Source organism: Dipteris shenzhenensis, chromosome 14 (genome assembly GCF_047967505.1).
Source record: "Dipteris shenzhenensis isolate YYH24624 ecotype China chromosome 14, Dip_SZ_1.0, whole genome shotgun sequence".
Taxonomy (NCBI): domain Eukaryota; kingdom Viridiplantae; phylum Streptophyta; class Polypodiopsida; order Gleicheniales; family Dipteridaceae; genus Dipteris; species Dipteris shenzhenensis.
In genome coordinates, this window is record NC_141609.1 from 56,192,481 (window position 1) to 56,264,569 (window position 72,089).

A 72,089-nucleotide genomic window follows, 5' to 3' on the forward strand; every position below is an offset into this window, starting at 1 on the left:
TCCCCATCTAGAGTATTTATGATATTTCATAAAAGCACCAAGGAGCCAAAATTATCCCTCTCTTCCAAAATGGGGGATTTGCTTTACATAGCCATCTTAGGGCCCAAAAATGAATTATGTCCATTACAAAATATATTGTTCAAACTTGCAATAATAAAGCAAATACAAAATTGGCCCATGGCCATATATAATGCGCTATGTGACACCTTGATCGGTACCCTCGCACTAACTCCAATCCTTGCTATGAGTTCCATCACCTGTACTCAAGCTGCCAATTACATTAGTTATTAACAATCGATTGAACGAATCACCGAGTCAACTAATCCCAACATAACCATGCTCAAAGCACAATAATTAAGCACAACACCAATAACACTAGCGACATCAGTATTAACATGGAATCACCCACAATACCAACCATCTAGCATGGTGAAACACAAGCTAGTTAGGCATCCCCAACTAACCACACAAAGTATCCATTAGGACCCCCATCGCGTCCAATGTGCTCCTATGGAGTACTTTGCCATAGTCACACTTGATTAAAATAATAATGTCCAAAGCAAGATATATCAGAAATATATAATTTTCGTAACAGTCTCGGTCAAATTCTACATCTAAATCTTAGTTTGTTCTCTTCCTCAGACCTTGTCTAAATTCATTTCTTTTTTTTCGGATCTTTTGTCCAATTCTTGTTCTCTTCGTTCAGATTCTTCATCTGAATATTCTTCTTTTTCTTCAAATCAATTGTTTGGATCTTCTTCTTTGTCATTGCTATTTGCAACTATGTCTTCTGCTACTTGTTTGAAATCTACTACTACCTTGTCCCCAAGCTCTTTGAGTTCCAAGAGATTTGGTGGCAGTAAGAACTGAAAGTAGTATTTGCTATGGCACAGGGAAAACCCCTAGAGAAGATGGATTGCCCATTGAGCTCTACAAGGAAATTTGTTATGTGATTGGGCCTTATGTTATTTTATTGTGGTAAGAAAGCCTAAGAATGGAGCTTTGCCATCACACATTAAGGTGGAAGTTATAAAGTTCATTCCTAAAGAAGGACTTAAGAATGAGCTTAGGAATTGGAGGCCCCTGACTATGCTTAACTATAGCTACAAGTTTTTTGCCAAAACCTTGGCTCTCAGGGTTCAAAAGAAAATGAATAAGTGGATATTACAAGAAAAAAAAGGCTCCATTAAGAGACGTCTCCTTCTTGAGGCCATCATTAATATATGGGAGGGCTATGAGTATGCCAAAGAAACTAAACAAGATATTTGTTTTCTCAAAGTGGATTTTGACAAGGCTTATAATAGATTAGAGTGGGATTTCATCTTTCGGTCCTTGTAGGATATGGGGCTGGGCCCCTACTTTGTTTCTTACGTGTAACTTCTACTCACCAATGCTTCTACTAAAGTATGTGCCAATGGTGACATGAGTCCTTCATTTCCTCTAAAGCGATCAAGGATTCCCCCTTGCTCCTTTGCTATTTGCAATTGCAACTAATGCTCTAGGGTGGCTGCTTAAAAGCCATGTCAAGGAAGGAAAACTTAGGGGCATAAAACTGATTTCTGGCAAACAGCTAGTATGCCAACCATTTGCTGATGGTACAACCCTTACACCTAGAGACACAGCTTACGATGTTGAATGCACTATGAAGTGTTTGGATACCTTTTTTAAGGCCTCTGGTTCTAGAACTAATAACTCAAAGACTATATATTCTACTCTCAAAGGGGATGAATCTGAAATTTTAAAAGAACTAGGATGCCATATCATTAATAAGGGTACTATTTTCAGACTGCTTGGGATTCCCATGGGATTTGATATATCTATGAAAAAAGATGGATGCCATATCATTAATAAGGGTATTTTCAAACTGCTTGGGATTCCCATGGGATTTGATATATCTACGAAACAAAGATGGGATTGGTTCATGGCGAGATTTCAAAAGAAGGTGAACAAATGGAGGGGCTTTCAAGCCAATATTGCAAGCAAAAGGTTAGTGCTCAACCATTGCATTTACCCTATCTCCATTTTCTATTTATCTTGCTAGTCCCCCTCTAAAGCTAGACTAGATGGATTCATGAGGATCTGCAGATCCTTTCTCTAGAATATCCAAGGTAAGATGGATGTTGGCTCTTTCCCACGGTTTCCACAAGAAGAGCAAGGTATTCTCAGTATGTAGGGTTCCGAGGCTTTTTGTCACCTGCAGATATATCGGGATTGTCATTTGTAGTATACGTGTAGCTTAGGACCTCGAGTTGTATTCCAGTGAGAGACATAGGCTTAAGTGTGGTAAGTAAAACATAGTGCATGCATGTGTGAAAGGAACATGCAACATCATGGTTGAGGTAATGAAGGTTGGCTTCCGCCTTCATTGGGGGTTGAAGGGTTTAGGAGGAGTTTAAGGGTTAGAAGGAGGTTCCAAGGTTCAGAGAGAGGTTTGAGAGTTTAGAAGAGGTTCGAGGATTAGAAGAGGTTCAAGAGTTAGTAGGAGGATCCAAGGTTCAGGGTAGAGTACAGGGTGGAGAACTCATCTCCCTCGTAGTTCATGGAGGTTAAGGGTTGAGGAGCTAAGGGTTTAGGGGGAGCATAGGAGTGGGAGAGGAAGAAGATGTAAGAGCATGGGGGGAGAGGAGAGAGAGAAGAGGGAGGAGGAGGAGGGAGGAGGAGGAGGATGGGGGAGGAGGAGAGGGAGAGGGAGAGGATGGGTTGCAAGGTTGGAGGAGAGGGGAGGAGGAGTTGCAAGGTTAGGACATGCTCTTGGACGTGGAGAACAAGGGAGCATGGACACTTGAGACAATTGCTTGGAATACCAAAGTAGAACTCAACACAATGCCTCGAAGAGTGTGGGCTTCATTCCATTATGGGGTATTTATACAAGTTGGAGAGCTTCCCTCTCTGCATGTAGGAATTGTAAGGCATTCTCTCTCTACATGTAGAACTTGCATATAGAAGTTGCATGTAGGAGTTGGAAGTTGCATGTAGGAGTTGCATGTTGCATATAGGAGTTGCATGTTGCATGTAGGAGTTGCATGTAGAACTCGCATATAGAACATGCATGTAGGAATCGCATGTAGGAGTTGCATGTAGAACTCGCATGTAGGAATCACATGTAGGACTTGCATGTAGAACATGCATGTAGTACTTGCATGTAGAAGTTGCAAGTAGAACTTGCATGTTGAGGATTCCTAAGAGATATTATTCTTAGCCTTATGCAAGTTTAAGCGGAGCTTTGCCGCCGCTACTCTACACACATTTTGTACTAAGTAAGTGCATGTTGGCACAGAGACAACAATGGACCTTCTATACCAAGCCTAAAGATGAAGGTGGACTAGTAGTGATTGACATAGCCCTAGCTGCCAGAAAACTTTTTGCTACATGGGTGATTAAGGCCATAATGAACCCAGATTGTGATTGTGGGCTCAACTCCTTTTAAGAAACATGAGGCTAGTCAGACCAGTAAGGGCTCCTAAATGGAAAAACTACCCTATTCTTTCTGCTCTTTGCATTCTTGAGCCCTGCAAAACCAAAGAGAGTCCTCTCTTACAATCCATTTGAGGAAATAAAGGCCTTTTTGCAATTCTCTAGCAAGGGAGCCTTTATGACTATTGACTCTATCTTGCTGTGCACTGTTTTTAGAAATGCCCAATTTAATGATGAATAGCTTCTTCTAGCCAGCCTTGTATTTAAAAAAAGGGGTTCAAACTTGGGGGCAGCTCTAGAATAAGCAACAGTTAAGATGGAAAACTTGGCAAGAGATTAGAAGGTAGTTTGCTTTAACCAATCAGTGTCAGCTGCTGTTGATTATGAGCAAGTTAGATCACTGGCAATGTAACACACATTGGAAAGGAGGTACTTTTAGCTGGGTGGTACGTGCTTCACTTCTCCAATCCCCACCCCATATTCTAATATTGAGGCCATATTTAGAACTCTAAATGCAAGGTAGCATCTACTAAATAGTGGATAAAAATGGTATGACAGAGTTGGGAAGTTATGGAACAAGAAGCTATTTGAGAAAATGTCATGCCTAGCTTGGCTTATACTTCCCAAATCTATGTGGACCAATGCAAGGGGTCTCAGTATAGGGAGAGGAGATGGTAAATGCCAACCTTGGTGTGATTGAAGACATTTTCCACATTTTTGTTGCTTGCCATCATGCTAGAAAGGTGTGGAAATACATTCAAATAGAAGTTGGGGAACCTGTAAACTGGAATTTATCTATTTTCTTGGGGGATGCCTTCAAGAAGTAGGAGACATGGTTCCAAATTAGGGCTCATGCCTTATGGTTCATTTGGATATCTTGAAACAATTTCCAGTTTAATGATTATATTTTTCAGTTTAATGATTATGTGATGCTTAATGATGCTGTCATGGTGGGACAAGAGAAAAGGAGGCTTGACTTACAAATAAGTGCTTATAATTTGGAACACACCAGGCTAAAGCAAGTACCTTGTTGATCACATCAGCAGATGCACTTTAGATATTTCTCATGATAAACCCCCTAAATACTGTCACAAGACACCCCCTACTCGAGGTGATACTGGTTAGACTCTTGCTAAATCCTCTCTTTAGGGTGCTGATTCTCAGAGTCATGCTAGATAGGGCATCTCCATTGATCATACACAGGATGTTGCTTCTCACTTTGTCATTGTTGTCACTGCTCATGATGTTGATGTTATTGATGATGCTACTCACCTGTTTACTTTTCAGGTCCCCTCATGTTTATATAGGAAGGACTGAGCTGTCAACTTGTTTTTCTTCTTCCAGTCACTACTGAGGTTCATATGTTGTGTGCTACCATGTTTTGTGGTCTCAAAATAGCTTATGATGATTGCTATTTTGGATTCTAGTCCTATCTTGATAAGGATAGCATTTTGGATGTATAAAGTTTCATGATAATATTATAATCACTCTTTTTCTTTTGCCCCCCCCAAAAAAAGACAAGCTCTAAATTAGATCAAGGAGTGTTAGTAGTGACAATGGAACCTATCTGGGATCCTAGCCCAAAAGAGTATCCTCAATACATAGATGTGTATAGACATCTAATGCCGCAAAGCTAGTCCTAGAAGAACTCAACCATGGCAATTGGTCGCCTTGCATATTCATGTCCATGTTCTTAGATAGGGGTGATCCATAGGAATTCATTACTTTGTTTGAGTAAAACTGGGTATGGGCACATTAAAGCTAGATGAAGATCATTTGAATAGTCGTACCAAAGTTGATAATATGGCAAAGTTTGACAGTCAAGTGTGATTTGATGACTTGTCAATCACACCAGGTAGTGATCTTTAACACCCCTTCTTACTGACATAATGTGGACTATCTATTCTCAAAGCAAGAATGTCTACAACATTTTCTTTCATTGGGCAACAAATCAACTCTATCAACCGACCTTGATCAACTCCGTAATGAAGTGGTAATGAACCTCAATGACTTTTATCATAGCATGGAACATCGATTTCTTTGTGCTTGCTATGCACCTTTGGTTGTCACAATAGATCATCACTTTGCAAGACCTTCATGTCATCTCACTATGTCCCTAAATCTCTAGCCCAATTTAAATCGCAATACCTATGGAAGAAGTAGTTCCACTGTAGTTTCAAGTACCAAAGCACACAAAGGCATGCTTTCCACTGTGTCTCCCTTAGTGCAAATTGCCAGAGAGATCTTTGTTTGGAAACCCTAACTTAAAAAGTGAACCACTGCAAATGGCCTGCCAATGTGATCACTCGACTCTTTTATAAACTTGAATTGAGCCATCAGACCATGGTTCACTATAGGCACATTTGAAAGTCAACTCGACTTTCACACCTCCTCATAACTAGTCTCCAAGATGGCAATGTTCCTCGAATCGTATAGTGTGCATAACAGGCTCCTCTTCTTCGTTGCCAAAATTGCTTCTTCCTGAGGTCCAGATCTAGATCTGGATTTGATTCTATCACATATGTTGAATATGTTAAATTTGAAAGGAGGGGAATAAGGTAGTCGAATAGGGGGGTAAAAAAGGATACTGTATTTGGAGGGGAGAGGGTATTAGGAAAAAAGCGGAATATTAAAAAAGTATAGACTAGTAAAGAGGAAAAATAAAAGGGATTAATAAGAAGTAAAAAGGATTAAAGTAGGAGATAAGGAAGAAAAATTAAAAATAAAGTAGAAAAAAAGGGGGTTGATGTAAAGTGAAAGTAAAGGGGGAAGGGGGTAGGGGAAAGGCAAAAATTAGGAAAAATGTAAAGAAATGGGGAAAAAATTAAGAGAATCAGGAGAATAAATTATAGTTAGGGAAAGGAGGTTAGCAAAAGAGATTAGGTGAAATATTAGAAAAATGTTAAATGAAGAAAACGAGGGGGGGGGGGAGGGGGGAATAGGGAAAAGTGAAAGTGAAGGGGGAAAGGGATAGGAAGTGTGTGTGTGTGTGTTACACACACACACACACACACACACACACACACACATACATATGTATGGACAATATGCTTGAATAATTATAAATTTTGTGTTGGGTCTTCTTCTCTTTGTTCCCCTTTCTTGAATGTATTGCGAGATGGTCTTCAAGGATTTATACAAGATAGTGCTTCTAATTGTTCCAGCATTTTATTTACCCTTTGGGAATCCTCTGGCATGGATAGGATTTGATTTGCTCATCCATGTCTAGAAATCATATTTGAGACATGTCAGAAATAGCTATACCATTCTCATGTGGTGGTGTTGTACTCAAAGAGTTTCGTTGTTGGCAAAAAAGTTTCTTAACACCAAAACATGTCTTTCCCCTATGTCCAATCTCTCAAGTTGTTCCTTAACTATGCATTATCTAGCCTTTTTTGGGCTCCTTTCTTCTTCTTTTATTCTTTCTCGCTATTTCATTGTCCATTTGGCACATCTCACTGATAGATGTATTTTTTAGCATATTGTTGGTAGACAGTCCTCTTTACTATTTCATGCATTTGAGGATCTTGTAGTTATTGACCTGTGTATCGAATTCAAAATTTCCTCCTCTTGTGCCACCTTTGTTTGTGGAAATCTTTCTTTTCCAATTTTGCATTGGTCATTGCTCCATCATTTTCAATTACTTCAATTATCAATGTAGCACTCTGTGTTATTTAAAATTACTTTTTTGTTCATTTTAAATTACTTTTTCAATCATCAATGTAGTAGTGTATATCTTTACTATTATCTTACAACTATAATGATCCCCCTTGAAATTGTTCATGCAATCCTTTGACAAGATTTTAATTATTGGTTGTTCTATTAGGGATATGTCTTTCTATGTAACAATACGTTGTAGCTTTATGAATAGTTTATCATGGTATCCATGTTTCTTCTCATTTTTCATGATGGCCTTGGCTTATGGATGACAAACTTTGGTGGATATTTAGCATTGTTAGATGTTGTAAATTGTAGTATAAATTAATGTCAAAATGTGGGCCATGAATTCTTTGTCTCTTGAGGTATCAATCATATAGTTCCCCTATGAGAGCCTATGGAACATTTGCCATATCATCGAATAGGGTCTTATCGGCAACATTGCCACATCATCAATTTGATGTCTTTGCCAAACATGGTTTGACTAAATGATGAATTTATTGAGCCTTGGCTAAGTGGATGCATAGGATTTCTAGAATTTATTTTGGAAGGAAAGAGTCCCCAATTTGATAAGTTGACCTACAAGCATTCCTAGCGTTGAGTCAGGAGGCATTGTGGGTTGAATATTTCAGTTGCTATGAGTTAAGGGCGAATCAGCTAGAGATTGCGAGATTGATGAAATTGTTATACCACTTCAAGGTCAATGATGGCAAAGGGAGCTTGCTCTATATATAGTCACAGATGTTTGACAATCAATAGAGAATTGCACAGACACATGCACACACTGAAGCACTGAAGAACTTAGTTAGGGACAAAAGTTAAGGATTGAACTCAAGGAGTTACATACATAGTGCGTTGTGTAGTGAACTCAAGGAGTTGAAAGCTACAAGTGGGAACACCGAAAGTTTAAGGCTATTTAGTCACACAATGCACTCACAACTAGATAGTGCAATCCTGAGAGCGAGCATTTCATGCAAGATCCACACCATCTCTTCTCTTCATTGTCAAAGTAGAAGTGTGGTTGAAGTGTCATCACGAAGGATTTTTGGTACATTGTGTCGTTCTTCTTGTTGTATTTGGTTAAAGAGAGCATGTCATATTTTACAACAATATGCGTCAATGTGGTTTGATTGTAACATGAGTAGAGTTAGCCCATGAAAAATGTCCTCTGTCCACTCCCAAGCTTCGTGAAAGCTCCGTTCTTCAACAACAAATGGATCTTAGGACACAACACCATAGCCATCCTTGCACTCGCCACGCTAACATGTGACTTTAGCCCATCCCGTCTATGGCGCCCTCGTCATCGCCGCGCCTCCTTAAGGCGCTTCTTTTCGTCCCTCGACTCAGAAGCATTGCTTCCAAGTGCCCGCTTTCACGTACCATTTTACCCTTTCCAGAGCCTCGCCTCAGAGCTACGCCATGGCAGTGTCTGCTGCGCAGTTTCTCTGCCGGAAGAGGTGGCGGTGATGGTGACGGTGGGGATTCTTTATTTGGGAAGACTCCTTTCGCAGGTGGGATAGAAAGCGGAGGCCCTGGAAATGATGCAGGAGGGGAAAGTCCTTCCCAATCAAAGAGCAATGATGAGGACGAGAGTGGCGAACCACGCTTATTTGGTGAAGGCGGTCTCTTTGGACGACCTGCGTCCCAAGAGCGATCTATGGACGATTGGGACGAACAACAGGATGAACCGCGACCATGGTCAGCTTTCAGAGCAAGCGGAAAAGGATACGACTACACTGATTCTGCCACAGAGAGCGGCTTCACGGATTTGCCTTACGAAGCGAGACGAGGGGAAGCCGGCGAGGAAGGATGGACATCAAGTTCAGCGCCAGGCTACACTGACTCGATGGGTGCAGCTGGACAGCCAAGTGACACCCAATTCATTACTGAAGACTATCAGCCCAGAACGCCAGGGTGGGAGGGTGTCTCCCAGCAAGGGTGGGTTCAGCACGAGGACACAGGACTACAAGCGCCGGCATATATCGGGGAGTGGGGGCCTGATGGTCGTCTCAGGAAGGCTGGTGCACCTCAACTACTTTTGGAAAGGGATCGTGATGCGCGACCACCTGCAGCAGGTAAGTGGCGGCACATTTGTTTATATACTAAAGGATTCCCTTATTGTAGTCGCATTTTATTCCTTTGCGTCTATCGTGTCAGAGCGTCAATCATCGTACGAGCAGTTATCACATCCCCTAAGTTTGTTATTCGCTGATTAATATGTAGAGTTCTGGTACAATTAATTTGACCATTGTTTGCGACTGCTTTCTAGAAGTTTGGTCAACAGCATTTTTCGTGGTGATGTCCATGAAGATGGCGAAGTTGATTGCACTTGTTGTATATTGTCTTAAAACATTTTAAGTTGGGTAAAAGGTGTTAAACCTATGTGGTAACTGAGTCTGCCCTATAACTGATTGTGATACATGTAACAATTTGTCAATACCAAGCTCCACCCTATATCCTACCTGCTTATGGCCAGTGATGATGTAATTCAACTACATCGAATTATCTTACGCGGGTGCGGAAGCCCCAACAGCTAAAAAGGACTTTAGAACAACAAAAATCTAAATTTGTACGATTGTATATATTCTAGTCTTACAAAGGTATATTAGGGTTGGAAGCTTTGATACTTTAATGACTTTAGTGAAGTCAAGGCAACATTCAACTGATTAAATTGAGGATTTGAGTCCAGCGGTTTTATGGATTAAATTTGCTTGATTTATCTAGTCCTGTTGGCAAAGTTAATTGCAGCTCAGCTGTGCATTGTCTTTGAAATTCAACGTAGTCGTGGAAGTTCAATTTCTTATTGGCCATGTGGGAGTGGCGGTGTCCCCTTGAACTAGTCCAACCTTGTCACAAGGGGGCAAGAAGAGTGGTTTTGTGGGCAGGAGGAAGGGAAGCGTTCTTGAATGAGGTCTTGGCGTATGACATACAGTGCCAAAGCCTAGTCTATATGGGACTGTGAAAGATAAGCCTCAAAGAACAGAATGCATTTAGCACTGTACAGTACGAAGCCTTTGTTTTTTGTGAGATTTTGAGTCTAATTTGGTTCGATTGGTTTGCAGGAGATGCTGTCTCTGATGCTGCCTTTGGAGATCTGATTAAAAGCAGTGGCTTTACGGATGATGATATTGCCAATCTTATGGCTGGCTTCTATGAACCTGTTGGCCTTCCTCATTTGGATGATTACAAGTTTGTTGATGTAGAAGCCGAGAGGAAACAAAAACGTAGGGAAATGGAGCTGGCAAAGATGGCAGAAATGGCAAAGAGGTGGGTTAGGAAAGTTGACGAGCAGGGTTTTGCCCATGGTGTGGGCAGGCGGAAAGCAAGTAGTGCTCGTGTTTGGATAAGAGAAGGGGAGGGCAGGATAATCATCAATAGAAAGCACCACGATATGTACTTCACATTTGTTCATCATCGTGTTGAGTACTTGGAGCCTTTTGTGATCACTGATACCCTGGGCATGTTTGATACGTTTGTGCTGGTAAAAGGTGGTGGTGTAACAGGTAATCCGTTAAGGCATGCAGTTATGTTCGAATTATTGCCAAACTTGATATGTATTTTTTTATAAATGATTAGTATAAGTGGTTTTATATGATGGGACTCTTTTAGTGGAAATAATTTCGTTTCTTTCTCCATCATCTTTATTCTTTAAAGAGTTATGGGCAAAGGCTTCGTTCATGGTAATAGTGGTGGAAGGGCCCTATTGGCTTTGCTTTTAAATACCAACTTTTTCCATACTCGAGTGTAGCCTGTGTGCTAAAGAAGTCCCATGTAAATGTTACCCTTTATTTTAGGAGTGGCGAAGGGGATTATAAAGATCTCTTTGGATCTTGAGAAATTCTTGTAAGACTAAAGGCGTCATCTAGCTTTCCCTCATACTTCTCCAAGGCCCTACCTCGCAGCAGACCATCGTCCACACCCAACCTATTGTGTCCAGTTATATAGGGTGAGGTGCGTGGATGATCTAAAAATTAGGGTTAGCCATTATATTAAAAAGAACTGTGTTTGAAGAAACTGTAGTAGGTGCCACACTAGCAGAGTTTAATCACCAGGGGTTTGCCTTGTGCTGTGCCATATATCCATTGTGACAGTAGCAGTAGAGCCTGGAGGAACTCCATTCTTTGTGTGGGGAATGTGAAGAACCAGCCCTCTCAAGAATGCAAATGTGTGCAATGCATGCAGAATTTGAATGCCGATTGGCCCTCCAATGGGGAAGAGCGCCCTCGTGAGAGTACTCGTTTCTATTTTTGACCTACATGCAAGGTGTGTGTGAGATGGCGGATGAATGCAATGTGAATGTAGAATGCTACGCGAGATTCACAATGAAAGGGTGATACCCTTCCATTAATGTCCCTTGAGATCACTCAAGTTCCATCTTCCCATTTACACCTACCCTTAGCCTATGACCCATGCATTTACCATTCAATGCACCTCAATGCACCCTTCCCTTCCTATTGCCCCTAGGACCTAGACACTTGTGTGTACATTTTTATTAATAGAATAAGTATCACATGTCCAAATATAATGCCGTTTGAAGCAGTGGCTCTAGCTCGACTAGTCCTATCTACTGAATGATCCACTGCCATAACAAATCGGTCGGTGTCCATCATAAATACATATACATGTGTGAGAGCACTACAAGAGTATGTGCCCACGTCGAAGCCTGGGTTGCAAGAATCTGTGGGGTCTCCCCTGATTGGAACAGTTGGCAGTAAAAAACTGTTGTCATCTCCATAATCTCATGAGGGCCTGTGTGGATCTACCACTCTCATCACGTTGTCATTGGAGCTGTGCCGTGTCGATCGGGGCTGATTGCGTGTGCTCTCATATTTGTATGCAAGCCACTGGGAGGGCGGGTGCTGCTCTTTAAGTCTCTCTAAGGAAGCCTAGTCTGGCCTCAATGCCCTCTTCCTCTCCCTCTCATTTCTCATTAAGGGAATGCTGCCTTTGCAGTGCCTATGATTGTAGCTCCCTGTGGAACGCTGTTGTTGCCCAGTGGGCCCAAACGTCTTGGTGGGCAGTATAGGAAGTTGCCAGATCTTTGCTATGGCGTGTTGCACCCCCTCCTCTTGTACAGAACATTGGGGATCGGCACCCCCTTGTGAGGGAGTCCACTGCGGGGCTGCTCTAGGTAGGTGAACCACCATTTTGGGAATTATCTTACATCTTTGCTTCGACTAGAATACCCATGGCTCCACCTCTGTGCATTGCCCAATTCCCCAACTAGAATCAGCTCTAGTAGGCTATCATGCTGCCTCTTGCTAGCCGCCAATGGAGTAATAGAGGCCAAAAAATCTAAATGTGTACGATTGGATATATTCTAGTCTTACAAAGGTATAATAGAGGCCACCTAGGAGTCTGGAGAACTTTGCCTGTTCGTCCCATGGTGTGTTGGCTCTCAATGTGCCATACAACTTGTCTCACGTCTCAAGTCATTTGTCCTAATTGCACCACCTTGCTATGCATAGTCTTTGGCTTCTTGGAGTTGGCTCTAAAGCCTGTGTAGGAAGCTATTGGCTGGCGCGCCTTGATGTATTCGACTGCCTCTCTGTTGGAGATGTGGGAAGAGGATGGAGAGAGCAAGAGTGAAGCAAAACGTAGTACTGATATTGCAAGAGTAAGAAAACTACAACACACACTTAGGGTTATATATTGTCAAAGCGTAATAATAGTCCTAACTATACCAAGGGGGAAAACCCCTAATTATAGATAAAATTGCACCTTGGGTGAGGTGTTCACACTAACCCACTACTAACATATTACAAATCGCCCTTGTATTGAGAGTCTCAACATGTACAAGGTGATAGATCAACCACCAAATGGAAGTAAGCCTAAAGCTATGTGAAAACCTTCAAACTCTTCTTTGGATAGAGCCTTGGTGAAAAGATATGCAAGATCAAGTTAAGCTCTCTTGCATGTAATCTCTCTTTAACATAGTGATAAGATATCTCAACAGGAATCCATGCCACTGCAATAGCATTTTGATTGTGGGCAAGTAGTTGGCTGCAAACTCACAAAGATCTGCTATTAATCTTCTGAGCCATACACATTCTGTTGTTTTAGTGAAGGCTGCAGCTTCTCCCTCACACCTCCTTGCCTCGTCAGTTAGGGTGAGCTATATAATATATGGTTCATTTTTCATATTGCTGTTCAGTTGATGCATCCATTGTAGCTAGTGCACTCCATTTGCACCAATTCTTTGTATGTGCATTTATTGTACTTGATTGTGAGAGGGCATCACAGTCTAGTGAGCCTCCCCTGTTTTCTTTCATGCACATGCTAATTAAGTTGGGCATGTTCTTGGACTGATCTAGATATATGCTTTTGCCGTATTTACAACCCGACTGACCGGTGAAAGACAGCTATGACTTCCATATCACCACTCTTAAACGACGGGATTTATAATCTCAAAAGCTCTCCCTCACTCCCTCTCTCTCAAGATGCACTAGGGCCCAGGACAAATCGTCGGGCTGGACCCCCCCGAAGGTCTTTATTCATCCAAGAAAACTGTTACAGAAATTCAGCGTAGAGCTATCTCGTAAAAATCCATCCCAAAACGTGAATAATCCATTTTCTTACAAGAGCTTCAAGCTCCATTCAAATTGGCAACATGCCACTTGTCTAAAATCTAGATTAAATCCTATTACATGCCACTAAGGGCCATTCTGGAGTCTTCAAAGCTCTCGGTCACACGAACCGCCTCCTAGATGCTTGTCAGGCTCCCATTTCGCTTAGGAAAAATAATCTTCCCTAGTACCTGCAACAATTAATTAAAGCGCACCACCATGGTACCCATTAATTGTTAGCGCTTTGCATGCAAATAACACATTGTGGACTAATCCTAGTCACGGTGGGCGTCCCCACTGAACACATGTGCACATCTAAACAAATATATATACAAATAAACATATATATATTCTCTGGTTGACCGGAGTCAACACTCTTGATTATAATTAAAGAGCTTTGACCAAAGGTCAAGGCGCCTTAATTATAGTCAAGTCTCTCTAACCGAAGTTGGCACATCTTGGTTAATCAGGGTTAACCCTCTTGGCGCATGCCAAGTCTTGTTGACCGAAGTCAACACTCTCCGACCGTAGTCAGCTGTGTGGTTCTCTGGTTAACCGCAGTTAACCCTCTTGGTAATAAACCAAGTCTCCTTGACCGAAGTCAAGTTTACTTGACTAGAGTCAAGTATCTTTGACCGTAGTCAATCCTTTGACCGTTAAAATAACTCTTTGACCATAATTAACATATATAAAACTCTTTAATTATGATCAAATAAATGGTCAACTGTACTTTGACTTAGGATATTTACATTGTGGTGACATCCCCTCGGCTTCTATTCAGTTGACCTCAACTGAAAAGCTTCCTTGTAAACATCCAAAAGCTGTGGATGATCGGATAACATGTCTTCGTCCATCCACTTGGCATCTAATGCCGTATAATTCTTGAATTTTACAAGATACCTGTAAAATTGCTTACCCTGAGGGCCTTTACGTACAGTATGGTACACAATTTGCTCTGGCTGAAGAACTTCCTCCAGCTCATCCACTTCTGGTGGATCTTCTGATACTGGTTCTATAGGCTCTGGTCCCTGGAATTTCTTTAGAAGACTCACATGGAATGCATTGTGAATCCTCCAATGCTGTGGCAATGCTAATCTGTATGCAACATCATTTATTCTTTGTGTAACCCTGAAAGGGCCATAGTATCTGGGAGATAACTTTGCATACACTTTCTGTTTGCCTTTAAACTTGCGGAGCCTAGCTTTTTCAAACCTCAAAAGTACCCAGTCCCCTTCCTTGAGATCTAACTGTCTCCTATGCTTATCTGCAGCTCTTTTATGTTTTTCTTGAGACCTTTCAATTGCTGTCCGGACTTGGCTGTAAGCGGTCTGGAGGTCTCTGACAAACTGATCAGCTGCAAATATTTCATCTTTGGTCCTCAATATAGGTGGCAAAATCACCTTCCCATATATGACCTCAAAAGGGGCTTTCCCTGTAGAGCTATGTACTGTATTATTGTAAGCAAACTCTACTAACGGTAGGTACTTTTCCAAGTCTGAACTTTGGTCACCCACGTAGCATTTCAGCATATCCAAAATGGTAGAATTTGCTACTTCACTTTGACCATCTGTCTGGGGATGGAAAGAAGAAGAAAAATTCAGATTCGTCCCCATGTTATCAAATAAAGCTCTCCAGAATAGGCTGGTCATTCTGGGATCTCGATCACTAACAATGGACTTAGGCATACCATGATGTTTAAAAATTTGTGCCATGAACAGCTTAGCCATATGATCTGCCTTTATGGTTTTGCGAACCGGAATGAAATGAGCTTGCTTGCTGAATCTATCTATGATAGTCCAAATCCCATCATTCCCTGACTTTGATCTCGGCAAATCAAAAATAAAGTCCATTGTAATACTTTCCCATGGTGCCTGAGGCACGGGAAGAGGCATAAGTAGGCCAGGTGCCTTCCGTCTATCATACTTGATTTTCTGACACGTAAGGCATTCAGTAACAAACTGATGTATATCTTTCCGCATTCCTGGCCAAAAGAAATACCTCTCTAGTGCTAGAGTTGTTGCTGTAATTCCTTTATGTCCAGCATAGGGAGGTGCATGGCATTCCCCCAAAATCTTTTTCCTCATCTCCTGGGTGATGCATAGGCAATCATCTTTCATTAAATACCCATCTTTCAGGGAATAGTGACTGGTGGATTGCCCCTCTTGCATTTGCTGTAAAATTTCACCAAAATCAGAATCATGAGCATATTGTTCCCTCATGCCTTCCAGGTCCTGATGATAAGCAATAGTTACATTATTGACCTGGGGTCTTCGGGACAAGGCATCTGCCACTCTGTTCCGAATTCCTGGAGTATGGACAATCTGAAAATGATACATTGACAGCATGTTTGCCCATTTCATATGCTTCTCGGAAAGCTTGGTCTGAGTCAAAAAGTATCTCAGACTTTGGTGATCTGTTTTGACAGTAAAATCTGCACCCAAAAGATAGTGTTTCCATGTATGGATGGCATGAATTACAGCCAATAACTCTTTCTCATAGATTCCTAAATATCTTTCCGCATCCCGAAGTCGCCTGCTTTCATAGGCTACTACATGACCATTCTGATGCAATGCAGCCCCAACACATTCTCCACAAGCATCGCAATCCACATCAAAAGACTAATAAAGATCCGGGACTACCAGAATAGGCTCTGTAGTCAACTTCTCCTTGAGTGTATTGAATGCTTTCTTCTGTGATAATCCCCATGTGAAGGCTGCATTTTTCTTAGTGAGGTCATGTAATGGAGCCGCGATATCAGCAAAATGTCTGATAAACCTTCTGTAGTAAGAACACAGGCCTAAGAAGCTTCGAACTTCATGCACAGTTTTCAGCTCTGGCCACTCCTGAATGGCACGGTCTTCACTGGATCCATTTGTATCCCATTCTTGGATATTATATGCCCCAGATAGTGGATTTCTTCCAAGAAGAACTCACTTTTCTTGCTGTTTGCATAGAGCTGATGATTTCTCAGCTCTTGAAACACTATAGCAAGATGTTCTCTGTGGTCTTCCTTTGTCTTAGAAAAAACTAAGATATCATCAAAGAAAGTACCCGTAAAATGCCTGTACTTCCGGAAGATGCGATCCATCATTCTATTGAATGTGGCTGGAGCATTTGTTAACCCAAAAGGCATCACTAAGTATTCATACAACCCGAATGTAGTGCGGAATGCTGTCTTGTGCACATCCTGAGGTTGTATCCTCACTTGGTGGTAGCCACTCTTTAAGTCTATCCTGCTGAAAACTGAAGCTCCATTTAACTGATCCAGGACATCATCAATACGCGAAATAGGGAATCTATTCTTAATGGTCATTTTGTTCAGTGCGCGATAGTCGACGCACATACGGAATGAACCATCTTTCTTCTGTACTAACAGTACAGGGGAGCAAAAAGGAGACGAGCTGGGCTGAATCAACCCTTTGGACAGCAAGTCCTGTACCTGAGCCATAATCTCCTCTCTCTGAGTCGCACTGACTCTATAAGGGGGTCTGTTTGGTGGCTCACTACCAGGCATTAACTCTATCTGATGATCTTCTGGTCTCTCTGGGGGTAACTCCCCTGGCAAAACATCAGAAAAACAATCTTTAAAGTTTACCAGAAACTGAAACTTATCTTTGTCTGCATCATTCATTTCAGCATGCATATCATTCTCTTTTTCTTTTACAAAAACCATGTACGCAGAAATTGCAGACTTTATCGCTTTACCGCATGAAACATCAGATACAATGGGGATAGTGTCCCCTTTATTCCTGGCAATTAAACGCTGATTTTTTCCCCTATGCACAAACTCCAGCACTCTTTCAGGAAGAGTCAACTTCACTGCGAAACCAAGGCATCCCCAAAACTACATCATAATGTTTCAGTGGAGAAATGAAGAAGTCTTCCTGATCCACATAACTCTGAACATGAAGACGGAGCTTCCCTATCAAGGGAGTAACTGGCACAGGATTCCCACAAAACATTTGATCGGCATCCAAAGCCCTGCAAAACTCTTCCGTCTTTATTCCCAGCCTCAGGGCTAGATCCTCTGATATAAAATTATCAGTAGCCCCTGGATCAAATAAAATTAGTGCTTGCTGGTCTCTAACTTTGCCCCATGATAGCAGCAATTCTTGTTCTTCTGGGTTCAAAGCATGACCCAGTATATCAGGAATTCCCCCCGCCATTGGCTTTTGCGGTCCTCGTGGCTTCTCTGCCTCTTTTCCCTTCGATGTTGAAGGCTTTTTCTGGGCACTGGGCAGCCACATGCCCCTCTTTACCGCACCTGAAGCATTTCCCATCTCTACGGAATTCCGCTATCTGTTCAGGGGTAAATAGAGATTTGCCCTTATAAGTCTTTGAAAACTGAGTACCCCTCGGCTTCTGAGCCTGAAACCCTTTCTTTTCAGCCTTGGGATACTCTTTCTTTTCTGATTTTGTAAAATCAGTTTTCTTTTTATCAGCACGTCCTGCATGCAAGGATGGCACTGTAGATGGATCTTGTAGCGGCACAAGACTCGCTACTGAAGCTGAATGCATAAGATCTTGAATATTCTTTGCCCCCAAAGCATTCACTACTGCCTGAATTCTTGGAGTGAGACCTGCTCTGTACTTCCTCATTTGGGTGCCTTTGGAGATCTTTTTGAACGGTGCAACCTGCAAATAAGCATCCCAGAACTTTTGGTTGTACCCATCCACTGTATCTCTTGCATCCATGTGCAAGCTGTCCCAGTCTTGAAGAACATGGTCTCTAAACTGTTTAGGCATGAACTGCTGGTAGAAGGCTTTCTTGAAGCCCTTCCACTTCCTTGGGGCTGACCCATCTGTGGTCAGTGCACTCCACCATGCACTAGCCGTTGCTGTCAAGTGTAAACTGACCATTCTTAACTTGGAGGATTCTGAAAATTTTTCTGTACTGAATGCAGCATCAAACTGTCTGATAAACTGCAATGCTTTGTCTGTATGACCATACTGTCCATTGTAGGTCATAAACTTGACAGATTTTCCTCCCTCTTTAAATTCCTTGGTCGCTTTGGAAGACTTTCTCTTCCTAGACTTCTCGTGTTTCCTTCTTTTCCTGGATGGTTGATCTGATAAGGAAGAAGAAGACACAGAAGTCGAACTCGAGGTAGACGGTGATGGACTAGGAGATCGGTGATGATGCCTCGATCTCTTTTTACTATGGGACCGTCTCCTATGAGATCTATGAGATCTCTCTCTCTCAGGCTGTACACGAGAGTGTGCCTCTGGCATTGGCACGTCATATACTGGATTAGGCATAGCTTCTGCTGGAAACAAATACTGAGCCCTGGGATCCCTTTTGAGATTTTCCAGCTCTTGTATACGAGTGCGTACCATCTGTTCAAATTCTTGTTGAGTTTGCGGCACATTTCTCTGTCCTGGATGTACATCCCTATCTTGTGAATCCCACTGGATAGGTGATTGATCCATATTCTGAGATCTGTAGATTTCTCACACCGTGCAGGTAACTGATGCACACTACCTTTGCTTTTCCAACAGAAAAAGTACCTCAACAAGAGGTGTTTTGCTTTCACAATCTATGCCAGTACTGGCTGTTAGTTCAAGGCATATACCCACACAGTTACCAAAGCATCAACAACTATATTGCCCTTTTCTGGCTGCTGCAGATGGCTTCAAAAGGCATCTGTTTTTCCCTCTTTTTACTGCTCAAAGGCATGCATACTCTTTTTCTGCAAATCTCTGATTCCTCTGTTTTTTTCTGCTGTTTTCTGACAGTAGAGATCTACTTTCTCTGTTTTCTCGGCTTTCTCTGTTTTTCTGCTGCTTTTCTGACAGTAGAAGTCTGACAAGCAGATAAAAATTGCTAGCAGAAACAGTCTCTGCAACTGTCTTTTTTTTTTTTTTTTGGGGACAGTGACCAGATGGGTAACTACTGGTTACTCTAACCAGACTGACTGGTTCTGGTCTGGTTAGTCTGTGACTGGATAGTTACTGTCTGGTCAAACTGACAAGACTGGTTCTGCTCTGGTCTGGTTTGGTTGGGCCAGCTAACTGGACCTCTGATCAAAGTCCAGCTAACCAGAGTTACACTAACCACGGGTTAGCCACCTGTCTGCCACGTGTCAGTGCTATGTCAGCATCTGAGCTGGCTGCCACATGTACTGCCACGTCACCTGAGTACTTTGCCGCCTGGCTGCCACGTGTACTACCACATCAGCACCACACGTGTGTGCACCACGTCATCTGCTGACCTGCCACATCATCTGCTACCTGGCTAGGCGCCACGTCAGCGCAGTACACGTGTCTGCCATGTCACGAAAGCCATGTCACCCTAAGGTTGAACCTTGGATGAAAACGGGCGACAAAACTCTTTACAACAGTCACGCGCCGTCGCGTTCACAGGCTGGTGGTCTACTCTATTGTTCTCGAAGCGCCCACTGCAAGGAATAAAAGAAAGTTGTTCAAAGCAGATGCAGCTTCATCCGTCTACGCTTCATCATCACCTTTCTGATAGCATTTGTTGGTTGTGCCATCTGCGAAGAGTAGCCTTTAAAGGCATAGCTGTAGCGTGGCATCAACGCTGCACGTCGGGTGAGTTCTGTGCCACGGAATCACGGAGAGAGATGGTTTTGGGGCTAGCCTGCTTGGCAGGGTCTACGCAGGTGCGCTGCTTGCATGAGCGCCTACATATACAGACCAACTCACCACACTTGTGCGGCACAAAATTATTTTGTCAAAACCGTATTCCGCCATACTATCAGAAGTCCGTGTATCCTCTCAGCACCTGACGAATACTTTACGCTCAAGACCGTCATCTCCAAGGAAAAAGATGAATCCGGCTCTGATACCAATACAACCCGACTGACCGGTGAAAGATAGCTATGACTTCCATATCACCACTCTTAAAGGACGGGATTTATAATCTCAAAAGCTCTCCCTCACTCCCTCTCTCTCAAGATGCACTAGGGCCCAGGACAAATCGTCGGGCTGGACCCCCCCGAAGGTCTTTATTCATCCAAGAAAACTGTTACAGAAATTCAGCGTAGAGCTATCTCGTAAAAATCCATCCCAAAACGTGAATAATCCATTTTCTTACAAGAGCTTCAAGCTCCATTCAAATTGGCAACATGCCACTTGTCTAAAATCTAGATTAAATCCTATTACATGCCACTAAGGGCCATTCTGGAGTCTTCAAAGCTCTCGGTCACACGAACCGCCTCCTAGATGCTTGTCAGACTCCCATTTTGCCTAGGAAAAATAATCTTCCCTAGTACCTGCAACAATTAATTAAAGCGCACCACCATGGTACCCATTAATTGTTAGCGCTTTGCATGCAAATAACACACTGTGGACTAATCCTAGTCACGGTGGGCGTCCCCACTGAACACATGTGCACATCTAAACAAATATATATACAAATAAACATATATATATTCTCTGGTTGACCGGAGTCAACACTCTTGATTATAATTAAAGAGCTTTGACCAAAGGTCAAGGCGCCTTAATTATAGTCAAGTCTCTCCAACCGAAGTTGGCACATCTTGGTTAATCAGGGTTAACCCTCTTGGCGCATGCCAAGTCTTGTTGACCAAAGTCAACACTCTCCGACCGTAGTCAGCTGTGTGGTTCTCTAGTTAACCGCAGTTAACCCTCTTGGTAATAAACCAAGTCTCCTTGACCGAAGTTAAGTTTACTTGACTAGAGTCAAGTATCTTTGACCGTAGTCAATCCTTTGACCGTTAAAATAACTCTTTGACCATAATTAACATATATAAAACTCTTTAATTATGATCAAATAAATGGTCAACTGTACTTTGACTTAGGATATTTACATTGTGGTGACAGTATTAGCGGACATGCAAATTTCACCTTGTGAAGTTTTCGTCCATGTTGCGGCCTGCTGGTATTGCGATAATTCTTTCTATCTTAAGTGGTGTGTTGCCCTATCACCTAGATTTAGATGCTCGTTTGAGAGAGAGTAAAATGAAATCGTTTAGTCTTCACAAGCAGTTGTAGCTCGAATGAAGAGATTTGGGACTACCTTTTGATTAGCCTTCTTCTTTAGTGCTAGCCTTTGTCATGGTTGAGTCTGCCCTTCATCTCCGGAGTGCCGACAAAAATTGAGTACGAAGACTTTTGTATAAATGGATGCTCAAGTATGTGTGGTTGTGTGGATTTGTATGTGTGAGAGCATATGTTTATACTATGGTCTACACCCACTGTTGGGTGCTGATGACATCAGTAGGGATGCCATAGTAGCTAGTTCTTGCTGCGTGATGGAGTTTATGGTTTTCAACTTATGAGTGACTATCATGAGATTGAAACTGCACTATGTTGTGATTTTAGAGGATGAGTTGGGCATGTTCCTGGACTCATCTAAATATATGGTGCTGCCATGTTAGTGGACATGCAAATTTCACCTTGTGAAGTTTTCGTCCATGTTGTGCAACCTGTTGGTAATGCGCTGATTCTTTCTATCGTAAGTGATGCGTTGCCCTATCAGCTAGATTTAGATGCTTGTTTGGGAGAGTCTAAAATGAAATCGTTTACTCCTCATAAGCAGTTGTAGCTTGAATGAAGAGATTTTGGACTACCTTTTGAGTAGCCTTCTCCTTTAGTGCTAGCCTTCGTCATGGCTGAGTCTGGCCTTCACCTCCAGAGTGCCGGCAGAAACTCAGTACGAAGACTTTTGTATAAATGGATGCTCAAGTATGTGTGGGTGTGTGGATTTGTATGCGTGAGAGCATATGTTTATACTATGGTCTACACCCTCTGTTGGGCGCTGATGACATCAGTGGGGATGTCATAGTAGCTAGTTCCTGCTATGCGTGATGGAGTTTATGGTTTTCAACTTATGGGTGACTATTGTGAGACTGAAACTGCACTATGTTGTGTTTTTAGAGGATGAGTTTGGGCATGTTCCTAGACTCATCTAGATATATGATTCTACTGTATTAGCGGACATGCCAATTTCACCTTGTGAAGTTTTCATCCATGTTGCGGCCTGCTGGTATTGCGATAATTCTTTTGATCTTAAGTGTGCGTTGCCCTATCAGCTAGATTTAGATGCTCGTTTGGGAGAAACTAAAATGAAATCATTTAGTCTTCACAAGCAGTTGTATTTGGAATGAAGAGATTTTGGACTAGCTTTTGACTAGCCTTCGTCATGTCTGAGGCTGCCCTTCACCTCCGGAGAGCCGATAGAAACTCAGTTCGAAGACTTTTGTATAAATGGATGCTCAAGTATGTGTGTGTGTGTGTGTGTGTGTGGATTTGTATGTGTGAGAGCATGTGTTTATAGTACGGTATACACCCATTGTTGGGCTTGATGACGTCAGTGGGGATGCCATAGTAGCTAGTCCCTGCTATGCGTGATGGAGTTTGCAACCTTGGGGTTTGCTAGCTTTTGCAAACCTTGGCTGATATCCTCCATCAAGAAGAGATGAGCATTTATAGCATTCTCTTCCGCTGTTGGAGTTTATTTGGACCTCACCTTTGCATAAAGTGCCTTTCCATGTGCAAGCATGTGCTGTAGAGGTGTCTATCACACCTGTAACAAAGAACTATCGATGAAAATAGGAATTAACTCCATGTGTCGAGGATAGCTTTTCATGTATCTATATCATCTCTCGGGCATCAGTGACTTGAGCTATGTGCCGGTCTGGCTAGGATCCCATCTGGAGCTGTGGTGTCTCCGAAACATATTTGAAATCTGCTATTGATGTCCTCTGTTCCTCTCTGTAGGATGTACTTGTGGATGCATGAGGCAGCCTCATGCCGGGATGCTACAATAATGGTGCCTCGGATAAGGAGGGTGCTTGTTGGACTTGTGTCCAATCTCCTGCAGATGTGGTGTGCCTGAAAATCATGGCATCGATCCTGATGTCTTCCATTCACTTCTTCTCTTTTGAAGATGTTTGTGATATCCAGCTGTTTGGGACGGTTTCTTGGGTCTCACGAGTGTAGAACTAACTCAGGTGATGTCGTAAGAATGTAGGGCATCTTTGGTTTGGGTACTCAATGACTCTGTTCATATCAGTGTATCCATGGATACCTACCATTAGGTAGTCCCATATGATCTGATGAGTCTCCTGCTATGTCAGACACAAGAAAGGGGCGTCTAGTGACAGGGGTCTCGCAGCAGCAAACTCTACCAAAATGATGTGTGGAATACCTTCCCAATGTTGTTCACATCTCAGAATGTCCTCATGAAGTGCCAAGACAGGTGAGACTTCTCCCCTCTCAGAGGTATCCCAGCGTAATAAGATGTCTGGTGGAACTGGTAGGAGTGGGCTGTTAGAAAAGCCCCTTCATTGAGTGTATATTTCACCTTTTGGAAAGCATTTCGGTCTGTCAGAGGGCTGAGAAGGGGTCTTTGTGGATGGGGAGAGAAATGTGATGGGAGGGGGCCTTGCAGGAGAGGCTAGGGGTGGAGTGGGAGGTCGATGGGTAGGAGTAATTTTAAGTTGTCCCTGGGCTGTGTAGGCTGCCCTGCAGGCAGCAAGCTGTGTTAGTTTGGTTTGTTTCGGCTGCCTTGGCAGCAGTTTAGTGGAGCAGCAGCGGCAGCAGTGTGGTCAGCAGTGGAGCATCAGCAGCATCAGTGCTGAATCAGTGTGGGCATCACAGGGAGCAGCAGCGTGAGGGTGGGGGGCATGAAAATAAAATTTTCTGAGTTAACAGAAAGAGTGAAGTGCGGTGAGCGGAAAGGAGTGGGGAGTGGGCTGACTGTAGAGGGCGGGCGGAGCAGAGGCTGCGGAGAGATATAGAGGGGAGTGGGAGAAAGAGAGCAGAGAGGAGGGGGAGATGGTCCATTTGTATACCCTGGCTGGCAAACCATCTTGATATGCGTGTGTACCAAGCTGTGCTAATCTTGGTCTTGGCTAGTCATATGCAAGACTCTAGTGCCAACCTCGGTAGTCTTCATCTAGGTAAGGAGCAAATCTTGTGGAGATAAGTGACTGACTGTTTGGAAGATGGCATCAATTTGGAGTGGTGTCATGGTGAACTTTGCCTGCATGGGACTAAGTGCTTACTCCAAATCATCTTGGACCCCATAATCACCTGCAGCCTCTTGAATTGCCACCGCTTGGTCGCTAAGGGCTTTACTTTGAATCATCCTTTACCCCATCATCACCTTCAGCCTCTTGAATTGCCGCCATTCAGGCTTGTTAATAGGTCACCCTTCCAGAAAGGTGCTGCGTACATGGCTGTTGGTCTCACAAGAGTATCAAATAGCCATTGTCGGGGGTCTTGAAAGTGGTGCTCGGAAGCATTAGGGAGGGGACTATAAAGTCATGTACCCATGTCACAAAAGCTGGGAAGCCCAATAAGAGTCCACAGTGCTACTTTCCCCTCCATGTCGGAAGCAGGGAAGGCTTATGAGAACGACCATCACTGAAGACCGTTATATGTTATCAGATCGTGTATTGCTCCCATCTTCATTAGGTGTCTCCCATATCCTGTCACATGCGGTGCATCCTCCGAATGTCTCACTATCCCAAGCTCTATTGTGTCCATCTCTCGTACTTCGAGGGGTTTTGACACAATTGCACTTGCATGTTCCTTATGCGTGCATTGAAGTCACCTAAGGAGGATGACCTCTCCCTACCTGGAGAACTCCATGATATCATCATATATTGTCTCATAGGGGCTATGACCCTTTGTAGTGGCCTCATGCACATATGATGATGTGTCGGGGGGGAAGTAACATACTGCAATAAAGAGCGGTTGTGTATCATTTGGCTGAAACTGCACCCACATGTGCCGTTTGTGATCCTCCTTTTGCATCATAGAGATAAGCAGTCTCAGGTGTGATCTAAAAAGAACTGCCACACCTCCAGAACCTCGTACGCCACTATCTCTCCTCGTCCCCTGACTGTAGGCTGACTCATAAGCGTATCCTGTGACTATAGGCTGACTCATAAGTGTATCCCGTGACTAGTGGTAGTCCTCTCTCTGGACTCTTATGTGTCTCGGTGTAGAATATCATCTCTCTGTAGGTGTAAGTCTACGAAAGACCCCCTGGATCAGACCACAAGGTGCCGTTGTAGTTCCATGTCGCCATCTTCAATCCGTGCTGTTCGCCTATCCCATGGCCTCGACAAAGTTGTGTGCTGTCCACATCTCTCTCATCTCCACTCGCTGCCCTCCCTCAAATAATGATTTTCCATCTCTGTAGATAGTCCATTCCTCTATAAAGGTGGATCTATCCATGGCAGTCCTGAATTTTATTACCATTGACCTCGGTGGTGTGTCATCCTTGTAGGCTATCTCATGGGCTATCCATAGATGCCACTTATACCTTGGTATGAGCCTTGTAGGCCTAGTTATAGTCAGTTAGGATTATTGGTACAGTTAGTCTATGTACCATCTAGGTCAGTTAGGATACTTAGTCTAGTTAGCCCTAGGGTTTTGTTATGTTGGCTCTCCCTTGAGCCTCCACACTTCAGTTTTGCAGCAATCTATTACAGCATCTCGTTTTTCTCCATTGTGCTTCCATTTTCGAGCTTCCATTGCTTCAAACACCCAATAGTGGTATCAGAGCAGGTCGGGAATCCATTCCCTCAGCCATTGACAGCATTCTCAAGCTGTTTGGCAGCCTTTTGAGCCCTCATTCTTGCTGATTTGCTCAGTTTTTTGAGGTTTTCTATACACCTGTGAGGACTTGTGACCTCCTGGAGCATTTTTGTCGTGGGAACTTCACTTTTGGTGTGGGAAATCGGTGTTCTGGAGCTTTTTCTGCTGAAAACGGTGCATTTACTGCACATTAATTGCTCGCAGCACCTGTATGGAAAACTGTACGGCCCCGTTAGATATTCCGTACAACCGTACAGGCCCGCTAGAAATTCCGTACAACCGTACGGACATGTCAGAAAGTCTGCACAACTTGTCAGAAATCCCATACAACTGTACGGACCATCAGAAATTCCTTACATTTACTGCAGTATGGAGTTGCCTCGGGGTATGTGCCAGTTATATTGAAAGTTTCTCGGCATTTCAGAGCTGCCTCAAGCTGCGTGCCGGCGTTTGGAGCCATTTGGAGCTGCTGAATTGATTCGGAGACTTCTCTTTGAGACCTTCCCTCCTCATTTGGCATCCCTTTGCCTCGGGCTGCGAGCTTTTCTTCATTTGATCTCTTGCTCTCCATTTCTACGTGCTCTCCTCCTCATGGGAGCACTTCTTTTGCTGTAATTCTCGTTTCCAGCCCTCATTGCTCGCTTTCAGAGCCTGTCACTGCTATACATCATTGGGTAAGCCATTGTTGCATTGGTTTTTTCCAATTTTTGCTTCATTTGCATTTTGGAAAGGCCTCGCGTTGCCTTGGAAGGCCTCATGTTGCCTTTGGGGATTTTTCTTGCAACAGGTACACCTTGGGACAGCAGAGTCTTTTGCAAACATGAGCTCTGAAGCTTGGGCAGGTTTTTGGCACTTGATTCTGAGAGGTTGCCTTTCTCTCATTTGCTTTGCCAGTTGGCGCATTTGCCTTGTATTTCAGCACCATGGTTCTGGTGGCAAAGATGATTTGTTTGGGCTGATTGAGGCCGATGACAAGCTTGATGGCACCAATTACCCCATGTGGTCATACATGATGGGACATGTTTTGGTTGCCAAGAATCTATGGCATATTGTTTCAGGTTCTGAGGCCAGGCCTACACGCATTATTACTGGTGCTACACCTGCAGCCTCTGCTTCTTCAGGTGATGGGTCTTCAGGTGATGGTTCTACTGCTACAGCCAGGACTCCTGCACCTCCTGCTCTAGGTGCTTTGCCTACTTCACAAGAGCAAATTGAGTGGGATGGTCGTGATGCCAAAGCACATGCCTTGATTGCTCTTTCAGTGAAACGGGTTATTATCCCTCATATTCGGTCTTGCAAGCAAGCATGGGATCAGCTTGCATCTTTGTATCATGTGCGGAATGAGGCGAGGGTTGCCTATCTCCACAGGCAGTTGAAAGATTTAAAGCTTGATGAGGGTGGTAACATGGATGCCTATCTCAATAATGTGAAGGATTTGAAAGAGCAGTTGGCCAACATTGATGAGATTATGCCTGATTCCCAGTTGGTTTCTAATACCCTTGATGGGTTGTCTAATTATAGCAAGGCTTTGCTACTACATTGAGGTTGGTTGCAGGGGGTGATGCCAATCATTTCTCATTTGACCAGCTTGTTGCTCTTCTTCTTCAGGAGGAGCAAAGTCGTGTGAATCACAATGCTACCATGGCTAGTATCAAGCATTTGCTGCCCACCACAAACAAAAAGGTAAAGGGGGCAGTCAGCTATTCAGTCTCGTCCACTGCAGGCTGCCAAAAAGGTCTTCAGGAATGCTTGCCAAGGCACTAGGGAGAACTATGAAGGGCAGCAGAAAGGGCCGGAATCCACCATCTGTTCTAGTCGTCAGGAGTGCACCAAGACACTAGAGAAGACGCAGATAGACATCTCAGCAAGCTGCAACTCAGAGAACCAGCAGCAGCAGAGCTTGGCATGTGTATAGGCTCATCCAGTGAGCAGAATACACAGAGGCAGAAAGAGAACTGTCAGACTAAGTTTTGGCTCCTCCCACAGCCACTGAAGTCCTCATCAGAGGTACGCAGCAGAAGAAGAGAGCAGTAGATTAGGGGAACACTTTGTGGCCTCAGATCCAGGAGAGTCTCATATGAATAGGTAAATCAAACAACCAACTGCCTGCTGATAGAGTGACATCACATGTACCGTTGCCTAAGAGAAGTGAAACCCGGTCTCTAATGGTGAGGATACTGGCTTGCAATCCTAAAACTGAAAACGCTGCAAAAGCTGTCCAATGTACTTGGATTGTGACATCGAAATGCCCCCCTCATTGCTAGCAAATTGGTGCAGAAGACCAAGATCAGACATAGCAAATGTATGCTGCAAATCAATTTCAAAATCTGCAATTTGCTGAGCATGTGTCCCAGCTACAAGCATGTCATCCACATAAAGGACTAAAATCAGCAAATCTGTCCCACGCTTGCGGATGTAAAGGGTAGCCTCTGTAGGGCTGTTCTGAAAGCCAAGTGTGAGCAAATGAGAATGAATTCTCAAATACCAAGCCCGAGGTGCGTGCTTCAATCCATAGAGGGCCTTTTTCAAGCGGCATACCTTGCTTTTAGAACCTTCAACCTCAAAGCCAAGAGGTTGGGAAACATAGACCTCTTCCTGCAAATGCCCATGAAGGAAAGCTGTTTTAATATCAAGCTGATGTATGTACCAATGAAAGTGGGCAGCAAAGGCAATAACAATGCGAATGGTAGTGATCCTGGAAGTGGGAGCAAAAGTCTCCTCAAAGTCAATGCCATGCTGTTGAGCATAGCCCTTAGCAACAAGACGGGCTTTGTAAAAGTCCACTGAACCATCAGCTTTCAATTTGATCTTGTAAGCCCACTTAGTTCCAATGGAATTCTTGCCATAAGGCAAATCACACAACTCCCAAGTGTCATTCTGATGGATAGAATCCAATTCAGCTTGCATGGCCTTCATCCAACAATCATTTTGAAAGGCATCTTGATGACATAATGGCTCTTCATTGCATGCTGTAGCAACCAAAGCATAAGCAAAAAAACTAGCATGCTCTTTCCGGACAGCTGCTCTCGTACGAGCTGGCAAAGGAGTGTCTTGTTTGCTGTCTTTCAATGTGTCAAGGAGCCAACGGGGTACCTTTTTAGGCTCCTGAATTTTTGCTCTTTCCTAGTCAAGAGCCCGGTGCAAATGATCCTGACAATGATAGGCATATCAGGCTGAATTTTTGCATGCACATGTGGCTGCAAATGACCAATAGATGGAGCAGGGACACCTCAGATGGAACATCATCCCGAGCATCAGATGGAAACAAAGGCATCAAGCTGTCAAATATGTCTCGGGTATCAACAATGGGCTGTTTTTGACAGTCCAGCAAAGGCATAGTGGAAGATTTATCAAACACAACATCCCGACTGACAAAGCACTTGCCCGTGCAGGGCTGATATAGCTTATAGCCTCTGCTCTCTGAACTATACCCAAGAAAAATGCATTTAACAGCTTTATCATCCAACTTAGGTCTTTGTGAAGGCACATGAGCATAAGCTAAGCATCCAAAAGTCCTCATGTGGGAAATGCGAGGCTTACGACCCATCCAAGCCTCATAAGGTGTGATAGTCTGCAATCCCTTTGTAGGACATCTATTCAAGATGTAATTTGCACACATGACCGCATCCAACCACAACTTATTAGGCAAATGTTTGCCTTTGAACGTGCATCTGGCCATTTCCATCACTGATCTATTCTTCCACTCAGCCACGGGATTCTGTTGAGGAGTATAAGGCACCGTGCATCGATGATAAATGCCACGGGAAGCCAAAAAAACAGCAAACTCCTTCGACATGTATTCATCGCCCCTATCTGTATTAATGTGAGCAATGTGCAGCCCACTCTCATTCTCAGCCAAGGCAATAAAGTGCTTGAAGCATGAAGAAATATCAGACTTGGATTTCAATGCGAAAATCCAAGTGCACATGGTGAAATCATCAATAAAAGTAACAAAATAGTAGAACCCCCCAAGAGCTGCAACACTCATGGGTCCACAAACATCACTATGAACCAGATAAAGCTTAAGTGAAGCACCAACTCTCCCATCCCTTGGAAATGCAGCACGGTGCGTCTTACCAAGTAAGCATGGTTCACAACATGTTTGGAAGGCATATGCATTTTGGGAAGATCCACAACCATATCTTCCTTATATAACTTCACGAGGGCTCCAAAATTCAGGTGTCCAAACCTCTCATGCCACAAATGAGTATCTGCCATGGTAGAATCAATAGCAAAGGCATGTGCATCCGCAAGTGCAGCATCATCATCTGAACATCTGTAATAAGCATCAAGTCTGTAAAGACCGCTAGACAATGTACCAGTCAAAACCAGGGTAAAGGCATGTGTAACATCATACACTGCACACCTCACACCATAAAAAATAACCTGAAAGCCACATGTAGCAATGGCTGAAATAGAAATGAGGTTCTTACGAATGCCTAGAACATAAAGCACATGCTCTAGAGTAACAATACCACCATAGACAGAAGTAAGTGCAACTTGCCCAATACCTTTCACGCTATATGATGCATTATTGGCACATGTGACACTGCCCCCCTTAGATGTAAGCTCCAATGAGCTGAATAACTTCCTACAGGAAGTGATGTGCTTGCTAGCACCACTATCAAAGAACCAGGCATCACGAACATCTGAAACTGCCATACAAGCATCATGAACATCAGGATTATACTGACATGTAACCAAGAAAGCCCAATGGTGGTCTTGTGCGAAATTAGAGGACTCATGTCGATCTTCTGCACTAGAAGAACCAGATACTACAAGACCAGACTCTTTCTTTTTCTTTTCAGATGCTATGTGCTTCCTGCATTCAGAAATATCATGCACAGGTGTCCTGCAGTTATTACATCTCTTCTTCTTTTTGTTATCCCCTGAAGAAGAGGCACCATGTGAACGATCAGCATGGGAATGAGAGGGCTTTCTAGCTGAAACCGCTGACCTGGTAGCCTACTGTACGCCCGACATAGATCACTCTGCTGGACAATGAGCCGAGGCTGCTGGCCGACCAGAACAGGCCTCCTGTTGCCTATAAAATCTCCACTGACTGCTTACTGTCCCCCAAGTCCGGGTCTGAAAGCAGGACCTTGTGCCCTTTCAATGGGGCCTCCAATCTGCAGACATGTCCTAAGTCAGGGCCCATGTGTGGCCCAATGAATGGCCAGCACCATGGCTGTCTGTACCATGACAGATCTGCCCTGAAGGGTGGATCATAAATAACCCTAAGAACAACTGAATGTGCCAATGTGGCAGCCTGTTCATCCCTTCCCTTGCTCCCTATTTCATGCTCTCCTCATTTGGGGGCTTACAAATGGGGAGTTGGCCCTTATTATCTGACAACTGAAAATCACTACAAAGTTTGTGCTTAGCTAAAATAAGTTGTATCAGTGGTGTAAGAGAAAGTCATACAAGTAGTGTTATGTATTTCTTGTATTAATCGTGCGAGTATCATGGCTCGATAATCTTGATGCACGGAGTCTTGAGACAATGTATTGTGAGACAACGTATTGTAAATATTAGTGTATTATGAATATGAGGTTCTGGTTTTTTAAGCGTTAAGGTGTATTTCTTGTATTGATCGTGCAAGAATCATGGGTTACTAATTCATGAAGCCTTGAGACATAGTATTGTGTACATGAGTTGCTGTTTTTTTAATTGTTTGGTGCATTTGCTTTAGAGGCTGTAATAGATTGCAGCTGGATGTATTTTTCTTATGCAAGCTGATGTAAGCATCAACAATGAGCATCTTGTGCGAACTTGTGTTTCTGAAATGCTCTACCCCAAATGTTGGGCACCAATGATGTCGGTGGGGGTGTCGTAGTAACTAGGCCCTACTATGCATGATGGAGTTTATGGGTCTTTATCTTGTGGATGATTATCTTGAATTGGAAATCACATTGACCTTTTTGCTGTCACAGGTTCAGTCATACAAGTTCATGGATTCATCAAACTAAAAGCAATCTCCCCTCCCCCCCCAAAAAAAAAGACAAAAGAAAAAAAGAAAAAAAGTTGTGGGTTTCTACCTTGATTAATTCTTTGTGATTTTGTCACTTTATAATAAATGCTGGATTCTTTCAATGGGTGGTCAACTGCTTCCAAGGAATGGTTTGACATGCTTTCCTGAGAGTGGTCTTGTGACTCTTGATCTCAATGATGTTAACGTGGAAACAATTGAACATGGAAAATTTTCTTAATTTGTTATGCAGGACAAGCTAGTGCTATAAGACATGGATTGAGTAGGGCATTGATGTGGTATGAGCCATCTTTGCGCGGCCCCTTGAAAAAAGGTCCTATTCATGACTGTTCTGTTAATCTTCTTAGATTAAGTATGCTTGTTACTCTTTTGAGATTAAGTATACTTGTTTTTAGATTTAGTATTTATTCATGACTGTTAATCTTTAATAGTGGTAGAAGGAGTGGTGGGCGAAGCAGCAATAGCCGAGAAATGGAAGTAGGAACAGAAGTAGACAGAGCTTCTGAAAACTACTGTGAAAGAGAACTGATCTTGGGTAGCAACCAAATAAGCGCAGCACACACCCTTGTTTGAATCAGGGTCTCTTTCGAACTTGGAGGGACTCCTTCCTTTCCTTCCTTTAGAGTGAAAAAAAGAGTTCCAATGTGGGCTCTGATACAATGTCAGAGAAGAGAGGTATGAATCACTCAAATCTCACATGCAGCAGAATGAACTGATGAACTCTTTCCAATCACTCCTAGATGCACTCACTAAAGAAACCCTCACTCGAGAGTAGACATCAGATAGAAGAGAAGAGAAGAAGATAGACGGAGAACTCATACTTATTCATCCACTGATGCGGGAAAACCAGCTCACAACAGAGCACAAATGTAATGAAGGGGAAAAAGGGCCAAGTTAGAGGTCCTTTAGGTGGAAAATGTGGAGGGACTATATAAGTCTCCATCCACCCCCTACTATGTACTTTTTGATGTGACACCCACCTCTTTCCTCCTACGTGCTCCCTACACTCTCTCTCCCAATCTCTCTCTCTCTTTCTCTCTCTCTCTCTCTCTCTCTCTCTCTCTCTCTCTGTGTCTTTCCTTCTCCCTTCTAAGCAGCTCCATCCAGAGCTGGCCGACCTAGAGTTGGCAAGACGGCTCCATCCAGAGCTGGCCAACCGCGTACCCAAGCAACCTGCATTGTTCGATCCTCTACGCAGCCACTGCCTCCGATTCGTAGCGCATCTTTGTTCAGCCCGACATGCAAGGAGTGCACCACGCAAGGAGTGCGCTGTCCATTCCTCGTCCTTCCCCGATGCCCAACGCAGTCAGACGCAATCCTTTGCCACGAAGCACGCAGCTTCCTGTTGCCCGACCTTCACTTGCTCTTGCGCGGTCACGCGAGAGCCTGCCCATCGCCCCTTGCGTGATGGTGATCAAAAGCTACGCCGCCTTCGCCGCGTTTCCTTGCCGCCTAGCCCGTCGCCTCCTGCAAGCCTTAGCCTACAAGGTTCTAAACCCAGGTTAGACTTTATCCAGGGTTAGTTTAGTCAGAGGTTAGGTTTAGATTTGGTTAGGTTAGGTTAGTACTAACTGGGTTAAAGGGAGGGTTAGGCTAGCCTAAGTCAGGGTCTTATCAGTCCTAATAGTCCTAGGGTAGTGTTGTCCTAACTGTCCTATGTGCTGTAAGCCCCCCCACCCCCCCCCAAAAAAAAAAAAATAAATAAAAAAATCGTATTTTTCCAGTCTCTTTTAGGGCCTTTCCACAGCTCTATTTGGCTCATTCAGGCCCTGTTTCAACGACCTTTCTTCCGAGCCTCTCCATTGACTTTTTTCGTGTTTCCACACACACTATCTCAGGTGCTCATTACGCAGGAATTCGCTATCCATTTCTCTTTGTCTACATTCGAGCTTCTCTCTCCAGGGCCAATTACCATGTCACCGGAGCATGCCCCTCGTGATATATTGCATGACAATGATGGGGCTGCTCAGTATGAGCAAGTGCCTGCCACAATGGTTGCATCCATTGGTGGTATAGAGGTTCCTTCCACTCAGCCTCTCTCTCGCATCCCAAGAAGTGCAGGCAGCGCATAGGCAGTTTTTGGATGCCCTTTCCTCTATGCTCCAGGGTGCTTTCCGCTAGATAGGACAAGAGTTCAGCCAATAGCTTCAGCCATGGCTATGCAGGATACCGCTCTTGCCTAGATGGGACAGGAGATCACATCTTCCATTGCTATGCAGGAAAAGGGTAAGCAGCCCGTGCCCCAGCAAGGGGACCACTTAGACGATCTTGATGTTTTGTCTGCTTCACGCAGGGGTTTTATGGCAGATGCCCGCCGTGCCTATGAGCATCAATCTTTTGGACCATTGCATGTACCCCAGCATGGGAATTATCTGGACTTAGATGATGCATTTTCTGTGCCACATAGCACCTCCTTGCAGGATGTCAGGCCATCTTTTGGCTCACAGCTTTCTGCATCTATGCAAGCTGAGCCGTCTCTTTTGGGCCGTCACGTTGGTGTGCATCCGGTTAGTGCTACTTTCACTGCACCAGCGAGTATCCCTGGAGCTGGCTTTGGTTTATATGGCAGCCCACACCCTTGGGAGAGACATCGGTCCTCTTCTCAGCCCTTTGGTATGCCATCAATTCGAAAAGATGCGTTTGGTAGAGAGACCCAGCCTGCGGTTCATGCACCTATCGCTCCACTAGCGAGCACATATAGCCAGACGCAGCCAGTGCATTAGATGGTAGCAAGCCACTTTTGATGACATGTTGGGAGATTCCTTGCGTGCATATAAGGCCCTACTTGAGGCCATTAAACTTGAGATGTCCTCCGATTATGTGAACCTCAAGCGTGATGATGCCCGCACAAGAATTATGCAGCCAAGGATATCAAGGAAAAACTCATAATGCATACGTTTAAAGGGGACACTTGCACTCCCAATGCGTTGGAGGAGTGGCTCACAAAGTTGGAAGACTATTTTTGCTTCTACCTGAAGTGTGAAGAGGAGCGTATCATTTTTGCAGGTATGCATATGCAGGCCCACTCATGGTGGTGATACATGAGGGATTTGCTTAGAGACCAACCACTTGGAGGGGTTTCAGAGAATTGATGGTCACTACATTTGTATCTCCACTCGTCTTGGATCAGTACTTGGCTACTTGGCTGAATTCTGTGCCTTGTTGCAGACTGGTATGGTCCAAGAGTATGTGCAACGCTTCTGGAGGCTTTCCTTGTTTGTGCATGACATATCTGAAAAAGGAAAGCTGCTGCGTTTCATCCATGGGTTGGGTCCTTCTCTCGTTGTAGATGTGAAGGCGCATAACCCTCAAACAATTGAGCATGCAGCCCAAGTGGCAGAGGTATTTGAGTCCAAATATGCCAGCAAATATAAAATGACAACGGGCAGCGCATATGGGAATGCAAATGAGACTGAGAAAAAGCCTAAGGTGACTGATTGGAATGAAAGAAAATCAGCACCAGCACCATTTTCGAGGTTTCCCACAGCTACAGGCAGCAAGATGCCATATGCTAAGCATTACAAGTCATTTTATGCTAAGCCAGGAGCTACGCCTAGTGTTGGACATGAAAAATCAGAATTTAAACAAATAGCAAGGCTATTATGGACAGCAGAAAGAGGGCAAACTTATGCTTTAAGTGTGGTGAGAATTGGACTCTTGAGCATTGGGAAGTTTGCAAAATGCGTAACAGTGGTATTGCAACACTCAGCATGATTATTGAGATATTGGATGATGAGGATTTGATGGATGCTTCTGAGACTTTGGATGCCACTCATGATGATTCAGAGGGTGCACAAATCATGGAAGAAGCTCCAGATGTTGGAGCCACGAAGGGGGCTGATTTCCCCTTTGATCCCGGTGGTGCTAATGAACATAATATGCATGGATTCCCATGACACTCAGCCCATATGTAACATGCGGGGCCGTTGGCCTAAAGTTTTTCATGTGGAGCATCAGGTTGCTATGCCTTTTCTTGTGCGAGAGGATGCAAATGGCAATGCTCCTGTGGACGAAGAGGAGATCTATTGGGATGCGCAGCAAGCAATTTATGGTATCTCTTCTCATGCCTTGATGGGTGCCATAAGTGCTGAAACTATTAAATTGAAAGGACAAATTAATGGCAGGACTGTTCACATGCTTGTGGACAGCGGTAGCACTTATAGTTTCATCAATTCTAAGACCTTACAGAAGGTGGGACTGATTGCTATTGAGATTGATCATGGGCCTAGAGTAGAGGTGGCAAATGGACAACATTTGGTCTTTAAATTTTGTTCCCAAGATGCAAGGATCAAGCTCTTTGAGGATTATGAATTTGCTGGGGGTCTCTTGACACTGATATGGGCCCAATAGATGCTGTCCTAGGCTGCGATTGGCTGAAATCTTTGGGTAAAATCAGCATGGATTTAAATGCGCTATCACAAAGCTTTGTCCACAAGGGTAGAACTCTAGCATTGCATGGCATTGCCACTCCTAAATTGCAGGTCATTTCAGCAAGGTAGTTAGCCAGAGAGCTCAGGAAGGAGCATGCCCTCTATGCATTGAATGTGTCAGTATCTTAGGGGGGTAGCATTCCCTGTGTTGAGGATTGTGATATGCAGCAGTTGCTATCGGAGTTTGCTGATGTATTTGCTGATATGCCATCCCAATTGCATCCCAAGAGGGAGGTGGATCATGCCATTGTTGTATTCTGCATCAAAGGTTGCTTGGCAATTCATTGAGCATGTCTTTAAGCATCATGGTTTCCCTTAGGAAATTGTCAGTGACAGAGATGCAAAGTTTATGGGTCAGGAGATATTTACAGCGGTGGGTACTTTACTCACACCTAGCACTGCTTAGCATCTTGAGACTGATGGACAGTTGGAAAGGGTGAACAAATGGGTGGAGGAATATTTGAGGCATTTTTGTAATGATACTCAAAATTCTTGGGATAAATGGTTGTCACTTGCTGAATTTTGCGACAACAGTACCAAGTCTCTCTCCATTGGCATGAGCTTGTTTGAGGCAATATATGGATGCAAGGTCGGGATGCCTTCTTCAATTGGTGACATGGCTGTGAAAAATTAGCAAGCACGGAATGACTTGGAGAGGATGGATGCCCTTCTGCAGTTGGCAAAAAAGAATATGCAGGATGCCCAAGCCAAGCAAGCCAAGCAGATGAATGTAGGAGATATTTGTCTTTCAAAGAGGGAGGTTATGTGCATTTGCATCTCCATAAGAACCGTTATGCCTCGCTGAAAGGTAATCTTGCTCTTAGGTATTATGGTCCTTACGGGATCATCCGCAAGGTTGGAGAGGTAGCATATTAGTTGGAGCTACCGAGTACCTCCAAGATCCATGATGTTTTCCATGTGTCTTTGCTGAAACCACATGTTGGACAGCATGTCCATGTTCTTCCAGAGTTGCCACCTATGGATGAAGAGGGCCACATCCTCTATGTCTTGGAGCGCATTGTGGGTTTCAGAGACTATGTACTCCGGAACAAGGCCTACGCAGAGTATCTTATCAAGTGGTGGGGACTCCCTGAGGATGAAAATTCATGGCAGCCAGAAAGCATCGTCCAGGACCACCCCTATCTCCTACCGGATTGATTAGTAGTTGCTGTTTGCTGCACTTTTGGACAGCCATGCTGTGAAATTTTGAGGGCAAAATTCTATGGGAAGGGATGGCTGTAATGAAGGGGAAAAAGGGCCAAGTTAGAGGTCCTTTAGGTGGAAAATGTGGAGGGACTATATAAGTCTCCATCCACCCTCTACTATGTACTTTTTGATGTGACATCTAATCCTATCTACTCCCACCTCTTTCCTCCTACGTGCTCCCTACTCTCTCTCTCTCTCTCTCTCTCTCTCTCCCAATCTCTCTCTTCCTCTCCCTCTTCCCCCTTTCCACACTTCTCTTGCCTTCTCCCTCCTTCCATCTCTCCCTCCAATCTGCCCCTGGCCCCTTTCATTGCAACAGATGTTCCAGCAAAGGGGCCAGGCACAAAACAGTAATCTAGGTGATTACACTGCTGAGATCTCACAAGTGATCACTCCACAGTCTCCCCAGCCCACGCTGCCTGTACAAAGGGATTCAGTGAATGTTGCACTATGTGTGGAGAAGATCTGGCTCACACTTAGTCTAAATATGTACTAAACTACCATGAGTTTACACCGGACTCAAAATGTTGCAACAGTAGCCTAAGCCCCCAAAATGTCTGCAGAAAAAGCTGCTAAACATTGAATTCTGCGATTTCTTGCAAATGCCAACTTGTTTGTGTACAAAAAGAAGATTTGAGGCAAAAGGGCTCAATGTTTCAGACAAATGTACGTGAAATTGACCAAAGCTCAAACTTTCACACTCAACCTGAGGGATTTAAACTGTGGAAATCTGTTTGAAATTCGCAGAAGCCCCAAAATCTACAATGCCAACTAGGCACAATACTGCAAATGCGCAAAAGTATTGATTGAGTTTTCTTGCAAATAAAGAAGCAAACAGCGATGCATGGGAAATAGGTGTCGACAAACAGAGTTTGTTTCAGCACCAGCGTTGACAAAAACGTTTCTGTTTGCTACATTTGCTTGCAACTATGGCTATGGAAGGACAGCATCGTCAAGTCATTGCCAACAACCCCCCCATACAATGTGCAGAATTCAGAAATGTCAAAATGTGAGAGATTTGCTGGTAGCTCCTTGCTTCACGTGGATAGACAAACCTTGATGTTATGAATTTATACCTCAAATTGATCCTTGTACACATCAATGTAGTATCATTCATAAAGAGGTATTTGAGGAGTTAAGGATGCTTCCATTCAATTTATTAGCTTCATGCAAATGAAGTTGCACATTTTATCTATCTTCAGGATGGGATTGCACATCGGACTGGCTCCTCTCTTTATCTGTCAAGCTTTTTTCCTTGAAAGGAAGATGTTTTGTTGGAGGACCTTCTCTAGAGGCAGGATTCGCTTGAGCTAGTAGAGGAGTAGGGTTCCTATAACAATGTGTAAGGATTTTGTGGTAGAGGATGAGAGAGGATAGAGAGTGGAGCAGAATAAAACAATCGTGTTCCCCTTGTTGTCCCCTCTCCCTGGTTCCTCTCTTTATCTGTCAAGATTTTTTCCTTGAAATGAAGATGTTCGGTTGGAGGACCTTCTCTAGAGGCAGGATTCGTTTGAGCTAGTAGAGGAGTAGGGTTCCTATATCAATGTGTAAGGATTTGCGGTAGAGGATGAGAGAGGATAGAGAGTGGAGCAGAATAAAACAATCATGTTCCCCTTGTTGCGCCCTCTCCCTGGTTCTATCTAGGGTTCGCTTCTTTCAATCGTTTTATTTTGCTTCATATGGATCTACTACATCAGCTCACGTGTCTTATGTGTGGGAGACCCCTAGTTAGGGTTAGCTAGAGTAATGGGAATAGTTAGGTTAGTTATTAGTTAAGTTAGTTAGTTTTAGGGAGTAGTGGGGTTAGTTTGGAGTGGCTATTTAGGATTATTTTTTAAATGATTTTAGATTTAAAATATTTTTGAAATTAAATATTTTAAAAATAATTTGAGATAAATTTTTAATGAATTCAAAATATTGGATTTAGGATTAAAATATATTTAATTAAGATTAAATATATTTTAGGATTTAAAATATACTTGAAGTTAAGTATATTTTTGACTAATTTGAAATATACTCTTAATTATTTTTTAATTAAAATATAGGAGTTAGGATTTAAAAGTACCTTTTAAATTATTTAAAATATAAGATTAAAAAATGTTTAATTAGGATTAAAATATAAGATTGAAATATAGAATAAAAATAAGTATTTAAACTAGGATTAGTATATATTTAGTTAGTATTAGAATATCACAAAGTGGTTGGTTCTCTTATACTTACAAAGTTTTGTAAGAATCAGATATAACGTGTATGGTGGGATATGCAGATTTTCTCATTTTTGGCCATGCATGGTGCATAATTGTCAATAAATCATGCATTGGCAGACTATACTAATAACTCGTGCTGGATCTGTTTATGTGGAGACTTGTTTGGTTAATTTGCATGTCATCTCTGTCTTTCTGCTAACTCATGCAAGGATCTGACAGAAAGTATCATGTTCTAACTATGACTGTGGGCCCTCATTATTGTTGTGTTTCAGCGGGCATGCTGAGGAGAGATGATCGCATAGTTGAGAGAAAGAAACCTGGAAAGGCTAAGGCACGTAAGAGCTTTCAATGGGTCAAGAGGTAGAACTTATTTGGGAACTGATTTTTCAGATGTTGACCCTGGGGTTCGCAACTTATCGATAATAGTAGCCAACAAGAAATTGGAGTTATCTTCTTTCAAAGGTTGTTTAATCCATTTGAAATATCCAAGTGGCAAGCTGATTTTAGTGTAGATTTTGCACTCGCTGCAAGCCAAGGTCTCGGGAGATCCCGCTGGAAATAAAGTCATGGCAGAGACCCTTTTTAACAATCTTCTTACACTTTTTTATAACTCGAATTAAGGACATGGCCTGGCTGGTGTGTGTGACGGGATGTCAAAGATCTTGTATCAAGAGCAGAGCATTTTTCCAATGTCTGTGATTATATTGTTCTTCACATGCCATATAAAAATATCTGAAAAAGGCAAGGTTAGCTGACCAGGCCTTGACCTGAAAAAATGTTGTGAGACAGGCACATATTCAGAGAGATTATGGAGTTTTGGTTCCCAGATTTTATCCGTGGTGGGGCAACGATGATATTAGAAAGAAGATGCTGTCATCACACAACTGAGGATAGAATGTAGGACTAACCTGGAATTTGAGGAGCAGCTTTGATGTGGGCAGGCAAATGATTCATTTCGCAATAGAGCTGATTAACAAGTAGCTCATTATCTTTTTTTCTGGGTGGAATTCTTGTGCGTGCTGTTCTATATGTAATGGTGGTTAGGTTTGGCACTGACCTGTGTTTTGAGAATATTTTTTCAAAGTGAGTTTGTGCCTTTGGTTTAGTTACCCTTATTAGAGCTCATAGTAAATTTTCCTTTGTGCAAGTATATGCATGAAAAGTAGCAGCATGATGTGCTAATGTTAAGACGGTAAAGATTACAAGTCAACAATGAGGAGGTCCAAATATACATTGCTAATATCATGGGCATTAGTTTCAAAAGAGAGTTTGTTTGAGTATACTTGTACTTTCTAAGTTAGAAATGTATTTTTGCCTCTTTGTAGAAACGATACATAAGTGTAAAGGGCCATTTAGATTTTTATGTTTTAAATAAGAGAGAGAGAGAGAGAGAGAGAGAGAGAGAGAGAGAGTTTCTAGTTTTTTGGAAGTTTTTGTTTCTTGACTTGCTTGTTTATTTTTGCTTAGTCACCTGCTTCGTTTCTTCTTTATTTCTTGTTTTAATTCTCTTTTGTTTATTTGACGTATTTTAGTAAGCACTGGGTTTGCCCAAGAGACTCTGCGGGTCTTTAGAAACCCAGTACAGCTGCTTATGCTTGGGCACTGATGACGACATAAGTGTTGCTTTGCTTGCTAAGTATGTCTTCCTTTTGTTTTTCATGAAAGTTTTTGTTTACCTCTTTTTTCTTCTCTTTCATTTTCTCTTTTATTTTCTTTGTAGATTTTTGATCTTTAGAACAACAAAAATTCTAAATTTGTAAGATTGGACTTATTCTAGTCTTACAAAGGTATATTTTTCTATCACCTTAGCGGACATGCAAATTCTTTGAATTTTCGCCCAAGTGGTGATCAGCTGTTCAACTACATCGTTTTATCTTATGCGGGTGCAAAAGCCGCAACAGATAATTTTATTCTCATTTATTCTTATTATTATTTTAAATCTTTTCTTTTTGTTTAATTTTTTTAATTTTTAATTCTCTCTCTCCTCCTTAGTTTTATTTTAATTTCAATTTTATTTCTTTAAAAAGTATGCTTTTGCGTTTTGTTTTAGTTGCTCTCCTTGGTTTATTTCACTGTATGACCGCTTTATTTTTTATTTATTTTATTTATTTTTTAAATTATTAGTAACTTTCCTTTTCTCTTTCTCTTTCTATGGTGCTTCTAGGTTGATTAAGCTCTTACAGTGGCCTTGGGGCCCTGGCTAACCCTAATTGTAATCACCAGTTTGGGGGCATATTGGCATTAGTGATACATGCTATGATGAATTCGCCTTTTGGAAACCAACAGGGTGATCTCTTGGGATGTCATCTGGCTCCTGTGACATTCCCTTGTAGTAGTAAGGGAGGAGTTACCTTGGGACGGGTAATGATTGTGCAAGCAAGCCTCCTCCTAAATACTAGTCTCGCTCCTGCTAGAGTTAGGGGATATAGCAAGGGAGAAACTGCCTTGGGATGGGCAGGGAGAGTGCAAGCAAGTTCCCCAATGTTGGATCGTTTGACTTCACCGAACAACATTGGAAATTCTAGTGATGGTCTTGTCTTTTTGGTAGGTGATTTAGTTGAGTCTAGCTCGGTAAATCAAAACAAAAAATTTAGAAGAAACATATATAGAGAAAGGTATAACTTTTTAGCTAGGTCAAACATGAATAATCTTCGGCCCGATTTGGGTTGCAAATGTTGCTAAGATAGAAAGGGATGACAAGGGAACTCCTATAACATTCACAGCTTTATGGTATGATTTTGGGGAAGGTAACATCAATTGGTCTAACTTTAAGGCTTTATTAGTTAGCACTCATTATACTTATAATAACATAAGAATTCTTAATAAACTAAGACGTCTTAGAAACAAGCATCTCAAGACTTCTATTTCTATTAGTCCTATTCATGCCACGCAAGTAGTTTATGTTGTTTATAACATACATAGTAGTAATATGCTTTATGTAGCACAAACCTATAGGATAGCTTTTATTCATTTTCAAGAACATGTTAGGAAGCTAGAAAAGTTCATAGGGAGAATTCCTTAATTGAGAATTCAAAAGAGAATTCCTTAATTGAGAATTCAAAACCCTTATATGTAGCAAAGGCAAAGTTTGGTTTCAAATTTTTTCGTTGCTTTCCCATTGAGCATATAGAGGGCCATTTTAATATTGCCAAGGACTTTTACAAGGTTGCTCGTCCTCGTGAATTGTTTTGGATGAGAACTTTACACACTTTCTTCCCAAGAGGTTTTAATTTGGAAGGAAAATCAACTCTTCGTAAAAATAAAAGAACCTCTAAAAAGAACCCTTTGATGTGGAGAACTCATATCAAGCCCTTTAACATTCCTCATTACCAACATAGTCATACACCTAACATCGTATGGAAATCTAAAGTTATGTTACGAGGTTGTCCTAGCTCTCCTGCAATCTCCAATCTCACATGTAGTTCGTGAGTTGCCTCCCTCACTTCCTCTTCCTCCACTTCCTCCTCCTTTAGTTCCTTTAACTTCCTCAGTTCCAAGAGTTTTTGCTTCTCGAGACTATAAAAGAAGACTACTCTACCTAGATAGATTAATGTCACTTGGTCTTTTTTCAATAAAAGTTTTTGAATATAATGTCAAAGTTCTTTTTAAACTTCAATACACCTTGGAAAACTTCTCTTTTGAGGATTTGAATCTAAATAAGCTCCATTATATACAACTTAAATCTTCGTTGGATCGCTTCTTAAAAGTAAAAGCTTCCTTTCAAAGCAAAGAAGTCTATCTAAATAAGGAACTCTTGACTTGTATTTTTACTTCTCCCTCACTTGACAAGATAGGCTTAAACTCCATTTTGAAGTCTCCTGAAGTAATGGATTCTCTCCCTCATTTTGTGAGAAGAATTTGGAAGCATCTAGTAGTAGCTTGGAAGTATGTAAAAACTTTAGGACAAAAGGCTTTCAATTATGGAGAGATAGGTAAAAGGCTTTCAAAGCATTCAAAATCTTCTATTCTTAAAGAACCTTGTTGTTGTAAAAGTAAGAGATTCCAAAGCTTTATCGATGCTCATTTAGGACATGTAGTCACAACTGATACCTCAATTTTGCTTTCTAGTAACCTAAGAGACCTTTTCATGAAAGGCACGAAATTTCGATTGTACTCTTTTAAAGAGTCTTGCCTTTTAAAAGCTATCGATAAGGGAATCTCCAAGTTTGTTTTGCAATAAGAAGAATGTTTAGGAGTTAAAAATATCTTATCAGAATGGAAAGGGAAGATTTTGAAGAAAGTTGCTTTGAAACCAGAAGAAGTTCCTTCGGTTAATTGCTCAAAGAAAAGTAACCATCTTTCTAAAGAAGATGAAACTCTTCTTCGAAAATTCCATAGGAATTTTGTCATTTCTTATGTGGACAAATGTTCCAATAACTTTGTTTTTATTTGCAAAAAGTTTTACTTAGAATGTCTTTTGAGAGACGTGAACTCGTCTGCCAAAACTTACGCCCCTGCCTTAGTTTCTCAAAAGGATTTGATTTCAAAACATCAGAGTTTTTGCAAGTCTTCTGGGTTTGTTTGCAATCCAAGCATACCTTTTCTTTGTGCTGCTTGGAAGTTTCACAAAACTCCAAAAAAGCCAAGATGTATTACAGCTGCTTGTGAGACTACTTTGACGAATGTCTCTAAATGGCTAAGCTACTGCCTCAAAGCCATGTTGCCTAGTGTCCATGAACTTTGGAGGGACTTATTAAAAGAGGCAGATGTCCCCTCGAACTCAAGCTGAATTTTAAATGACTCTGTAGGAGTGATTCCTGTTGTAAAATTTTTAAATTCCTCTCGAAGCATTCAGGAAAAAGAGTCTCCTATTCTCCTTCAAACCTATGATTTTACCACGCTTTACACAAAGATTGAGGTGGAAGACCTGAAGTTTAGAATTAAAAAGCTAGTGGCTGAAGTTTTCAAGCTGAGATTTGACAAAGATAGATGCAAAGTGCTAAAAGTTAAGAAAACAGCCTTATGCTTTGACTTTTTGTGGCTAAAAGATAAAGATCATGACATAGGTTCTAAAAAGAAAAGATACACATTGCTCTTGGATAGATTTTCTTTTAGATAATCTTTACATCACAATAGGTGATTCTTTGTTTCAATAAGTTATAGGAATCCCCATGTGCACTAATTGTGTCGTCTTTTTAGCAAAATTTTATCTTTTCACTTATGAATTTGAGTTTATGCAATGTCTTATTTCTATCAATACCATGTAGCTCTCTTCAAAATAACCTTTGTTTTGCTAGTTTACCAAATTGGTTTGCTCCTAAATTGTACCATATTTGCCATTCATTGTCGACATAAAATTTTCACAGGGAGGCTATTGCATTCACGTAACATTAATAAACATCGGAATATGCTAATTTAGTTTCAAGATAGAGACTTTGCATTATACATGCATTTTGCCTCACATAGGTGGCAATCAACGATGTGGTGTGGTTGCCCTTACACGAGTCCATATGACTTAAGAGGTAAGGCAATCGGCGATCACATTTTTAGAAACATTGCCTTCCTTAGCCATCCAAACAACAATATAGGAAACAACTAGCTCGGTTTTGAAAAATGCTCCTCTCATCAAAAGTACCCAATTGAGTTTTTAAAGTAGCACCTTGAGCTGGAGGTGACAATATGAAGGTAGATTTGACTTCATTTCTTACTAGAGGATAAAATGTGTCAAGTGAAGTTATTCATTAGGGGAATCTTGGACTTAAAAAGGGCCTCATAAGGAGTGGATTAGCAAAATGGATTAAGAACTAAGGTCTAGAAAGGGTTCCATCACCTCCATATGAGTCCAAAAAGGTACATCTCCCTAGGCTTTTATGGTTCCAAAAAGTGTACCATCCTCTCCCACTTGGAGGGGCTTCCCACTTGCAACAATTTCATTCTCATTATAACCCAATGTGATCCCCGTTCCCAAAAAGTATCTCGTGGGTACCACTTTCCCCAAGCATAGAATGCAAGCTACACATGGTGCTTGGTAGGTGATAGTGTAGAAACAAAACATAGAATGCAAGCGATAAAGATTGGAGCGAGAGTTAAAGCAACAAAGCATAGAATGCAAGCTATACGGTACATTTTTTTTGTTGCTTTAACTCTCGCTCCAATCTTCTTTTCCCACATCGTGGTTCCATTTCTGGATGTACCAACAAGAAGTAGAAGTGCTCTCTCAGTTACAACCTCATGCGACAAAATGTATGCTTTGGCAGCTCGTGGTGAAGCTAGCAAGGATAGGGTGCAAGCTACATGGTACATGAGGGTGAACTTCTAGAGATTGTTAGCTACCTTCTCCCTACAGGTTGTTGGTTGAAAATCATTGAAATATTTCCAAACATGTGGGAAGAACCTTATGTGGTATTCACCATTTTTTGATGCGGATGAAATAGAAGTGGTCATTCTTTAGCACTTACCACTAAACCCATCAATATTATATGTAGCTTGTAGCAGTTATTATCATGTAGAGGACACATATTGCATTATATAGTGCCATTTTCCATTTTGTAGAAACTATATTTTGGCTCCCTAATGGAGGTTCCTTGTACCTTCCCTTTATAATGCAAATGATCTTCTATAGTTTTCCTTTCTTTATTTAAGAAGATTTCATTTTCTTTTGTTGTAACAAATCAATAGAGATGTTGCTTGTGAGAGTATAGGGTTCCTATCTAAATTAGTTGGAAAAAGCACAAGCATCATCCTCATGAGATAAAGTAAAATCATAATCTATGTTGCTTTGTTCTTATTTTTGTAATTTTGCTGCTTATTGGTGTTTACCCAATATAAATTTAAAAATAGCCTCTTATCCCTAATGTGCATGTGGATGTGCATTTGGGTCTTTTTTATATTTTAACTGTTTGATGTGCCTTATGCCATTAGTTCCTTCATTGTAATAAGAAATCTTTTTGTTAATGGACACCAATTCAACCCATTAGCCAAACATCTATCCCAAAAATTAGTTGTGCCACGAAGAATAAGTACCATATAAACATGGTAACAATGTCAACAAGGTGACTAAGAAATCATTTGACAAAGTTTGCATTATATCACTATGTGTATGGATGTGTGAATGGGTGCACTGTATGGGTATGTGCATGGGTGTGTTAATTAACGAGAGCTCTTTTATGGGATTTTGATTGATTCAAAATAAAATATCTATGTGTGTGTGTGGTACATGTCTAGGGGTTGTGGATGAGTGAGAGAATTTGTGGTAAAGCTAAAGAAAAAAAAATAATCTAATGCTTAATAAGATAATTATTTTCTCTTTTCAAAAGTTATGGGAAAACGTTCAATTAAAAGTTTAAAAATCATGGTCATTTGGTCCTATGCAATTTTGCCAGTGAATTTGTCATTGCCCTACTTAGCCATTCATCACCAACAAAAAGCCATGCATAATTTCCCTGCTACAATTTGCCATTTTTTGCATCTTCTTGTTTCTTATAACAAAACTTTTCAACGTGACTTGGTTTTTTGCAATAATAGCATCCACTCCCATTTCCACTTTGTCTATTATTTTTCATGCACCTTGGCCTCTATTACTCCCCCTGCCTCTATAGTTTCCTCTTCCTCGACCCTAGGATCTCTTAGCAGAATATTGATAAATTTTATAATTGTGCTGGTATCCACTGCTACCTCTTCCATCACCACTGCCTCTGTACAATCTCCCCCTACCTCTACTAGAGTCTGAGGCATGTTCTCACTCATAGTTGCTTCCTCCACCTTGAAGCAGCTCTTTAGTAATCAAGAGAGATGCCAATTCTTCATAACCGAGAAGTTTTTCTGGGTACATAAACTGGAGTCGCAAATGACTTCCACTTCTCATCATCATTTAATCCATTTAATGCTACGTACACTAGCTCATCATCATCTTGTTCTACTCCAATTGATCCCAAGGAATCAGAAATCTCTTTTATTCTCAGCACATAGTCATTCACATATATATTTTTCTTCTTGACATTATTGAGCTCATTCTTAAGTTGTATTTTCTAGGCCTTTGTGTTGCTGTTGTACATAATTGAGAAAAATTGAGTTGTATTCATCAAACACAATCTATGGCATTCATGCCAGTACAAATACCCCTCTTCATGTTGTAAATGCTACTTTTTTGAGCATACAATACATTTTTGAAAATAGTATAAATGAGGCATACAAAATGAATAAGGAGCTCAGATCATCACAAACTGATACAGGCCCTTGGGATAAATTTGAGAGCCCCTTCTTGCGTTATAGTAATTTTCAACACCTCTTCTAGAGACTATAACTTTTCCTCCCAACCTTGAATCGAGGCGATATAAAAACAAAAGTGTAAATTTCAATTTCCTCTGCAACTTTACTTCAACAACTAATCCAATCTTTAGCATGTATCTTTACATATTTTACCATGCTTCTTGTAGGTATCCGGAGGCTATACCTTCCTTCCACCTTTTGATGTATAGTCTATTTCAATGTAGAGTGGTCTTCGAACTTCAAAATGCAACAAGGAGCCTTGTCTATCCTTGATAATGAAATCTAAGATGCTTCTTTGGGAATACAATTGCTTGCAACATGAAAACCCTTTCAACACTCCTCAATGTTTGTGGATCTAAGATTTCAACACTCTGTAAGGTCTGCAAATCAATTTTATAGAGATGAATAGATGACCACCATATCATAACGATCAAGGAGCGGGGCAATATTCATAAAGGTTTTATATGCTAGGATACATTAAAAAATGCTTTAGAAAGTGCACGGGCCAAAGAACAAGACAATAGGTATTACAACAACAAAAACTCAAGTTAGCAACAAGAAATACGACTTCATTCTACCTCAAATAAAGTCACAAATACACCAAAGAGCTACAGACTCGAGAAGAGGGCAAGGAGGTAATCAACAAGCAAATAAGAAGAGAAAAGAGAAATCCAACAATGCTCTGACAAGCAATCCGATAGTAGTTAGTCAGCACTGACAAAAGATGAGCAAAGACTCCAAGCCACTAGAAGAAGCAAGCACAAAGCTGAAGAATCTTGCTACAACATATCCAAAGCACGATGGACAAGTTGAAACAATTGTGAAGGTGTTAAGGAATGTTTTGAGCAACTATCTCAAGCAACACGATGCAACCAAGCCAACAAAGTTTGACTATGCAATAGTCACTGACGACATAGCAAAAGCTTTAAACAAGGACTAGAACATGAATTTAACAAGATTGGTGAACAAAAGCACCAAAAATCACTGTCAAGACAAGAGCATTAGAACACCAGATAGAAGGCAAGATCATTTCGACTTCTTCTATCTAAAACATGGAGGCACTCCCAGTGAATGTCAAAAGAAATTGAAGGCCCACAATCACCAAACCGAATTGGAGGCATCTACTTCAGAATTAATAGAGCTAGAGCTAATGAGGCCGAGAGTTAGACATATTAAGATCTCAAAAATGTGTTTGAAGATCCTAATTATATCCCAAGTGGGGAGAGTTCCTCAACCAATTCAACTCACAGCTCCTCAGAAATCCAAGAAGTTATAGCTGAGCTTGAGGTGTTGCCTATTTCAACACCTAGTGAGACATTTCTTAGAGCCACAATTGGCACACATCTAGTTGCATGCTTATACATTGCATCCTGAAGACAAATCAACTTCAATCCCTTGCCACCTCAACCAAAAAAGAAGGCACCTCTTCTCTAAGCTATCAAGATGCAGAACCCCTTAGTCAAAGTAGAAAAGTTCAAAGGGAAGAAAGGACAAGATCTAGATAGTCATATCAGACAGTTTGAGACCTATTGGACTGTTGAGAGTTCACGCTCAACCTCACGTGATCATATGTGCATAGCACTAACCTTATAGAGTGCTATAAAGGAAAGGGTTAGATCCCCTAACCCTAACCCTAAAAGGGTTTGTATATATTCTATTTTTTCAACTAATTCTAGTGTACAGTTAGTCATTTGTGGTGTGCTCTCTAGCTGTGCCCTCTCTCCTCATCTCCACTCTTCTCCTCTCCCCTCTTCATATTTTGTCATGGTATCAGAGCTCTCTTGCCTTCCGTTGAGGCATTGGGATCCTTGAGAGAGTGAGAGAGATCGAAAGATTGAGAGAGTTCTTCTTGTGTGATTTTTCACTTCCATTGAGTGATAGAGAAAATCATGTTCATTTGAAAGATATTTCCGTCCATGTGAGGTTGAAAGGTTTCCTTCTTTGAGAGAGAGAGATCTAGTTTGTGAGAGGATTCATTGAGAGAGCTCTTGAAAAGTTTCATGAGAGATCTATGCTGAGAGATTTCTGCTATGAGAGAGACTTTACTTTGCGAGAGTCTGTGAGAGAGAGACAGAGTCACTTTGCAGGTCCTATCCTGAACTGTATTGGTGGCGAACTACTTTAAGGGGAGCCTTGCCTTGGTTGGCTGCAGCAGCGACACCTACAAGCGGGATTAGCATCTTCAACAACTACCTCTAAGGCTCTGCAAGCTTCAGCAGTGCCCTTGTACCAAGGCCTTGTGCCGTTGATGGCCAGCTCCAAACTCCAAATGACAGCCACGCACACACAGCCAAACGAAGCAGCTGTCACGAGCTCCAAGCAATTCCGAGCTCCAAGCAATGACAGCGCGTCCATCAACGGCTTCTAGATCTCTTGGTCCGTAGACCTCCAACGGCTCTTGACAACTAGTAGCATCGAGTTTCTTGCCTCTGCCATCAACAGCGACCTGCCTAACCATACGAGACTCTACAGCGCTACAGCGCATAGCCTCTCCAAGAAAGCTACTTCGCCTCCAGCAGCGACCAAGCACACGGGCCGCCTCCATTGATAGCTCATCCATACGGGGCGCCTTTACTTAAATATCCACGAGGAACTTCTTTCAGACGGCTCCTTCAACATCAACGACCCTTAGCGACTCTCTGACAACATCTCCTGGCTGCTCTCGACTTCCGCCTCCAGCATGGTAACCGCGCACCGCCATAACGCCTCCAGACGACAAATACCGAGTAAGGAAAATCTCCACGGCGGTGCCTCCACGAGCCAATGTGCTCCTCAGCCCTCCGCGACGGCATCGGCATCTTCGACGAAATAAAGATTCTGACGAATCTTTTTTTGATTCCGGTGGCTCACCTCGCAACACATGGCAGATAGGGTTGGTCAGCAACCCTAGGTTTGGTTAGCCACCAATGGTCAGTCACTTGACACATGGCAGATAGGACCTAACCAGGGTTAGGTTCAATCAACCCCTAGTTAGGTGGTTTGATCACAATTGTGCCACGTGGCAACCTTATCTTACTGCACCACATCAGCACCTGGCAGCCCGCGTGCCACATCATCATTGACACGTCAGCACTACCACATCATCACCGACTGCCACATCACCACCGATTGCCATGTCACCTACCACGTCATCATTGACACGTCAACAATCCACATCAGCACATCCACGTTATCATCGACTGCCACGTCACCTGCCACATCATCAGTGACATGTCATCAGCCATGTCACCTGCCATGTCATCAGTGACACATCATCAGCCACGTCACCTGTGCCACGTCATCAGGGATGTGAAGATTGTGGGAGAGAGGGAAGGAGTCTCACTTGTGGCTTTCTCACATGCACAATGGGGGAATACACACAAAGGTGGAGGCTGAAAACAGTTTTCCTCTTCTTAGTTGTGAAAAGCCAAAAGAACTCTAGTACAAAGAAATAGAAGAACCCTATATGTGGGTCTCAAACCAAACTCAACTAACTAAGGTGGCATACTAACTGAGCCACAAACTAGAGTAGATAAGGATAGCTGTCATCTAGCTATTATTCGTGGGCGGTGTACCAACCGCATCTCCAGCTAACAAGTCGGTGACATAAGTACACAACGGTCACCCTGGCATATCTCGAGTGGAGCTCGATATCTCAACACTCCCCCTCGAGCTCAATCCCAAATCCTGCACACCAAGCAGGTCTCTGAACTTGCGCAGCTTCTCTGCGCCCAATGCTTTCGTGAATATGTCAGCTACCTGATCCTCTGTGCTGACATAAACTAGATCAATAAGACCTAGTAAAACCTTCTCTCGCACATAGTGATAATGCACCTCAATGTGCTTTGTTCTGGCATGAAAGACTGGGTTCTTTGCCAAATGTATACTACCCATGTTGTCACAATAACTGACAACTAGACTGATGCATATCATAGAGTAGCTTATGCAACCAAGCTACCTCACATGCAGCCATTGCTGCACCCCTGTACTCAGCCTCTGTGCTCGACAAGGCAACTGTAGGCTGTTTCTTGCTGCTCCAAGTGACTGCAGCACTCCCAAAAGAGAACACATATCCACTAGTAGATCGTCTATCAGAAATGCTACCAGCCCAATCAGCATCAGTGTATCCATGCAACTGTATCTGAACCCCAGCCTCATAAAATAGTCCATACTGCAATGTGGACTTCACATACCTGAGTATGCGTCTAGCCGCATCCAAATGCGGTTTCCTTGGAGCCTGCATAAATTGACTTACCAACCCAACAGCATAGCTCAAATCTGGCCTGGTAATAGTCATGTAAATCAAACTTCCTACTATGCGTCTGTACATAGTAGGGTCTTCCAGAAGCTCACCTGCATCTGTGCTCAGCTTCACATTCTGCTCCAAAGGAACTGAAATAGGCTTACAGCCTGTCATCCCATATTTGGACAGCATGTCCAATCCATACTGCCTCTGCAAGAGCTGTATCCCACTTGGTGATCTAATCACCTCAATGCCCAAGAAATAACGCAGCTCTCCCAAATCCTTCATCTCAAACTTCTGCCTCAATAGCATTTTCACATGAAGGATATCTTCATCACTATCACCTGTGATGATCAAATCATCAACATAAATGACCAGCAGCATAATCCCTTTCTCTGTTTTTCTCACATAGAGAGAAATCTGCCTTGGAAATCTGAAAGCCAATAGTGACAAGATACTGTCCTATCTTGTCAGACCATGCTCTAGGTGCTTGCTTCAAGCCATACAAGGCTTTCTTCAACTTGCAAACAAACTCAGGATGAATAGCATGAACATAACCTGCTGGCTGCTCCATAAAGACCTCTTCTTGCAAATCACCATGCAAGAAGGCATTCTTTACATCCATCTGATGTAAAGACCATCCCTTTGATGCAGCCATAGCAATGGCTACTCTTACGGTTGCCATCCTTGCAACCGGGCTGAAAGTTTCTTCATAATCAATGCCATATGTCTGTGCATACCCCTTGACAACTAATCTTGCCTTGTATCTAGATAATTCACAGAACCATCTGCATTGTGCTTGATCTTATAAACCCACTTACAACCAATTGCATTCTTGCCTTTAGGCAAAGGCACCAATTCCCATGTAGCATTAGCATCCAAGGCATCCATTTCTTCATCCATGGCTTTCTCCCATTTTTCATTTCCCATGGCTTGCTCAAAAGAAGTGGGTTCTGGTTCCTGTATCACTTTGACCATATAGGCATAGTGAATGGCTGTAAATCCATCATATTTCAGCCTATCCACAGGATACCTAACCCTGGTAGACCTGCGCAAAATAGGCTCACTTCCAAGTGCTCTCAAAACATCCCTGGTCTTCCTTACTCCAGGTGTAACAACAGAAGGAATACCCAACTCATCATCAATGCTCTGTTCTGAGCCACTGGATTCACCATCCACATAAGAGTGACCTGCATTCACATCAAACATGGGCTGATCTACCTTCTCTTTTCCTTTTCGTGATACCTGCGTACCACTATCTGCATTGCTTTGAGGGGATTCTCCTGATCTCAATCTGCCTGTCCATGGCGAAGTATGTGAACCACTGGTAGAGGACACTCCAGGTCCACTGATATTTTGTGATTGCTGCTGTGCATTCTGTGCAGCATTACCATTTTGTGCATCTACATCAATCATCACATTTACTGGTTTATACCAGCTGCTCATCTCATCAAAAACAGCATCTCTGCTCACTGTGAACTTACGTGTAGAAGGGTTATAGCATCTATACCCTTTCTGCTGCAGAGAATAACCAATAAAGACGCACTTCTTAGCTTTTGGATCCAACTTGGACCTCAACTCATCTGGCACATGGACATAAGCAATGCAACCAAAAATCTTCAAATGAGAAATATCTGGTTTCCTACTAGTATACATCTCCTCTGGTGTCATGCCATGTATTGCTGCAGTGGGAGTCCTGTTCATTATATAGACTACTGTAGCAACTGCTTCAGCCCAATAATAATCTGGTAGATCTTTTTCATTTAGCATAGCCCGAGATACCTCTCCAATATGCCTGTTTTTTCTTTCTGCAATTCCATTTTGCTGTGGGGTATGACTGCATGAATATTGCTGCTTTATACCATGCTCCTGCAAGAACCTTGCAAACTCATTTGAGAGGTACTCTCCCCCTCCATCTGACCTTAGGCATTTTATTTGCAGGCCTGTTTCTTTTTCAACCATAGCTTTGAAAGCTTTGAAGTGCCCAAACACTTCACTTTTCTTTTTCATAAAATACACCCACAGTTTTCTGCTGAAGTCATCAATAAATGTGACAAAATAGTGACAGCCTCCAATAGATGCAGCTTTTGTAGTCCACACATCAGAGTGGATTAATTCCAATGGCTTTTTACTCTCTTGAACATGCCTAGGAAAAGGTTTCCTTGCCTGTTTCCCAAATTGACAGGCTTCACAAATCTTGTGCATTTCTGCAACCTTGAATTTTGGCAATCCTGCAACAATATTTTGGGCTTGCATTGATTTTAGTCGCTGTATATTAACATGACCAATGCGTTTGTGCCAGATATCAATATCTGCAACTACACCGGTCCCATGTGCAAACATTGCTGCACTCAATTCGGGCATGTCTGCATCCAACGTAAACATCCTGCCCTTCTTCTTTCCTTTTGCTATCAAGCGACCATTATTTTTCATATCCTCAACAAAGCATCCATGAGGATTAAATCTGACCTGCAAGCCCTGCTCAACCATCTGACCAATAGAAACTAGGTTCTTGGTGATGTTCGGGACATGAAATACATCAGACAAGTATTTCTTTTTCCCATCTTGCATAGACAAAGGAATTTTGCCAATCTGCACAATAGGATGTGTAGTATCATCACCAGTCTCCACAAATCCTGGTTTTTCCATTTTTCTTGCATCCTGCATCCATTCAGCGTGACCTGTCATGTGGTTTGACGCACCCGAGTCAACATACCACACATCATTGCTTTCTTCTGCACTTGTTACAGAATTTGTCATATGCTGCACCATAAACAAATGCTCATTTCTGTCATCACCCTGTCTACTAGAGGATGCATAATTGCCTTGCTGCAATTTTCCATTCATAATGTCATTCTGCTTTTTATAGCAGTCCTTAGCCATATGACCCATTTTGCCACAATAGTAGCATTCAATATTGCTGTTTGCATTTTGGCCTCTCTGCCATCCACCACGGCCTCTTTGGCTCCCCCTGCCTCTAGAGTTCCCACGTCCTCCTGCATAGGACTGGTTTTCTTACGTTTGCTGCATATTCTGATTTCTACCACGGCTTGCAGATTGGCCTCCTCTACCTCTGCCTCTACCTCTGCCAGCATTTGAGTAGAAGACAGTTTCTTTTGAAGTTCCTGCTGAAGAAGATGCACCCCCATTTCTCTGCTCTTCAGAAATTAGAAGAGCAATCAACTCCTCAAAATCAGGAAAGTTTTCACGGACAGCAATGGATGTCCGAAACTGTGCATAATCCTTTCCTAGACCATTCAAGGTCACAGAAACCAAATCATCATCATCCACTGGCGACCCAATGGAAGCAAGTGCATCTGCAATTTTCTTCACTTTCATGTGGTAGTCATTTATGCTCAAATTTTCTCTCTGCACATTGTGCAACTCCTGTTTGAGTTGCATTTTCCTGGCTTGCGTATTTGTGCTATACATTTTTGCCAAAGTATCCCATGCCTCCTTTGGCGTATTTGCATCCTGAATATGCACAATCATGGAGTCCGAAATACTGATAGACAGCCAGTACATAACTTTCCTGGCTCTCTCATGCCATCCTTTGAATGCCTGCATTTCCTGTTGACTGGGAACATTAGGAAGAATAGGTTCTTCTTCATTTCCTGTAATGAATTCCCAATAGCCTTTTCCCATCAAGAAATTCATCATTCTAAACTTCCATGCCTGGAAGTTGTTCTTGTCAAGCTTTTCAGTGACAATCTGTGAAAGAGAATCAGATGCCATTACAGAACACTGCAAAATATTCTGTCACTGCAAAAAACACAGCTTTTGCCTCACACGGGCAGATCTGCAAAACCGACGAGAGTGGTATTTCACCACGCAGTCACTTCCTAGTGACGATTTTGCATCAACAGGTAATAGGCATGAATCTGCAACTCCCAATATCTTTGCACACAGGCATACGATGCAATTTCTGCGGCACCTTTCCACCGACTAGCTGCGCACAGTGGTCGCACAGCAAAAAATAGGGCCTTTTTCTGAGTGCCTGCGAAGAACTTCTGCCTTCAAAACGGGCCCCGAAACGGCCTCAAATCAGAAAAATAAAGTCACTGAGGGCTTTGCCATCTCCCGCAGCATATACTGTGCTCTCGCCACACTGCGAAGGGCGTCTCAATCTGAAACAGTGCACTCTTGCACTTCTGGCTGTGCTACCTGCAGAGATTTGCTCCCAAACTCGAAATAGGAAAGCAACACTGGTCCTCTTACTAGGACACCACGAACTTGGCTTGCTTTCTTGAGCTCCTTACCACGAACAAGGCTCTGATACCATGTGAAGATTGTGGGAGAGAGGGAAGGAGTCTCACTTGCGGCTTTCTCACATGCACAATGGGGGAATACACACAAAGGTGGAGGCTGAAAACAGTTTTCCTCTTCTTAGTTGTAAAAGCCAAAAGAACTCTAGTACAAAGAAATAGAAGAACCCTATATGTGGGTCTCAAAGCAAACTCAACTAACTAAGGTGGCATACTAACTGAGCCACAAACTAGAGTAGATAAGGATAGCTGTCATCCAGCTATTATTCGTGGGCGGTGTACCAACCGCATCTCCAGCTAACAAGTCGGTGACATAAGTACACAATGGTCACCCTAGCATATCTCGAGTGGAGCTCGATATCTCAACAAGGGACACATCATCAGTGCCACATCAACATTGCCACGTCACCCTGCTGACATCATCTACGCCACCTTAGCACTGCCACCTCAGCAGTCCAGTCAGCACTGACCTCTGCAGGCACAGTCCCTTGCCAGGCACACTGTGTACACACTGTATGTGCACACTCCTGCCACCTCAGCACAGTGAAGCTCCTTGAAAGTCTCATTCCTAAGTAGATTCAGAAAAGAAAAAACACCGGAAGTAGTTCTAAAGAAGCTTTGGAATATAAAACAAAAAGACCTATTGGTGGACTATGCACAAAAAATCAAGAATCTGAATCAGAGGCTAGCTACCCCCCCACAAAGGCCTATAGATGAACAACTTGGAGACTACTTTTGCAAAGGACTAACCAAGCAATTAAGAGTGCAGTAGTAGTTGGAAAAGATCAGTTGGGAGGAGAAACTGACTTCAACAAAATGGTGGAAGTAGCTCAAAAGGTAGAGAGAAGACTTGGTTGTAAAACCAAATCAAAGAAAGGAAAGAAGAAAAGAGCATTTGATTCAGACACAGATTCAGACACGAAAGATGATTCCAATGCAAAGAAGGATGACAGTGAGATGAATCATACTCCGACAACTCGAATGAGGAATCTAAAGAAGAGGAAACTAGCAAAGCAAAGAAGAAGAGAAAAGACAAGAAGACAAAAGCCAAGGATAAGGCAAGAACCAAAAAGAAAGAAGAAAAGAGCTCAAAAGCAGATTCAAAACTAGAACAAATGATAAAAGAACAACTTGAGAGGAGGTAGATGGCTACGAACTCTGGATGGGATTTCATGGGGCTGAGGTGATGGGCTCTTTCTTTGCATCCTCTTTAGTGGCAGCATTGTTTCTAAACTTGCATCCATGTTCATATGGTTTACCATTGATCATTAGATTAGTTGGCATGTAGGTATGACACGTGTGTGTATTGTGAGAGATATTATTTTTACACATGCTTTGAGAGTGTGGAATGAAATTGTGTGGCAAAATTATTCATGCAATCAACTATGTGTCTAAATGAAAGCGTGTGAGTGCACATGACCTAGTAACTCGAAAGGGACTAACTATATGCTTTTTTTGTTGTTGTTGGGATTTCATAGGGTAGCTAGGACTCAGGCATCACTTCTGAGCCCTAGGTTGAGATCAGTTGATGCTACCTATATGTGTGAAGTCATACATATGCACGTGAGTGCTCGTGATACAATCTAATACTAACTAAGGAAAACTTACACCATTTCTAGGGCTTCTCTTTCTGTGGTGGTATAGTTGATTTCTGCATCATTGAGTTGTCAACTAGCAAAGTAGAATGGGTAGTCTTTCTTATGTTCATCAGGTAGCAAAGCACACTCCCAATCACACACTCCCAATTGCATACTTGGAGCCATCTATATGAACATGAAAATAAGTATCTCAATTGGGAGATATTAGGATGGGTGCTGTGATTAGGAGCCACTTTAAAAGCTCAAAGGCTTGGTCGCACTCTTCTGTCCATAAGAATTCCACTCATAATTTGTAAAGTGGTCTGACTATCATGGCATACCGCAAGATAAATCTTCTATAATGGCCGGGATGCCCCATAAAGACCTGTACACCTTTGGAATTTGTAGGAGGAGGCAATTCCATAATGATTTTGATTTTGTCCATGTTAGTTACAATCCCATCTTGAGAAACGATGTGTCCCAAAACAACTTCATGGGTGACCCCATGAACTGGCATTTTGTTGGATTTAGGGAGATGCCATACTCCTTGCATTTGATTATAACTGCTTCAAGACATATGAATGTGTCTTTTTTGTTTGAGTGGATGCACAAATCATCTAAGAACACTTGTAGAAACTTATTCATAAATGAGTTGAAAGCTGTGAACATGACTCTCTGAAATGTGGTCGGGGCATTACAAAGGCCGAATGGATACCTTATTTTGTTGCACGTGCTATTTTTGATTGGTCTCTAGGAGTAATTTGCACTTGGTTATAGCCACTAAAGCCATCCAAGAAGCTGTATATCTCTGATCCAACCACCTTTTCCAAAATTGTTTCTGTTAGGGGTAGGGGATAGTGATCCCTGATTGTGGCGGCATTCACATTCTTTAAGTTAATGCATATTCTTAGCTTCTTATTGCATTTAAAAATGATGAAGAAGGGTGAAACCCGATCAATGTGCTTGATCTCATAGATGAATCTAGCATCTAAGAGTTTTTCTCGTTCGTTCATAAACCATGGTGCCATATTTTGGATTTGTTCGATAAGGTCCACATACCTTAGGGTGGGCACCTTCCCTTATAGGTATCATGTGTACTGCCACTTCTGGTGGAATTCCTTTCATTTCCTTGTATGACCTTGCTAGGTAGTCTCGGTATTCCATTAGGAGTGCTTTGAGCTTGGTTTCATCTTCTTGTGTAAGGTGTTTCCCAATAAGTACCAATTTTTCTACCTCCCCTCCTTCAAGGGCAAGGTTTATTGTGCAAGTTTTGTCCAGTCCCTCATAGATTGGAGTCTCTCCAACGCTATCAGTTTCTTGAATTTTAGATTCTCTTAGTGGCCTTAACATTGCTATGGGGACACTCCCACTTGTGTAGTTCTTGAAGTACTTTGGCACTTGTCGAAGATCAGCCTCGGATGGTGTTGAACTAGCCTGGCATGTGCTGTGGCTATTGGGTGGCATAGTATCATTTTGAGGCTCTTGTGGACTTTATTTTTCTGAAGTCTCATTATATCAAGCTTCATTAGCACATGTGGCTTATACTTTCAAAACTTCTTACATTGGGAAGTGTGGGGTAACTTTTCCGGTGGCAAAGTATTCCCAAGTAAGGGTTCATTTGCTCTGCATACTCCTTCAAGTCCATTAGGGGGCCATTCAAGAGGGCCTGGCTTAGATTTTGACGGATCTAGTTTGGTAAGATACAACTCCATGATTGTAGTTTGGACTCGTTTGAACTCATTGAAGTGTTCGGCCTTGGCTTTGCAGTGATATCCTCCAACTTTCTTGCAGGATCTTTTGCTATTATTCATCTTTGGAGTTTCAGCTTTGGGAAGTTCGACTACCATTAGGGCATGGAGAATGGCTAAGTCATTGTCAAAGACATGATCTTCAAATTGAGCATTCTCAGTCTTTGTTTCAAGGTCCCAAGGAAAATTTGAGTTCTTGTTGGAATGGATAGTAGGTTCCCTATTCCATTCGAGATCCACCATGAAGAATAGCACATCTGGATCAATTGTTTCTTCATGTGTGAGTACAAGATTTACCTGCATGACCTTAGATCAATGTGCGAGAAGATGGGATTTAGTGAATGGCAATATTGTCAATGGTCGCCAATGCCTGGATCCAATTATTGACATTGCTTTGTGTATCACTCACTATGGCATGCTGTTGCATGGGGGCTGATTTGCTTGAGATTGTCGTTGAAGAGGTTTCATCCAAAGCTCTAGGCACAATTGGTTTTATTGCTCATGTCCCCACATTGACTCTTACTATGGTGTTGCGATTTTGGATTGTCAGTCTATCAGCTCCCCAATCATGGAGGACTGATGCTTCACAAAATCAAGGGCGTCCTAGCAAGATTTGATAGGATTTCTTGGGTAGATCCAAGATTGTGAATTGAAGAGAAAAGCGGACTCCTGTGACTTTTGTTGACATGCCATTCACTATTACCGAAGGCTTTGCACATGAATCATCTACAGGGTGTATGTTGAAATTAGCCTTTTGCATTGGTGGGAGACCCCATTCATCATAGAGCTCCTTGGATAGATTCACACCTGCTCCACCATCCACTATGGCTTGGACTTCATCATATTCTTTATATATCAAAGGCATAATGATGTTGCATATGTCATCTCTCTCACCCATCCGTATAGGGATATCTTCCATGTCTTCCATAGGTGGAGGGGGATTTGCTAGTTCAATCCATCCTTTGAAACTCTCCCAAAGATTGGGACAATTCCGTAAGAGGATTCCAATGGGAATTGATACAGGGAAACTTAGAATGCTAGAGAGTGCGGCACCTTCAAGTTGGCATGGTGGTACATTAATATTATGGATTTCATTGCTAGAATAGAGGCTCAAGTAAAGTGTCAATACTCAGTGGGTCCAAGTCAAGGATTAGATCTTGTGCTTGCTTCTTAGCCTCAAATTGAGCATGTTCCTTTTACACCCATTGTTGAAGTTCCTGAAATCGAGCCTTCTCCACTTCTGCATTCGGGTATGGAGCTTCTTTTATTTGAAGCTCAGGACTGATGTGGATGAGCTTGGCTGCTCATTGCTTGGAGGAGGTAGAGGCACTTGTGCTTTCTTTTGAAGAGGTATTAGGATGTTAGGCTTAGCCTCATTTTCTTGTGGGACCTTATTTTTCATGGGATAGTCCATACAGGCATGGCATGGCCTATGCCACAACCTCTATAGAGTGGTTGGAAAGTAGTGGGGCTACCACGATGAGGGCACTTTGCCATGCGATGAATCTCTCCACAATTGTAGCAATCGATTGGATTTGCATTGTTGTCTCTGTGCCAACATGGACTTAGATAGTATAGAATGTGTGTGTAGACTAGCAGTAAAGCTCCGCTTGTACTTGCATAAGGCTAGGAATAAATAAATCCCTCTTAGAAATCCAACTTGCATGTTCTACATGCAAGTTCTACGTACGATTCCTACATGCAACATGCATGTTCTACATGCAAGTCCTACATGCAAGTTTTACATGTGAGTTCTATATGCAACTCCTACATGCAAGTTCTACATGCGAGTTCTACATGTAACTCCTACATGCGAGTGCTACATGCAACTCCCACATGCATGTTCTACATGCAACTCCTTCATGCAACTCCTACATGCAAGTCCTACATGCAAGTCCTACATGCATGTTCTACTTGCAACTCCTACATGCAACTTCTACGTGCGAGTTCTACATGCAACTCCTACATGCAACATGCAACATGCAAGTTCTACATGGAACTCCTACATGTAACATGCAACTCCTACATGCAAGTTCTACATGGAACTCCTACATGCAACATGCAACTTGCAACTCCTACATGCAACTTCTATATGCAAGTTCTACATGTAGAGAGAGAATGTCTTACAATTCCTACATGTAGAGAGAGAAGCTCTCCAACTTGTATAAATACCCCATAATGGAATGAAGCCCACACTCTTTGGGGCATTGTGTTGAGTTCTACTTTGGTATTCCAAGCAATTGTCTCAAGTGTCCATGCTTCCTTGCATTCCACGTCCAAAAGCATGTCCTAACCTTGCAACTCCTCCTCCCCTCTCCTCCAACCTTGCAACCCATCCTCTCCCTCTCCTCCTCCCTTCTCCTCCTCCCTGCTCCTCCTCCTCCTCCTCCTCCTCCCTCCTCCTCCTCCCTCCTCCCTTCTCCTCCTCCCTCCTCCTCCTCCTCCTCCTCCCTCCTCCCTTCTCCTCCTCCCTCCTCCTTCTCCTCCTCCTCCTCCCTCCTCCTCCTCCTCTCTCCTCCTCCCTCCTCCTTCTCCTCCTCCTCCTCCCTCCTCCTCCTCCTCCCTCCTCCTCCCTTCTCCTGCTCCCTCCTCTCCCTTCTCCTCCTCCCTCCATCCCCCATGCTCTTACACCTTCTTCCTCTCCCACTCTTATGCTCCCCCTAAAGCCTTAGTTCCTCAAACCTTAACCTCCATGATCTATGAGGGAGACGAGTTCTCCACCATGTACTCTACCCTGAACCTTGGATCCTCCTTCTAACCCTGGAACCTCCTCCTAAACTCTGGGGCCTCTCTCTAAGCCTTGGAACCTTCTTCTAAACTTGGAACCTCCTTCTAAACCTTGGAACCTCCTTCTGAACCTAGAACCTCCTTCTAAACCTTGGAACCTCCTTCTAACCCTTAAACTCCTCCTAAACCCTGCAACCCGCAATGAAGGTGAAAGCCTTCATTATCTCAACCATGATGATACACGTTCCTTTTACAGATGCATGCACTATGTTTGCTTACCACACTTAAGCCTACATCTCTTACCAGAATAGGACTTGAGGTCCTAAGCTACACGTATACTACAAACGACATCCCGGATATATCTATAGATGACAAAAAGCCTTGGAACCCTGCATATTGAGAATACCCTGCTCTTCTTGTGGAAGCCGTGGAAAAGAGCCAACAATTGGTACTGCTGTTGGGGGAGACTAGCATCTCAAGATAAGATAAACATGTGCAAGCATGTGCGCATGACAAACAGACTATTACTTCAAGCCACTCAAGGACTAGGAGAGCTAAAATTTTTCCAACTCCAGTAAAAAAAATAAATTTTTTTCTTAGCTGAAACTCTTTGTTACCGGTTTAGGAAAATGCATGTTTTCTAGAAAAGCAGTACCTTGGGAATAAATAAGACCATGTGATGGTTGTTAAGTGTAGAGCTTGAAATTATGAACATTTCTCCTTTTTACAGAAGCACATTCTGACACAACCACCAAAAGTTATGGGCAATCAATTATTAAAGGTTCTAAATGCCATAACCCAAAAGAAAAATTGAAACCACCTCCCTACTCAAATATGGACAAATTCAAAGCTGCACATGTATTTGACTACTCAAACGTGGATAAATTCAAAGGTGCACATGTGTTTGACTAAATCCACAGCTCCCCCTCCTTCCCTATAAAAGTGCACCCATCCCTCTCATACTTTTTCTTTCACATCTTGCCTCCATCCTCTTTCCCATTCTGAGCCCTACGCAAGACACTCCTCTCTCTCCATTGACCACCACCCTACTTCGATCCTCACACAATGAGTTGCTTTGAGCCCATCTCATAGCAATAGCCTAGCCATCCACCCACCGTTCATTCGTCCTCAACAATCCCGTTACATCAAGGAAGTCTTGGAGAGCGTTCACGGTGACCATCTCTTCCTCCTTTGGATTTCATCAAAGTTTTCTATTCGTCAAGTTTTTTTTCCCCCTCCCCCCCTCCACCACTATCCCCTCCACCCCTCCTGCTCCACTACCACCCCCCTTCCCCCCCCTTCTCCATCTCTAACAACCCCCCTTCCCCCCCCTCTCCATCTCCACCACCCCCTCCACCCTCCACAATCCCCCCCCTTCCATCTCCACCCCCCCCCCCCCCCCCCCCCACCCCCCTCTCCACCACCCCCTTCCCTCCCTCCCCTCCCCCCCCCCCTCCCTCTCCACCACCCCCCCCCTCCCCTCCATCTCCCCCCCCCACCACCCCCTTCACCCTCCACCCCCCCCCCCTCCTCCTCCATCTCCTCCCCCCCTCCATTCCAACACCCCTCTTTTCCCCCCCTCCCTCTTCTCTCTCTCTCTCTCTCTCTCTCTCTCTCTCTCTCTCTCTCTTCCCCCTCCCTCTCTCTCTCTTTCTCTCTCTCTCTCTCTCTCTCTCTCTCTCTCGCGCTGTCTCTGTCTCTCTCTCTGTCTCTGTCTCTGTCTCTGTCTCTGTCTCTCTCTCTCTCTGTCGCGCTGTCTCTGTCTCTGTCTCTCTCTATCCCCCCTCCCTCTTCTCTCTCTCTCTCTACCCTCCCTCCCTCTTCTCTCTGTCTCTCTCTCTACCCTCCCTCCCTCCCTCTTCTTTCTCTCTCTTTCTCTCTCTCTTTCTCTCTCTTATCCCCCCCTCTCTCTCTCTCTCTATTTCTCTCTCTAATCCCCCCCCTCTCTCTACCCCCTCTCTCTTCTACTCCCTTCCCTCTCTCTCTCTACCCCCCTCTCTCTTCTCTTCTCTCTTTCTCTCTCTTTATTTCCCTCCCTATTCTCTCTCTCTCTCTCTCTCTCTCTCTCTCTCTCTCTCTCTCTCTCTCTCTCTACCCCCCTCACTAGCCGCTCCTCTCCATATTCTTAATATAAGGGCCTAAGGCCCTTCCTAATCTATAGTCTAAAAGGCTTATTGAGCCTTGAGGCAAAGGCTTCCAGCCTGCAGTGTGCCCGCCAGTGGCGGCTGCTCGTGTAGTGCCAACCAGCGGTGCAGTCTGCCAAATGCTCGCTCTTGGCGGCGCGCGTGCCTGGCACACGGCGGTGCAGCCTCAGCCACCTTAGGCCTTCAAAGGCCTCCATTGCAATCCCCCTCCTTGCATCTCCAACCGCCCTCCAATCGCGAAACCTCCTGCCTCCCTCAAACGCAGACCACTGCCGTGCGACCCCCCCCCTCGATTTTATTTTATTTTATTTAAGGGTTTTATTTTAAAAAATAATAATAAATAAAAAACTAAAAAAACCTAACCTAGCCTAACCCTAGGACTAACTCTAGTTAGGTTACTTTAAACTTAGGTTAGGTTGGATTTAATCTAGGTTAGTTAGTTTAACTGGAGGTTAGTTAGTTGTAGTTAGATTAGTCTAACTGCTAGTTAGTTAGACTAACTGGACATCTAGGTGAGCTCAACTAACTATGGTTAGTTTCTCTAGCTCTAGTTAGTTTATCTAAGACTAATTGTTAGATATCTAACTGGACAAGTAGGTTAGTTAGGCTAATTAGAAGTACCTCAGTTACTCACCCTCAATTAGACTTAAAGCACATTCACACCAACCTTAAGACCAAGGCCCCCCCCCCCAAACCCACAAAAAAGGTCAATTTTCCCCCTTCTTTAACCCCTCGTAACTCATCCATTTGGAATCCAAACTGGACCCCGTTTGAACCCAAATTGCACACACAAAAACACCATGCTACGGGGCCTTTTCTAGCCCATTGCACACCATTTTGGCATCCCTAGCACTCGCTCATTTGCATCCTCGTGTGGGCCTCATTTCGCACAAATTCGCTCATATCTTTACGCTGTGACCTCTGATTGATGATCCGTCTGCACCGGCACATTTCCCTACACACGTGGGACAATCTTAGGCAAATTATTAACATGACGGTCCCTACAACACTAACACCACTCTAACCCTCCAAACAAAACTACGTCAACACCCACACTTGTGGCAGAGACACCCTTTGCAACTCTCGCCCAATTTGCATGCAGCTATGCTCCGACCAGTGCCTCTGACTCCAACGCTCACCAAATCTGCATACAACTCCACTGCAACCACCGCCTCTAACAATCCTCTACCCCGATCCCCCCCCTGAAATTCAAGAAATCCCTTTAACTCCTCCATGCCACAACATGGCTGGACGCCGTCGCCGATGATGATGGGGATATTGACCTCGATGCAGAGGTTGATAATTTCTTTAATTGAAGAAATAATAACAATCAAGGTAGGAACCCCTTGGAAAAATTGGAACTTTCCAAATATAATGGTAGGGGAGATCTAGCCCGATTTCTCCAGTCCCAATCTTTGGGAGAGTTTCAAAGGATGGATTGAACTCGCAAATCCCTCTCCGTCTATGAATGACATTGAAGATATCCCTATGCGGATGGGTGAGAGAGATGACATATGCAACATTACTATGCCTTTGATCCACAAGGCATATAATGAAATCCAAGCCATAGTGGATGGTGGAGCAGGTTAAATGTCCTATCAAAGGAGCTCTACAATGAATGGGGTCTCCCACCAATGCAAAAGGCTAATTTCAACATATGCCTTGCTAAACCCTTGGGAATAGTGAATGGCGCGTCCACAAAGGTTGCAGGAGTCCACTTTTCCCTTCAATTCACAATCTTGGATCTCCCCAAAAAAATCTATCAAATCTTATTGGGACATCCTTGGCTACAGGAAGCATCAGTCCTCCATGACTGGGGAACTGATAGATTGACAATCTAGAATCACGACACTGCAGTCACGGTGAGTGTGGGAACAAGAGTTATAAAACCAATTGTGCCCAGAGCATTGGATGACACATCTTTAATGACAATCTCAAGCAAATTAGCTCCCTTGCAACAGCATGCCATAACGAGTGATTCACAAAGCAATGTAAATAACTGGATACAAACATTGGCAACCATCGATAACTGCCATTCATTAGACCCCATCTTCTCGCAGATAGATGCTAAGGTGCTATAGGTAGATCCTCCACTCATGCATGAAGAACCAATCGATCTAGAGGTGCCATTCTTTATGGCTGACCTCGAGTGGGATAATGAACCTGAAGAAGGTACCCATACCAATGATGACTCAGATTTTCCTTGGGACCTTGAAACTGAGGCTGAGAATGTTGAAATTGAAATTGAAGATCAAAGCTTTGATAATGACTTAGCTATTCTACATGCCCTAATGGTAGTTGAGCTTCCAAAGGTTGAACCTCCACAATTGAATAACAGCAAAAGATCCTGCAAGAAAGCTAAAGGAGGAAATTGCAGAAAAGCCAAGGCTGCACACTTCAATGAATTCAAACGAGTCCAAACAAGGATTGTTGAATTGTATCTTGCAAAGCCAGCTCCCTCAAAATCAGAACCACCACCTCTGAGGGACTGGAAGGAGTATGCACAGTAGATGAACCCTTACTTGGGAACACCTTACCAGTGGAAAAGTTACCCGACAGTTCCGAATGTAAGAAGTTTTAGAAAAATAAGCCACATGTGCAGATGAAGCTCTCAATCAAGAGACTTCAGAAAAAGAAAGTAAAAAAGAACCCAATAAATTGGTAAATGAAACTATGCCACCTAGTACACATGGCACATGTCAGGCTAGTTCAACACCATCAGAGCCCGATCTTCGAGAAGTGATGGAGTACTTCAAGAGTTACATAAGTGGTAGTGCCCCAATAGCAATGCCAAGACCACTAAGAGAATCTGAAGTTCAAGAAACTAATAGCATTGGAGAAACTCCAACCTATGAGGGACTAGCAAAAACATGCACAATAAACCTCACCCTTGAAGGGAAGAAAAACCGGTTTTCATTGGGAAACAGCTTTGACAAGAAGATGAAACCAAACTCAAAGCACTCCTAATGGAATACGGTGACTGCCTAGCATGGTCATACAAAGAGATGAAAGGAATTTCACCAGATGTGGCAGTACACATGATACCTATAAGGGAAGGTGCCCACCCTAAGGTATGTGGACCTTATTGCACAAATCCTAAGTATGGCACCATGATTTATGATGCTCGAAAAACTCCTAGATGCTGGATTCATCTACAAGATAGAGCACACTGATTGGGTTTCACCCATCATCATTGTGCCTAAATGCAACAAGAAGCTCAGAATATGCGTAAACTTAAAGAATGTGAATGCCACCACAATTAGGGATCACTATCCCATACCTTTAATAGAAACAGTGTTGGAAAACGTGGTAGGCTCCGAAATATATAGCTTCTTGCATGGCTTCAGTGGCTATAACCAACTATAAATTGCTCCTAAAGACCAATTAAAAATAGCATTTGCTACAGAATGGGGAATTTTTTCATATAGAGTCATGCATTTGGCCTTTGTAATGCCTCGGCCATATTCCAGCGAGTCATGCTCACAGCCTTTCAAGTCATTTTTGAATAAGATTTTACAGGTGTTCTTGAATGATTTGTGCATCCATTCGAACAAAAAAGACCACTTCAAATGTCTTGAAGCAGTACTAATCAAATGCAGGGAGTATGGCATCTCCCTAAATCCAAAAAAATGCCAGTTCATGGTCACCCATAGAGTTGTTTTGGGACACATTGTTTCTCAACATGGGATTGCAAACTGACATGGAAAAAATCAAAATCATCATCGAACTACCTCCTCCTACAAATTCCAAAGGTGTATAGGTCTTTATGGGACATGCCAGCTATTATAGAAGATTTATATTGGGGTATGCCATGATAGCTAGACCACTTTATGAATTATTAGTGGAATTCTTATGGACAAAAGAGTGCAACTAGGACTTTGAGCTTTTAAATTGGCACCTAATCACAACACTCATCCTTATATCTCCAAATTGGGATATTGATTTTCATGTTCATACTGATGGATCCAAGTATGTAATTGGGAGTGTGCTTTGTCAACCTGGTGAACATAAGAAAGACTACCCATTCTACTTCACCAGTCGACAACTCAATGATGTAGAGATCAACTATACCACCGCAGAAAGAGAAGCCCTAGCAATGGTGTATAGTGTTAAGAAATTTCGGCACTATCTACTGGCAAATGATTTTGTCTTCTACATCGACCATCAAGCATTGCTTTATCTTATGAACCATCTGTGTACAATAGGAAGAATAACTAGATGGCTCCTCTTGCTTCAAGAATTCAACTTCAAAATAGTGGTCTACAAAGGTGCCCAACACTATGTTTAGATATCGAGCTCCACTCATGATATGCCAGGGTGACCGTTGTGCATTTATGTCATCGACTTGTTAGCTACAGATGCGGTTGGTACACTGTCCATGAATAATAGCTAGATGACAGCTATCCTTATCTACTCTAGTTCGTGGCTCAGTTAGTATGCCACCTTAGTTAGCTGAGTTTGGTTTGAGACCCACATATAGGGTTCTGCTATTTCTTTGTACTAGAGTTCTTTTGGGTTTCACAACTAAGAAGAGGAAAATAGTTTTCAGCCTCCACCTTTGTGTGTATTCCCCCATTGTGTATGTGAGAAAGCCGCAAGTCTCTCCCACTATCTTCACATGATATCAGAGCCTGGTTCGTGGTAAGGAGCTCAAGAAAGCAAACCAAGTTCACGGTGTCCTGGTAAGAGGACCAATGTTGCTTTCCTTTTTCGAGTTTGGGAGCAAATCTCTGCAGGTAGCACAGCTAGAAGTGCAAGAGTGCACTGTCTCAGATTGAGATGCCCTCGCGGTGTGGCAAGAGGGCAATATATGCTACGGGAAACAGAAAAGCCCTTGGTGACTTTATTTCTCTGATTCGAGGCCATTTTGGAGCCTATTTTGAAGGCAGAAGTTCTTTGCAGGCACTCAAAAGAAGGTCCTATTTTTGCTGTGCGACCATTACTCTATAGGTCGGTGAAAAGTTGCCGTAGAAATTGCATCGTATGCCTGTGCGCAGAGATACTGGGAGTTATAGAGTCATCCTTGTTGCCTATTGATGCAAAATCACCACTAGGAAGTGATTGTGTGGTCAAATACCACTTTCGTCAGTTTTGCAGATTTGCTCGTCTGAGGCAGAAGCTGTGTTTTTTGCAGTGACAAAATATTTTGCAGTGTTCTATAATGGCATCTGATTCTCTTTTACAGATTGTCACTGAAAAGCTTGACAAGAACAACTTCTAAGCATGGAAGTTTAGAATGACGAATTTCCTTATGGGAAAAGGCTATTGGGAGTTCATTACAGGAAATGAAGAAGAACCAGTTCTTCCTAATGTTCCCAATCAATAGGAAATGCAGGCATTTAAAGGATGGCATGAGAGAGCCAAAAAAGTTATGTATTGGCTGTCTATCAGTATTTTGGATTCTATGATTGTGCATATTCAAGATGCAAGTACGCCAAAGGAGGCGTGGGATACTTTGGCAAAAATGTACAGCACAAATACGCAAGCCAGGAAAATGCAGCTCAAGCAAGAGTTGCACAATGTGCAGAGAGAAAATATGAGCATCAATGAATACCACATGAAGGTGAAGAAAATTGCAGATGCACTTGCTTCCATTGGGTCGCCAGTGGAAGATGATGATTTGGTTTCTGTGACCTTGAATGGTCTAGGAAAGGATTATGCACAGTTCTGGACATCCATTGCCGTCCGTGAAAAATTTCCTGATTTTGAGGAGCTGTTTGCTCTTCTAATTTTTGAAGAGCAGAGAAATGGTGGTGCATCTACTTCAGGAGAAACTTCAAAAGAAACTATCTTCTCCTCAAATGCTAGAAGAGGTAGAGGTAGAGGTAGAGGAGGCCGAACTAGAGACTGTGGTAGAAATCAGCATATGAAGCAAACTCAAGAAAACCAGTCCTATGGAGGAGGACGTGGTAACTCTAGAGGCAAGGGGAGCCAAAGAGGCTGTGGTGGATGGCAGAGAGGTCAAAATGCAAATAGCAATGTTGAATGCTACTATTGTGTTAAAATGGGTCATATGGCTAAAGACTGCTACAAAAAGCAGAATGACATTATGAATGGAAAATTGCAGCAAGGCAATTATGCATCTTTTAGTAGACAGGGTGATGACAGAAATGAGCATCTATTTATGGTGCAGCACATGACCAATTCTGTGACAATTGCAAAAGAACGAAATGATGTGTGGTATGTTGACTTAGGTGCATTAAACTACATGACAGGTCATGCAGAATGGATGCAAGATGCAAGGAAAATGGAAAAACCAGGATTTGTGGAGAATGGTGATGATACTGCACATCCTATTGTGCAGATTGGTAAAATTCCTTTGTCTATTTAGGATGGGAAAAAGAAATACCTGTTTGATGTATTTCATGTCCGGAATATCACTAAGAACCTGGTTTCTGTTGGTCAAATGGTTGAGGAGGGTTTGCAGGTCAGATTTAATCCTCATGGATGCTTTGTTGAGGATATGAAAAATAATGGTTGCTTGATAGCAAAAGGAAAGAAGAAGGGCAGGATGTTTATGTTGGATGTGGACATGCCTGAATTGAGTGCAGCAATGTTTGCACATGGGACCGGTGTAGTTGCAGATATTGATATATGGCATAAACGCATTGGTCATGTTAATGTACAATGACTTAAATCAATGTAGGCCCAAAATATTGTTGCAAGATTGCCTAAATTCAAGGTTGCAGAAATGTATAAGGTATGTGAAGCCTGTCAATTTGGAAAATAGGAAAGAAAACCATTTCCTAGGCATGTTCAAGAGAGTAAGAAGCCATTGGAATTAATCCACTCTGATGTGTGGACTACTAAAGCTGCATCTATTGGAGGCTATCATTATTTTGTCACTTTTATTGATGACTACAACAGAAAAGTTTGGGTGTATTTCATGAAAAAGAAAAGTGAAGTGTTTGGGCACTTCAAAGCTTTTAAAGCTATGGTTGAAAAAGAAACAGGCCTGCAAATATAATTCCTAAGGTCAGATGGAGGGGGAGAGTACCTCTCAAATGAGTTTGCAAGGTTCCTACAGGAGCATGGCATAAAGCAGCAATATTCATGCAGTCATACCCCACAGCAAAATGGACTTGTAGAAGGAAAAATAGGCATATTGGAGAGGTATCTCAGGCCATGCTAAATGAAAAAGATCTACCAGATTATTATTGGGCTGAAGCAGTTGCTATAGTAGTTTACATAA

At 42.6% G+C, this 72,089-nt stretch overlaps 1 protein-coding gene across 2 annotated transcripts; it reads left to right on the forward strand.

Annotated features, from left to right (window-relative positions):
- The first annotated feature begins 8,206 nt into the window (after positions 1-8,206).
- LOC147894863 (Ribosomal protein S5 domain 2-like superfamily protein) lies at positions 8,207-41,051 on the forward strand. Of its 2 annotated transcripts, none has more exons than XM_087385115.1 (4): positions 8,207-9,146; positions 10,134-10,574; positions 32,396-32,476; positions 40,279-41,051. In XM_087385115.1, exons 1-4 carry the CDS (start codon positions 8,360-8,362, stop codon positions 40,368-40,370), a joined length of 1,401 nt encoding a protein of 466 aa, XP_087241241.1. In that variant the 5' UTR covers positions 8,207-8,359; the 3' UTR covers positions 40,371-41,051. The 2 variants fall into 2 exon arrangements, with proteins under 2 accessions (XP_087241241.1, XP_087241242.1); XM_087385116.1 differs by having other exon boundaries at positions 10,137-10,574.
- The last annotated feature ends 31,038 nt before the right edge of the window (positions 41,052-72,089 follow it).

What these genes read in the sequence shown, in the direction of transcription:
- LOC147894863 (XM_087385115.1), top strand. Translation starts at nt 8,360, where the DNA reads ATGGCGCCCTCGTCATCGCCGCGCCTCCTTAAGGCGCTTCTTTTCGTC. An exon ending in TGCGCGACCACCTGCAGCAG is followed by an intron (nt 9,147 to 10,133) that starts GTAAGTGGCGGC and finishes ATTGGTTTGCAG; the next exon opens with GAGATGCTGTCTCTGATGCT. An exon ending in AAAAGGTGGTGGTGTAACAG is followed by an intron (nt 10,575 to 32,395) that starts GTAATCCGTTAA and finishes TTTGTTATGCAG; the next exon opens with GACAAGCTAGTGCTATAAGA.